Source organism: Nicotiana tabacum, chromosome 11, assembly GCF_000715075.1.
Source record: "Nicotiana tabacum cultivar K326 chromosome 11, ASM71507v2, whole genome shotgun sequence".
NCBI classification, from domain to species: Eukaryota; Viridiplantae; Streptophyta; class Magnoliopsida; order Solanales; family Solanaceae; genus Nicotiana; species Nicotiana tabacum.
The window spans coordinates 69335200-69407288 of NC_134090.1; the positions used below are offsets into that span (position 1 = coordinate 69335200).

The following is a 72089-nucleotide window of genomic DNA, read 5'->3' on the forward strand; positions in this document are numbered from 1 at the left end:
ATAGATTCATGTACTCTAGCCAAATCTGAGTTAGAATCACTTACCTCGATGAATTTCTTGAAAAACATTCGAAAAATCGCCAAAATCCGAGCTCTCTAGGTCAAAATATCAAATAAAACCCAAAACCTCATATTTAAAGAGTACCCCTCAGATTTCAGCCACCGCGGGCCGCATCAAATCGACCACGGTCCGCACTAACCAGTGCGGTCCACACAAAAACAACCGCGGCCGCACAGGCCTTCCTCTACAGTGACAGGCTTTAGTACTTTGACCATAACATTCGCGACAGATGTCTAAATTAAGATATCTTTACCTTTCTGGAAACTAGACATGAAGAGCTACAATTTTTGTTTTTAAATCACCTCAAAATTCCTTGTAGATCAAAAGATAAGTGCTTCCGAAGTAGGACCAGTGGGAAGGTTTTTCACCGCGACCGCATCCACTTTTGTGCGGTCCACGCGATGCCTACCGCGGCCGCATCCGCTTTTGTGCGCTCCACACAGCATTCACCGCGGGCGCACTTATTTTTGTGCGGACCGCATGAGTGAGTTCTGGGGCCTGCAACCCTTGTGGACCTGCTACGGCTATGATTTTGCACTAAAACATCCTGGAACCTACCCGGAACTTCAAACTAATTGTACCAACACATCCCATGACATTGTTCAAACTTGCTCAAAACTTCGGAATGCTCACAACAACATCCAATCACCAATTTAACATAGGATCCAAGCCTATGAACTCCAAGAACTTTTAAATTATGCTTTTGCTCAAAAAGTCTATCAAATCTCGTTCAAATGACCTGAAAATTTGCACACACATCCCAAATGACACAACGAAGCTACTCCAACTCACGGAATTTCATTCCGACCTTTATATCAAAATCTCACCTACCAACCGGAAAGCGCCGAAATCTCAATTTCGCCAATCCAAGCCTAAACCTTTCACGGACTTACAAAATGCATTCCGATCACACTCCTAAGTCCCAAATCACCTAACGGAGATAACCAAATAATAAAAATTTCAATCCGAGATCCAATACACATAAGTCAAATCTTGGTCAATCCTTTCAAATTTTAAGCTTTGAACTGACACTGTTCTTCCAAATTCATTCTGATTAACCTGAAACCCAACACCAACGATTTACATAAGTCATAATACACCACACGGGGTAAGTCATGCCCGAGAACTGGCGAGCGAAGTGCAAAAGCTCAAAACGATCAGTCGGGTCGTTACAATGCATGGCCTATTTCTAATCCCCGCATTATATTTGAACCCTTAGCCTCTTACATGAAATTTTGGAAAAAGGACTTACCCGGATGGAGGACAATCAAGTGGTTATCTTCCTTGATTCTTGAAAACTTGGGCAAGATTTGGGTGATTGTGAAGCTAGGCTGTTTCTCTCTCTTTCTCTCTCTATATGCTCTCAACTCTCTTTAAAATCAGTATAAAATGATCTCAACTGAAGCCCCAAAGCCTATATATTAAAATGGGGTCGGGTTATAAAAATAGAAAAAATAAGCCTCCGAAATCGGGTTTGCGGTCACATAATGGACCGTCAAACAAGAACGTGGGTCGCAAAATGATCGCAGAACTCACATAGGATCGCTTTTTTCTAGCCTTTTGTAATTTGATCATAACTTTGTGTAGGAATGTCCAAATGACAAACCGTTTGAAGAGTTGGAAACTAGACTCGAAGACCTTTCATATGATAGGTTGATTATCACAAAAAACCTTATATATATACTAGTTCAAATTGTGGACTTGTGCAAACTCTTTTGAAATTTTAGCCCATTATGAAATTTTCCGATTTGACTTAGACTTAGGCCTCTCCTTGGACACCAAATTATTTATTATAAGACTTATACACATATTTACCAAATCCAATTGATTCCCATCATGTTAATAGCACATAAAATATTATAATTAGCCTACCTGGCACCACGAAATCCTAAATTACATAGCAAAATTTTCCAGGGCCTTACATTTTCCTCCGCTTAGGATCATTCATCCTCGAATGAGGAGTAGAGTACGCCCTAAATGCTTAACATAATATATCTCTTTCTTACTTACCTCAAGTCCCTAAATTTTGACTAACTCCTAAAGTTTCCAAAATTTCGGCAGAGTCTCCTTTTTAACTAGGCCTATCCACCTACCAAAGAATCACCAAAATCGTCCTAACAACACATCTACAACTAGACAAAGCACCACAATGTATATATCAATAATACTAACCTCAGCATTACAAGCACTACATTATGATAAGGATACATGGACATGAACTGCACATTTCTGAATCATTTCAAGTCGAAACTAATTGTTACACAATCAAACGAAAATATTATCTTTCCACGAGACTTCCGGCCTTCAAGGTGGCCTCCTCGACTTACAGGCTTTGCCATAACACATTCACAGAAACAAACCCAACCCCCAAACTTATCTAACAAGGATGACAACTATATACCTCGCATAAGCTAATTATCCATTAACTTCACCTTCAATAATTTCCACCAAAATGATACACAAAGGATCTCCAACTACTTTCTTAGACATAAAAATGTGAAAACACAAAATATATGGGGAACAACTATGGGGAAACCTCATTCTTCTAGAGCAACATAATGTAACATACTTATGCAACGTTCATTATCAACTCACATAACATCTTCATGGGAAAATATTGGGAACAACCTATTCGCCCTCCTAAATTCTAAATTTCTACGCGAACACCCATACTAAATCTTTGATGACCTTAAATGATTACACCAAATGTGCTATCCTGAACTGGCCATAAGAATTACCTATCGAATATATGTGATCACACTAGGATGCTCCCTCTTTGACATGTTTGAACCTTCAATACCCAATAGATTTAATACAATGAAGAGCAACAGAGTTCACGATCGAGCTAGAATTATTCAGGAACCCATTAATGTGCTAAGTAGAGTATTTCACGAGGTTTTATGCTAAGAGACACAAAGATTAGTGCTAAAAATACTGACATGGTTAATCATTGTAACGACATCAATTATTAGACAAATGAGGCATAAGGGTAACTTGTACATAGGCAATAGGAATAATTAAGGAGGAACATTCAAGTACGTGACCCAGTCGTCTCATGGAGTGCAGGGAAAATCAGTTTATCAAGAATGGGAATACTCTGGCACCTTGAATGCTATATGGGTTTCAAAATACATGAAGTTGAATTACACTCCTAACGTTAACTGACACAAGGAATCTATGCCACAAGCCCATGAGGATGAAAAGAAGTTGGACACTTATGAGATTATCATATTTTAAACGGCTTAACCCTTTAATCCTATATGAGAGAACAAAAGATACGACTACTTGTCTTCCAAATCAATATGCTCATGATATGTGCAGAAATCTGAAGGCATCTAATCTCAACCTTTCATGAGTGAAACCACAAAGCTTGGACATCCTACCATCGAGGTGAAATCATGTATTGGTTAGAGGGGTTCTAATGGTTAACATGATGCTATGAGGAGAAAGACAAATAACACTCCTATCCACCCAGGAAGGTAGAATACCAAGGGTAGCAAAACTCCTCATACATGATAATGACATCATCAACAATCCTAGAAGCTGAGTGAGAAGAAGGCCACGTAACCCATACAATCCGACCCATTTAAGACTTTTGAAAAGGGGACGCACTTTGGTTTAAAATCATGGCAATATAAGCTTGAACTTAAGGGAAATCATTACTTATGAAACCCACTAGACAAGCCCACGTAGCCCTAGAAAATTGTTAACAATGGCGAGAAAGTACTTAAAACCATTATGAGTTGGTGCAGAACAAGGCCTCAAAGTGTCCACATGAATAAGTTTGAAAGAATGAGACGTCTTAATGAATTTATCGGGGGAAAGTAACCTAGGTTATCTAGTCACAAGGACAAGCAGAGTAGGTAAATAGTTGTTAATAGAACATCTACAAGGAATACCAGCAATATTTATTTATTCTAACAAAAGGAATATGTCTCCATCCTTGATGCTATAAGACTTCCTCTTTGATGCTATAAAACATAAAATGAGTTCTACAATGAGAGTTATCAGATGAAATAAATAGTAGGGAAACAAAACTAAAGAGCACTATTTGGAACCAACAAGCTTAAACTAAGTTGAAGACATTAGAAGTCTATAGTAAAGGGGAATTTACCCAATTCCAGTTTCCTTTTTAGAAAAGGGGGCTTGTAGAGTACATAAAAGTGAGGTGAATTGAATCAAATCATATAGTTGGATAGCTAGTCGAGAAAATGAGATAAGATCGTATTGAAAAATATGGAGAAACGACACATCATGTAAGGTAAATAAAAAGAAAGTGAGAGAACCTATGGAAGTAACCTTTACATTGTAACCACTAGGAAGCGTGGTAATAATAAGGGATTACAATAAGCTAAATTTTTGAAAGAAGGTCTCTATATGTATTCACGTGGTGTATAGCTCCAGAATTCAAAAATCCAATTATGTTTAGCAACTCTACTTCACAATGAAGCACTACAACACACTTCTACACAACTAGCTATTACCAGCCACATTGGGAGATGCTATAAGACTTGACTGAGAGAAAGGCTTTGACATATGAATGAGTTACTAGGTGTATTGCTCCTTGGTCAACCCAAAACCAAAAGGCAAGAGTTAGACTGATAAGTAGATCATTGGACTAGCACATGTGTAAATAATCCATTATCAAAAGGAGATCATTCAATCTCAGCAATTGCGGTATGCTATCAACCCTTGATGAACTTGAAGTGAGGTGGGAACCCAATGAGATAGTATAAAATAATTATGGAAGGTTTGCAGATGTTCATAATGAGTTCTCCATGGATTTGACTTGAGAACTACCCATATGCTAATGAAAGACAGAAAAACATGAGAAACAAGTGTTATGCTATGATAACCCCCAAAGGTGCGCTTGGTCTTGATGGAGAGCCTAGTAAGGGTCCTTATGAGAAAGGAAGTGTTACAATGACACATAGAAGGATATGTTCTCTCATGGTTATCGAACAAGTGTGGGGAAACTAGCCCAATGAATTCACTAATTAAGGAACACAATTATCACATGTTGTGGATGTATAAAGAGAAAATAAACATTTGTTATGAGTTGGACAAACTTCTGCTATATTAACTCCCAATTGCAATACACGACAATACCATGGGCAACCACGATACTAGGAACAAAGTGAGCTACTTACTGCGGGATGTCCCAAGTGGACACGAAAGTTATACTAAGATGGCGACACAAGATATTCCTATGATAGGGATGTGAGGATCTCAGTTTTCAGAGAGACTTTATGCACACGGTGACCATTTCGATTGACATGCACTCATGTGATAGGTGTTAAGATATGCTCTTATGTTACTAGACATTGAGAAACTTTCATGATGATACTCGCAAGAGAGTAGAGTGATTGTTCAAACCATATAAGCCATATATACAAGTGAGTAAAAGAGTGACTCGAGAAGGATCGCAACACTGGGATGCTTTACATGGAAGTTGACACCACATAGGTAACCTTTACGACGGTGCATACATAGGCACAGATGAGCAGACGTCGTCCATAAAAATATTTTATAACAAATTTATCAGATGTAGTCCCCTATTGAGAATTTGGGAAAGAAAGTGGGAAGTATTAATCCTAGAGTTATAACTCCATTCAAGGGCGTATTTATAGAACTTAATTCCACAAGAGGATGTAAATAAGAGAATTTGTGATAGAGTGGATTCACAAACAATACATCTCCTTCAAGGAGTCGGTACACAAAAGTTTTTGTGACTCACATCTTATTAAGACCATGTTTACGAGGACTCTACAATATGGATGTAGACATTCAATGAGTAAAATTTTTGTGTTGTTCATAATGATGTACTAGGGAGTGACTTACTTGGTGACTTTAGGATAATAGGGCAATAACTTAATCGATACCCCTCGACTCCACATCCCTAACACATGTTGGTAACATACTAATATACTACATTATCTGGTGGTGCAGTGACATTAATAGGAATAAGGGTACTCCCCTTAGCAACAAGTTCTACCAATCCCTCCATGGCTCAATACATTCTCCTATCAAATGCTTGGGCAATCTCTCTCAGATTCAATGGTGGGGTCATTCCCTCCTTAATGCTTCAAACTCGTGGATTATGGTATCAAGATTACTCATCTGGAGAATAAGACATAGTGAGGAAATTAGCTCCCCATCCTGGGTTCTACCGCACGATTTGGAGTATTAAAGAAGGGTGAAATTCCTAAATGTCTGAATAGCCTCAAACATATAGATGTGGTCGATAACACAGCGATAAGAAGGACTCTACTAGACACGGCTCCGAGACATCCTAGGACACTTTAAAACCTTAGGCTCTGATACCAAGTTTGTCACACCCCAAAACTGTGGGGCGCGACCGGCGCTCAACTGAGTAAGCCCGACTGAGCAAGCCTATTAAGTTTCATTCTACCCATAATTAATTTATGAATAACAAGGAGATGAACTCCATAAATTCTACTTTATGAGCATTTCATTGAAATTTTTTATCTTTGTCTTTCATTAACAGTTCAACCATACTAACCAAATTATTATAATTAATAGATATGAAGGAAACATTCTGCCAAGTAACAGCATCTCTAGTTCAAATTTTCAATACCCGACACCATCCACAACCAGTCTACGGAGCCTCTAAATATAAATAAAGAGTAATATGGAAATGACAACAACAAGGCTCCGGCTATACCTCAAAATACAAAGTACATAATAAACAACGGTACAGGACCCCGAAATGAAGTAGGGCTCACCAAGTCAGCTGAAAGAGAGATGCATCACAAGCTGCAACCAACACTGCCTGCTATGGAACCACCTACATCCATTTAAAGAAGTAGTGCCCCCGGCAAAAGGGACGTTAGTACCATCTAATAGCACTAGTATGTATAACTAAACACCATCTCATTAGAAATAACAGCCATACAAGAACAAATAAATCATAAGGATTCAACAAAAGCTTTAAACAATCACCACATCATCAAATAACAGGAATGACATAGCTTTCACATAATTTCCTTAGCTTTAGTTTGGGGAATTTAATATTGTTCATCATCACTCACAATACCACCGCTTTCTTGAGCGGAGTCCGATCACGACCCGATCGGCTAGGTTGCCTTGTTTGAGACATGTACCTCAATCACAATTCATTCTCACTTTCCGGAATTCAATATCACCACAATACAATCATGTGTGCGGCATGGCGTCCGATCACGGCCCGATCGGCTAGTCCGCCTTACCAAGGCGTTGTTCCTTTCTCATTAATCACCTCATTTCAATATTTATTTCACATGTATCTATTCATAGGCTCTTAGGTCCACAATTATCACATTATACTTGGCAATAGGCCTCATTTTATAACTCACATTCCACATCACTTTCACTTTCAACATCAAACTTGCAATTTAAGATAATGGGCACATACAAGAGCAATTCAAGTTGTAAGCATAGAGAGAAATTTAAATGATTTGGCATAATAATCACGATTTAAACTTGACTTGAAATCTAGGCAATTTAGCATATAGTCCACATTCTTCACATATCACCAATTTATCAAGAATAGCATATTGAACATATTAGAACACACTTTTCTTATATATCCTTGCAACACTAATTCCTTTGAAATAAAAAATACTACGTCAATCAAATTCCGGACTTACAATTTTACATGGAAACTATGGGAGCTCAATTTCTAAGAAGGGGGGGTTTTAGCCATACATACCTCAAAGAGCTTTTCCTTAAGTTTCTACAATCCACAGACACCTCTAGCAATAACAATATATAAGGAGATAGCAGGAATCGATTAATAATTAGGAAGATTACCCATGGTTTAATTCTCTTAGGAATATCATCAAACATCTAACATGTGAAGTAGTCTACAAGTTATAATAATGAAAATTCCTTCTTCCCTCAACCCATTTTAACAAGAACTACCCAAATTAGTTCTTTAATATCACATACTACAACTTAGTCCCACATGCATGGCCTATTTCCAATCCCCGCAATATATTTGAACCTTTAACCTCTTACATGAAATCTTTGAAGAAGGACTTACCCGGATAGAGGATGATCAACTGGTTATCTTCCTTGATTCTTGAAAACTTTAGCAAGATTTGGGTGATTATGAAGCTAGGCTCTTTCTCTCTCTATATGCTCTCAACTCTCTCTAAAATCAGTAGAAAATGACCCCAAATGAAGCCCCAAAACATATATATTAAAATGGGGCCGGGTTATAAAAATAGGAAAAATATGCTTCCGAAATCGAGTCTACAGTCGCATAATGGACCGCAAAACAAGAATGTGGGTCGCAAAATGCATCGCGGAATTGGTGCCCAAAACTGGGCTACACTGGTCCAGTTTGCGACCAGATTTGCGATCGCAGATCAATTATGCGGACTGCATAATTGTTTTGCAATCGCAGAACTGACACAGGATCTCATTTTTTTAGCCTTTGGTAATTTGATCATAACTTTGTGCGGGAATGTCCAAATGACAAACCGTTTGAAGAATTGGAAACTAGACTCGAAGGCCTTTTATATGATAGGTTGGTATTATCGACTTATAACCTATATATATATATATATATATATATATATATATATATATATATATATACTCGTTCAAAGTGTGGATTTATGCAAACTCATTTGAAATTTTAGCCCATTATGAAATTTTCCGATTTGACTTAGACTTAGGCCCCTCCTTGGACCCTACTTTACTTATTATAAGACTTATACACTTATTTACCAAATTCAATTGATGCCTATCATGTTAATACCACATAAAATATTATAATTAGCCTACCTGACACCACGAAATCCGAAATTACTTAGCAAAATTTTCCGGGGCCTTACACCGAACAAGCGTTATGCAACCGCACAATGTTTCACAGAATCTAATTTCAGAACAGGGATGGTTTGCTTCACTCTGCGGTTGGTATGCGGCCCGCACATCACTTTATGGTTGCAAACCTGCCACATTTCTACTCTTTTATGGGTTCTTGTCATCTTTTCCATATTTTTGGTTCTTCAAGTCTGGTTTTCTTCAAAACACCAAAACTACATAAGAAATGACTTAAAATGCTTTAGAAAATGAGATAAAGTCCATATAATTATTATCAAAAGCGCCGCAATTCTACGGCACATCAACACCCCCAACTTAGACTATTGCTTGCCCTCAAACAACTAAAACAAAGTCAACCTATCAAATACTAATCTACTTCCGACTGATCAACAAAGCAGCAGTGACTATGGATGGTGCTGACTGCTAGCTAACAAACATGTAACTTCTTTTATTCACCCTTCTTTGAAGACAAAGATCATTTAACAATTCGAATAATCAGTTTGTAAACTTTGAGCCTCAAGAACAATGACAGATTGCTACCTACAGTTAGATATGCACTTGTATCCTACTTCAAGAAACCTAGCTTCTACTAAATCTTGCAATTCATGCGTGTTCACATCAAAGAAAATCTCCAACTCAACAAATATGTACAAAGCATACAATCAAACACTCTTGCACTCAGAAAGAAGTCCAAGTGCTATAAGTATCAGTCCATATGCTTGCCCTTATTTTAACTCATTGCAATCTCAGGAATAATTGGTTGTAGATCACAAAGGACTTTTTAAGGGTTGTAGTGTAGGCTTTGGGATGGGTTGGACGAATATTAAGGAATATTGTGACTGTACCCTCCTTGAACGCTACATACAGTTTGCTTTTTTTAAACCACATAGCCCTTATTGACCTCTAGTTACCAACATAGAACCACCTTAAACTACCGCTCAAATTTTCTCAAGACTCTACACATTTTTTTTGGTATATATAAAAATATTTTCTTTTGCTTTTCTTTTGGAGTTCTTTTGGAGCTTGAAAATCTTCATATACACAGCGTTGAGCTATTTGCTTCTACACACAATGTACAACCTTACCACGTTCCAATTAACACTAACATCCCAACCTTAGGCTTTTAGCCTCATACTTAATCATTCACGGATGGATGGGTTCAAAAGAGGAAAATATTTCACAAAAAGGTAAAGGTTTGTAATGTAGTATCCAAATAAAAGGTTAAAGGCTCAATAGGGGATAACTAGGATAATAAATGTACCAGGGAGGTAAATTTGGTCAAAAGGTAGCTAGCAATCACAAATATATAGCCTAAGATCATTTCAATACCCAATCATCAACCTAAGATTTACATTGAGAAACCAACTGGGCAAGTTTTAGACATTACAATTTGAGCACATGCATTATTTACACAAATTCTCATCCACTCACAATGCATGAACTGTTCAAATCGGCATAATTTCGGCCCTCAAGTAAATACAAGGAAACTAAAAGTTTAATCACATGATATTTGAGATTCTAAATAAGAACAAAGTCAAAGAGCGAGCCTTGATTTCACAAGAATGACTAATCGTTTATTTACAAAATTTTAAGGGTGCAATTTATTAAACAAAAACTTATCACATGCTTGAAGATAGAAAAAAAGCACCAAACAAGTCAAAATGTTTTGTGCTACCCCCATGGTTCTACTTTTACACCATTGGAAAAGAACCCGGCGAAGAAAAACAAATGGGAATTCATTGCTATATACAAATCTTTACTATTAAGAGTAAGAGTTTAGAAACAAGTTGCAAAAACTTGACTACCCCACCCCCAACTAAAGAGCATGCATTGTCCCTAATGCATTGAGAAAGTAATAGCAAAGTTTAGGGGCTTCTTGGGGCGCACTAGGAGCTTGTAGGGCTGGGAGCTGACACTGTGGAGGTAGTAGGTGGAACCCTTGACTGGATAGTGGTGTCCAAGACCAAAGTAGGAAGATACACCAGTTGCGGAGCTGGGTCTTGGAACTAAGAGCTGCTAGCCTCACCCGACGATGGTTGTGTTGTCATGGTAGTAGCTTTGTTGACCATATCTGCAAGGGAGTGTGCAATGGATGTCTGCACATCTTCCTCTTCCTCACCTAGTTCCTCTATAGAACAGAAACATGTTTGCCTCTGTTGTCCCTATGATCATTACCCTCCTTAAGTAACGCCTCTTCATTAGTTTCCTCATCAGACCCTTTAGATTAATCTTCTGAGTGATCATCGATGTGCACAATGGAGCCTGGAGCTTGTGATGTCTCAGTACCATGGGCCACCTTAGCTAACATGAGTTTTGTGAAATCCAAATCGAGGCTTGGTGCATGGGAGGTGCATGTGCCCTACTCCTCTACCATTAGAAGAAGGGAGGTCAAATCAAATTCTAGTGTCTTCATCTTATACAGCTCTGACTTAAGCTCAGCTACATCTTTTTTGAGTTAAGGCATTTCCCCAGCTCCACCCCACTCAACCCTCTCAAGGCATACTTCAAAATGCTTAAGTTGATCCTCATATGATAGATGTTGTTTTTGAAGATCACTCACTGAGGTTTGGATTGGGGCCAATGCGTGCAGGATGAGAGATGGAAGTTCTTTTGTCAATTTTTTCACTTTGGAATTTGCATGTTGTGCCAGTAGACCAAACTTGGAGAGTGCAGGTAGTGAGACAGGTGGTGTTGCAGTGGCTGGGTAGGAATGGATATAGAGATAGCCGGTGCAGACAAAGTGTATGGCACTGATGAAGCAACAGGTGTTGGTGAGGCTGTAGAGGGAGTGAGTGATTGCTCTGGTGGATCTTCGACCACTTTATCCGTAGCATCATCGATCCGAGTGATGTCAATATCTTGAACAGCTTTTCCTATGCGGTCATGTTTGGGGAAGGGAGGAAATGCGCCAGTTTTACACAAAGCATGGATTAAGCATGGAAAAGAGAGCGAGGTTTCTTTCTGGTTTTCCTGGTTCCCAATCTCAAGGAATATAAGATTTACCACATCAATCTTGATACCCAACATGATGCAAGCAATGAGGATAGACTTCTCAATACTTATGTCAGTTTCATTTCTCGAAGGAATTATACAAGAACATACAAAACATAGCCAATACCAGCCTTATTGGGTAAGATCCCTTTTTGTGAATCCTCTAGCATGGTGCAATCCATGATAGAGTTACCTTGGCTATGACAGTGTCTATCCAAGCATGCTCGGACTCCTTGTTTGGAATCTTGTCACCAAATTCTGCTATTCCTGGCTCCCATTCTTCAAAATATATATCATTGATTGATGAGGAATCACAGAGTATTTCAACTCCTCGGACAAAGACGGATTCCAAGAATCTACGATTTCTCTTTTGTTCTGCGTTCTTGGATGCAGCGTATACATCATAAAATTCCCGAACAAACGTCTCATTGTTCTCCCTCGGAACCTGAGTGAAGAACTCTCATCCCCTCTTTTTGATGTTTTCTAGCACATGAGGGTAGGGTTCTTTTAAACCGTTCAAACCTAGCTACTTTTCTTCGAGGATTTTTCTCTTTGCTAGGCCATCTCTATACAGAGTCCAAGAGCCAGAGATCCCAAACCTGAGATCTTCACCACTTTTTCGGTGTGCTTTGGCATGGAGGTCAACTGGTGGAACAAGGTCAATCTGTGCCTCCTCCTCTTCAGACTAGGAGGAATGCTCAGATATATTTCTGGATGTGTCAGGCTGTTTGCATTTGGATTGCTATGAATGTGGGCTTATAACAATAACTTGTATCTTTCCTCTAGGGGGGTAGTCACGATGCTAGGGATATATTTGGTGCCATACATGTCAATTAATCAAGGACTGAGTACATAATATGGCATGGGTAATATATTGGAAGGAAATGAAAACCAAAGAAGATTATGCTACTAGTTATGCGATCGCAGAACAATTCTGTGAGCCAGAATTTTTTTTTGCAAATTACAACTCTCAAAGGAAAATTAATTTATGCGGTCCGCAGAAATTGCCGGAGAACAACTATGCGACCGAAGATCGGTCGCATTTTGTTCTTCAGATTTAGCTTTTTTTCTTCCTCTGTCTGCGACCATTGTGCGGTCCGCAAAATGTTTTTGCGGCTGCAAACCGCACATGGATTTTAGAAAACTTCCTAGCATGCAAAATGTGATGACTCCATGGACCGAAAACCAGTTATGCGAACCACAAAGATCAACGTTCCTAATAAAGAAGGTATTCACAGTCAAATGCACAAAAACCAAATCCATACTCAATCCAAAACGCACAAGCACACACTTAGTCATTAGGACGGTATATTATGCAAATATTCACAATTTTCCAACCCCTTTACTCTATTCCTACTCCTATTTACCATGAAAATGGTAACAACAATTAAATTTGTAAATGGGACTCAAAAAATATGTGATCTACTTTTATGCTAGTTGTTAGAGCAATAGATGCTAATAGTATAAGGTTTAACAAAGAAATACGAGCTAAAGCAGGGCAGTAATGAAACCGAGATGCTTGCAGCCCGAGCCTCAGACTGGTCGATGAAAGACCTTGAGGTCGATATCTGGCTCGAGCTCGAGCTACCGGGGGTAGTCGGGAATGGGATAACAATTAAGGTACGATCAAACAAGACTCTTTATGGCCAATATCAATCGATAAACACTAAGAGTAGCCTTGAGCTAGTAAGGACGAGCAAGTTAGAGAGAAAAGAGAGAGAGAGAGAGAGAGAGAGAGAGAGAGAGAGAGAGAGAGAGAGAGAGAGAGATTATTGATCTAGTGGAGAATAGTTGGAGCAACATCAGCCCCTAACAAAGTAGTGTGGGTTACCTTTATATAGGAAGGGAACCCGGTTATAGTACAACATGCATTAACTATAAAGTATGGAGATGGGACGGCTAGACGTGATGCTTGGGCAGAGGCTCTGGATAGGTCGGCTTTTTCAGACTTAGTCGTATGCCTTGGGAACTTCCCCTTCTGCTTTAGCCTCGATCTTCGTCTTCTTTGGGTCGGGCCTCGACGAGCCCTGAGGGAGGGGACTTAGTCGCAGCTCCACGTCCTCGGGGCTCGAGGTATTCTTTCTAAGTGGCTTGATAGAGAGAAATTAAGTCCTCCGATTTCGCCGCATACAACCCCCAAATTTTGATTTACTCACAACATGTATTTTTCCCCAGCGTTGATTATCAGTACAATCACTAACAAATAATTACCCATCGCAAGGAGTTGGGGAGAAAGAGGGGGGTAATGAAAGAATGTGGCACTTCTTCAATTTGACTAGTAAGAGAAAGGATTGCGATGGACATACCAGATATGGGAAGATAGAGAATTTCGGTCTGAATCATGAGCAAGGTAGACCCTTCCTTTTCAATTCCTTTTTGATTTTGTTTTTATCGGTGTTTTTGGTCTTTTCTTTCTTTTCATTTATGTTATGCTTTGTGCCCGTGTGTGGGGGAGTAAAGATGAAAGACGGGAATGAGAGAGAGACCTAGGGCTTAATACCTGAGAGTTTCGCAGTGAAAAAATACATCGCATAACATATTATGTGGCCGCATATGTGTGATGTGATGGGTTAGTGACTGAGTGGTGCGCAACAGATTTGCGACTAGTTCTGTGGTCATAGAATCATTATGCAGGCCATAGAAAGTGAATCCTCGGTGCATTTATTAAGGCCCAGTTTGCATTTTTTTAGCTTGTGTCTACGATCACTATGCGGTCCTCAAATCCTTTATATGGCAGCATATGTTGCCGCAGAAAACAGCTAAAGCTCGGCTTGCTTTCCTTCATTTTCCTCTGCACTTGCATCCTGTTTCCTTGTATTTTTGGTCACTTGCATTCTAACACACATGACAATCTATTCAACACTTTAAAATAAAATTACCGAAATTAAAATCTAACCAAAAAGTGTAACCAACACATGGGTTACCTCCTAAGAAGCACTTAATTTAACATCACAACACAATGATCTTGCCCCCATTTTGGCTAATCAGTGGTGGGGGTTGGTGTAGGACCATCCTTGAGTGCGAATTGTTCTATCAAGTGCCTTTCTCCAATGGTTCCGAGCTAATGCTTGACCTTTTGGCCATTTACTTTGAAGGTGTGAGTCTCGTCCTCGGATTCTAATTCAAAAATGCCATAGGAAGACATTTTCACAACTTTGAATGGGCCAGACCATTTGGATTTGAGTTTGCCTGGAAAGAACTTCATTCTTGAGTTGAAGAGTAAGAAAAAGCCATTGAATTTGAATTCCCACTTCAAAATCTTCTTTTCATGAACAAACTTCATTCTTTCTTTATACATGGTTGCATTCTCATAGGCATGAAAATAGAATTCTTTCATCTCTTTGACTTGTGTCATCCTTAGATTAGAAGCTTCGGCCTAGTCAAGATTTAACTTTTTCAATGCCCACATAGCTTTGTGTTCAAGCTCCATTGGCAAGTGACTCGCCTTACCAAAAACCAAGTATGGTGAGGTGCCAATGGGAGTCTTAAATGTTGTTCGATATGCCCACAATGCATCATCTAGCTTCTTTGACCAGTCGGTCCTATTTGCATTAATAGTTTTTACTAGAATAATTTTTATCTCCCGGTTGGAAACTTCAACTTGACCACTCGACTGAGGATGATAAGGGGTGGACACCTTGTGCTTAACTCAATATTTTTCAAGCAGCCTAAAAAAGCTTTGTTGCAAAAGTGAGAACCACCATCACTAAGGATGTCCCTTGGGGTTCCAAATCGAGTAAATATGTTCTTCTTCAAGAAGGCGGTTACACTCCTTGACTCATTGTTTGGCAAGGCAACTGCCTCAACCCATTTGGAGACATAATCTACTGCCACCAAGATATATGTCATGCCGTAAGAGCTTACAAAGGGACCCCTGAAATATATCCCCCACACATCAAAGATCTTGAGCTCCATCACAAAGTTCATAGGCATCTTCTAGAAATTGACCCTTGTCTTTGACATTGATCACATACCTTATCTGTTTGGTTTGCTTCCTGGTAGATCTATGGCCAATAATAGCTACATTCAAGCACTTTTCCCGCAGTACGATTTCCACCGTGGTGGCCCCCAACTTGGGAGTCATGACATGCTTTGAGAATTTGAATTACCTCATCTTCTGGAACACAACACCGAACGATATAGTCGGCGCAAATCCGAAACAAAAAGGGTTCCTCCCAATAGTATTGCTTACACTTCCGCAAGAACTTTTTCTTTTGATAAGCTTCCAATATGTCGGGTATAAGGTCACTAACCAAGAAGTTAGCAATGTTGGCATACCAAGGAGTGAAGGTACTAGAAAATGCCAATATGCGTTCATCAGGGAAGGCATCATTAATTTCAAGATCTTCTTTTGTTCTCCCTGCCTCTTCAAGCCTAGACAAGTGATCTGCAAACTTTGTAATAAAAGAACCCACCCAATCAATCTTGATTTAGCATCCTTCTTTGCGATAAGGTAGCGGAGAGCAACATGATCATGTAGACTATCACTTTGCAGTCCAACAAATAGGCCTGGAAGTTTTCAAAAGTATAGACAATAGCAAGCAGTTCTTGCTCCGTCACGGTGTAATTCATTTGTGCGCCATTGAATATCCTGCTTGCATAGTAGATAGGATGAAGAATCTTGTTATGTCATTGACCAAGTACTGCTCCAATAGCTACACCACTAGCGTCACACATTAGTCTAAATGGAAGAAACCAATCGGTGTGACAATAATAGGTGGTGTAGTAAGCCTTGCTTTCAATTCCTTAAAAGCTTTAAGTCACTTCTCACCAAACTCAATCTTTGTATCCATTTCAAGGATTTTACACATGGGACTTGCAATTCTTTTAGAAGTCTTTCATAAATTGCATATAAAAATCGGCATGTCCCAAAAAGCTCCGAACGCCTTTTACCGAAGTGGGAGGAGGAAGCTTGGAAATGATCTCGATCTTTGCTCAATCAACCTCTATGCCTTGGTTGGAAATGTTGTGGCCAAGAACAATACCATTGTCCACCATAAAGTGATATTTTCCCAATTGAGCGCAAGGTTTGTTTTCTCACATCTTTTGAGCACTTGCCTAAGGTTGTCAAGGCAATGCTAAAAGGAATCGCCAACTACAGAAATGTCATCCATGAACACCTCTAAGAAATCCTCAACCATGTCCGGGAAAATTGACATCATCCATCGTTGAAAGGTAGTTGGGGCATTGCATATCCCAGATAGCATCCAACTAAAGGCAAAGGTCCCCTACGGACATGTGAATGTTGTCTTCTCTTGATCCTCTAAGGCGATATTGATTTGGTTGTGGCCGGAATAACCATAAAAAGCAATAAAATGACTTTCCTGCTAGCTGATCAAGCATTTTATCAATAAAAGGCATAGGAAAATGGTCTTTGCAAGTAGCAGTATTGAGCTTCCGGTAGTCCATGCAAACTCCACCCGATTACCGTCCTCGTTGGGATGAGTTCATTTTTGTCATTTTGAATCACGGTCATTCCTCCTTTATCTGGCACACATTGCACCGGACTCACCCATGGACTATTGTCAATAGGATAGACAATCCAACATCCAACAATTTTATGATTTCTTTCTTCACCGCCTCTTGCATGGAAGGATTTAACCTTCTTTGATGCTCCACTCTAGGTTTGCTCTCCTCTTCCAAATGTATCTCGTGCTTACAAATTCCGGCGGGAATCCCTCGAATATCCGCTATAGTCCAACCAATGGCTTGCCTGTGCTCTCTCAAGACATCCTATAAGTGTTCAACATGCGCATCATTCAACAAAGAAGAAACAAATACGGGTATAGTTTCATTAGAGCCAAGAAATATATACCTTAAGTGTGGTGGAAGTGGATTGAGATCAAGTTGTGGTGGCTTGACAATTGAAGGCTTAGCGGGAAGGGTGACTCTATTCTCTAAGTCAAGATAAAGCTTCTTTGATGCATAAGTGTACAACCCAATCCCTTCCAATGCATTCACCGATTCCATTTATCATTCCATATATTCACCATTAAAATTCACCAAAATAGTCGTCAATGCCTCACCAAGGCATTACTCTTCCATCTTCACCTTGACTATACCCTATACGTCATCTACAACATCATTGACTGAGATACTTTCGTATGCATGTGGTAATTTCAGAAAAGTAAGTTCTTCATCATTAACTCAGAACTTGATCTCATTTCGTTCCGAATCTATGAGTGCTCTCCCGGTAGCAAGGAATGGTCTCCCCAAGATGATAGGGATTTCTTTATCAACAACACAATCGAGGATAACAAAGTCGACAGGGAGGAGAAACTTTCCCACTTTCACAAGAACATAATCAACAATCCCCACCGGTCGCTTTATTAAACAGTCGGCCATTTGCAACCTCATACTTGTAGGCCTAGGCATACCTAATCCCACTTGAATGTAAATAGCAAGTGGCATTATGTTGATGCTAGCCCCATTATCACAAAGGGCTTGTGCAAAATTGCAATCCAATAGTGCATGGAATGGTGAAGGCCCCGGATCCTCTTTCTTTTGGACGGAGGTTGTTGGAATGATGGAACTAACCTGGTGAGTCACATTCACCACTTTATTTTTGGTGGTTCTCTTTTTAGTGATCAAGTCTTTCAAGTACTTAGCAAAACCCGGCATCTCTTGAAATGCTTCCACAAATGGAATGTTCGCCGATAATTGCTTGAGAATGTCATAGAACTTCTCAAGTTTGATATCATCAACCTTTCTAGAAATTCTTTGAGGGAAAGGAGGAGGAGGCCTAGGAATTGGTGCTTGAGTTTTTGGTGCCTCTATTACCTTTTCCTTAACCTTTTCATGTTCACTTCTTGAGTTCTCTCCTTCTCGGGAGTCTTCCAACTTCAACAACAATTGGCACCTCAACTTGTGCCTCGACTTCTTGTTCAGAATCTTCAACTTCGACCACTTGTTCATTCTCTCATTGAATTAGTTTCCCACTTTGAGTTGTGATTTCCATACAATAAGAAGTCGGACCATTGCCACTACCTTTTGGGTTTGCAATTGTGTCTCTTGGGAGTGTGCCTTTTTGCTTCAAATGTTTCTCTCTTGAGAGATCTCTCATTTGCATTTCCAACTTTTGTGTGGATGTAGTGTGAGAACCCACAAGCTGAGTCATATTCTTCATTGAAGTGTCAGAACTCTCTTGATTTTGCAATACTCATTCAAGCATGTTTTCTAACTAACTTGGACTCACTTGAAGAACTTTCCTTCCAATGGGGGAGTTAGATATAGCCCCTTTGGTGGAACATAGGGGTTTGAACTCCGATTTGAAAAGTTGTTGTTGTTGTTATTCCAACTTCCTTGATTTGAACTACTTGGTCGTTTTGACACTGTTGGTTGCCTTGCCCTTGCGGTTTAGTCCATTGTTTTTGTTGTCCTGAACCTTGGTAAGGTTTTCTGCACTAACCTCCTTAAGAGTTGTTAAAATAATTTGCTTCTTCGTAATCCTCATTTGACATGGGTTGAACATGTTCCACCACATTCACCTTTTTTGTTTGGCTTTCAGTGAACATCTTCGTCAACACATTGACATTGGTGGCAAGCCGGCAATTACTTGATCTCTTTCTTGGTTCTCCTTAATCATGTTGGTCAAGGAATGAGTACCATATGCAATTCGACCTGTGGTGCCTTCCGAGTGCCAAGCTTGGTTATGTTCTGTCATGTCAAGGATTTGTGAGACCCTTGCAAATATTTTATCCATAAAGGATCCATCAACTACATTTTTGGCTATAGATTGATTCATACGATCCAATCCCATGTTAAAACTCTCCAACAAAATGTGATCCGAAAAACAATGATTCGTCGACCTCACCAAATATAACTTGAATCTATCCCATGACTCATATAGATGCTATCTCGGTAATTGCTTGAAGAAGAAAATTTTATCCCGGAGCTCAGACTTCTTGCTTTGCAGAAACCATTTTGCTAGAAAAGCTTGGACAAGTTCGGGCCAAGAATGGATGGAATTAGGAGGTAGATTTTGGATCCACTATCATGCCTCTCCAGTTAGAGAGTAATTGAACACCCTCAAACTTAGGGCATCATTTGATACATGATTCTGCTTGTGCATCGCACACACGCCCAAAAAATTTCTAAGATGTTGGGTTAGATCATCATCTCTGGAATTTTGGATAAACTCCCCTCTGCTTTGAGCATTAGGATTATAGTGTGTTCCACTTTGAAGGTGGCAACATCGACTCTTGGAGGGACAATGGCATTTGTATCCTCAATATACTCATGTATATCCGCAAAAATATTACCTAGTGACACCAAGCAAAGTGTGAAGGAATAGAAGAAGATGTAAAGTAAAGAACACACTAATTAGTCATTTCAAAATCGTATTCCCTGGAAACTGCGCCAAAATGTGATACACTCAAATTACACCCAAATAAATTGTGTAAGAAAGTCAATGTCAAAGGTTACTTGAATAGTGTGAAACTTGACTTAAGTCGTAATCCTATTCCGTTAGTTTAAAAAGAGAGTGTTGTAATTATGAATTATCAAGAAAACTATTTTGTTGCGAAAATGTAATTAGTTTGATTAAGGAAACCAAGGTTGTGTCCCCATCAATGGAATGTAATGATATCGGTGTTAATATGATATATTTCTAATGGAAGGTCCTTTGATATGTAAATAGTTCCTAAATGACTACCCAATATTTTTCAATAGTTATGTACTATTTTCTCTTTATGATTTTCCCAAATATAATATAGATACAATAAAAAAAAAACCAATATATGCCAAATACAACCCCTTATTCCTAAGCGGTTCTATTAAACAAGGTTTAAAGCCTTGAAGTTTTTGCTATTAAATTTTACCAAACCCTAACCACTTTTCCAAGTAAAGATAGAGTGAAATGGTATTAGTCAATGTTTGCAACCATCAATAATAAATGAAGCATGAGAAATGAATAGATACCAACCATTATATATATTACACTTAATGGTAAACACCCATTAACATTACACCCATTTAGGGTCCACAACCTTAGTATTTAAAACTAGTTTCTCATACTAGAACCCAAGAACAAAGCAATAAATAAAGTCATAAAGCTTACAAAGGTGACAATATTCTCTCTTCAAAAGCTTCCAAAATAAAGGTGTATTCAATGCTCTAAGTGTAGCCTCTTTTTCAGACAAAATGTCCCACAAAAACTCTAGTTATTCTATTTATAATGGGCTAAAAATAGGAGTCAAAAAGTGAATAAAATAACCCTGTAGATCAAGTTTGCGGCCGCAAAATGAGTCGCAAAAAGCTTTCGCGGCCCGCATATCTTCAATTCCTTCGCAGAGTTGATTACCCAGTTCTCCAGTTTTCCATCGCACTTCTGTTATGCGGTCCGCATATTGATTTCGCGACCGCATTTGGTACCTCAAAGTCATTTTTCCCGAATCTCCTTTTGCATTTGTGCGATCATTATGTGTTCCGCGCAAGCCTTATGCGACCGCACAATGGACCGCAGAATCTACTCTCAAAACTGGGATGGTCTGCTCCACTCCGCATTTGGTCGCAAACCTGCCGCATTTCTGCTCTTTTATGGTTTCTTGTCATCTTTTCCATGTTCTTGGTTCTTCAAGTTTGGTTTTCGGCAAAACTACATAAGAAATGACTTAAAATGCTTAAAAACTAGCTAAAGTCCATGTAACTACTATCAAAAGTGCTGTAATTCTACGGCATATCTCCCAATCCCAAACTTTCAAGATGAGAAAATCTCCAACAAAATTAATAGCCAAAAATGCTTAGTTGTTCTGCCTCGTTTCTTATGCCAAACGATCCTGAAACTCTCTTTCAATGCCTCCAATGGATTTCATGTGAAATTCAAGTCAAGTTAGTCTTTTTAATCACTTCATTTGACCTTATAATGAAGGAGATATGTTGGTTTCAATATTTGAAAATAATGCGGATTTTCAAATACAATTTCAGTGGCAATTTCGTAATTAATCTAACAAATCTGGCAACCTAATTCATAGTAAAATGACCAAAAATTCCTCATACGATGTCAAAACTTGATGATTTCAGTTGCTACATTTCCAAAATTATTATACAAATATAATGATTTAGTCGAAGCACGAATCAAAAGTCGTTTGCTCAATATGGTAACTTTTATGCTCGAATTGAAGTCGAAACTGAAAACAATCACCATATAATCCAAACTTATCCTAAACTCATCAGAATTTAACCAAACTTTGTTGACATGTCCAAAATCATCATACACACTTATTGGAATAATTAAAACTCAATTCCGAGTCCGTTTACCCAAAAGTCAAACCTTGGTCAACACTTTCCAACTTAAAGCTTTTAAAATGAGAATCATTCTTCCAAATCAATCTCGAACAGCTCAAAAATCGAAACCAACCATACACAAAAGTCATAATACATAATATGAAGCTACTCAAATTCTCAAACCACCGAATGGAATGCTAAAGCTCAAATAGATAGGTTGGGTCGTTACATTCTCCCTTACTTAAATATACGTTCGTCCTTGAACGTGCCAAAAGCCGTTCCAAAGCCATCAAATCGTTGTATACCCTCACCATACACATAACCATGGGTGATCCAACGTTTCCCCAATCCGTATAAGCCCGACAACACCACCTAACAGAGGATCGTTATTTCAGCCTTAGTCCATCCTTAAAACCCAAATCCCCAACATCTGAACTCATCATATGACTTGATTCTTTCATCTATGCACCTTATAACTCTGAATAAGATTTATCAATACATAACCATAGCTTAAGACATAACCACATGATATACCACATAACTTAAATACTCATAGCAATAACTTCCGACTGCAATATCTGCTCAATAACTAGCCCGACACCGGTAACAAATCTCATATTAACTAAAGTCTTGTTCTAAACCTTCCTATACTATCAATGATGAAAGAAACATACAGAAACTCATAACCACCCATCAAATTAACAAGTCGTGGAGCTCTCTTGCCAGATAAGAACCATAGCCAAAATCTAAGTCGACTAGTGACACAATTCTTGCAGGCATAACTTAATCAAATACGATGGCACTCATTTCAGGCCCAATAACCTCACCTCATCCAGTACAAGCTACTCGACTTCCCTGTCATACAAATCCTACTTAGAGCTACATACTATGCAATCTGTGCACCAACGAACAATAACTCAAATATACCCAATGATGGAAAGAGAATGAAAATGAAGAAACCATCCCGCCAACTCAACAGATACCACCACGAATCGCAATGCTATCAATCCACCACACAAGGGGAAACATAACACACGAAATAAGCACAAAGGATCATATCATAGCATAACGCCGCCGCGATGTGCGATGCATGACCCAATCCAACACTGGTCCACCTAGAATACATCGATCCATGATACTCGCAATCAACAACCATAAGCATATTAACATCAAAGATACTAAGCGCGTGACCATAACTATGGAGATATAGATATCACTATATACCAGGAATAGTAAGACCATAACCAAGGCACAATCAACCATTCAACACCCCGAGAGCAATCTCACTCGAATTTTGCTACAAAGCCTAAACATAACTGCATCTATGTGCAGATAACCAACAGATCGCAACCTATCGCAGCATAGGAGAGTGACACATGAGATACATCATAATACGAATGTGATCTACCCTAACCGATAATATGCCCCTCCACAATAAATATGCTGAGTAGATAAATATGATCCGATTTAGAACACAAATCCTTATTGGACCTACTAGTAGCCTCCAAATCAATTCGGATCCTTTCAATGTAGGTAGATAGCCTCCGAAAAGACCACAATAACATATCTATAGTACATACCATCAGTTGCCAACCTCTTAACATATTTTCACCGTTCACAACCATGGAACAATTTGCCTCGAGAACCCTCTTAGTCGTAAAATCCCTAGAATACTAGAATCTCCATATACGATCAAAGCTACACTAATCACATACCTAACACATTCCTCACATACGTTTATCCCACGAGAAGTACTTCTATAATTCATTCATTCCACAAAGCAAAATGTGGACATCAACAATCAATCTACCGGGCAATTATTGCAATATCAGTCACACATCTGCAAGTCAAAACACAGTGCGCCTTCTAGAGTGCGCACCCTTCTTAGGTGGTATCAAATAATGCTAGAATTCTTCTAAACATCTAAAATCATCCATGTTGTCTAGAACTCGTGAACCCATCTACGCAAAAATTGTAGCATGCAACACATTCCTGATGTCGGTAGTAAACATCTAACTCAAGTCATGGTCGACACTATAAAGAACTCTTTGAGGCTAGTTCACGTACCACTACGCTATCTGAACTGAGTGTCCCTAACTCAACCAAATCACGCAAGCCGTCAAACCCAAGAATATTGCCACAAAATGTTGGTGAAGCATTACCACACCAAAGGACCAGTTACCTTTGCTGCTATGCTGACCCAACACAACCGAGCTGACCCATTTCTTCTAATCCTCCTCAACTTGCCTTCAATTCAACACTTTATCTTATCGGTACACAATGATCCTAAGTCAAAGCTCGTTGTAGAAGTACCTAGCATGAACCACGTTGTTCGAAAGCCGATAAACCTCTATATTTCCTCTGGAGCACCCAAAAATGCTCTTACCGAGATACCCACTTTGAAGATACCTTCTGTGAATCTGAAAATATTTATCTAACCTCTCTAATTCTAGAATATAGATTTAGAAATGATACAGATATACCGCAAGCTCTAGCCCATCCCATGAAAATCTCAAATCTTAGTCATTTACAATTTTGGGGAACCCCTCAACACTGTATATATACCTTAGACCAAAAGTTGATATAACACTTGCCCACGCAATCTAATCATTAATAGTGAACCCCCCCCCCCAATTTTCTCAGAGTCATAGGGCACAACATACGATATCCATATTACCAATATTCATAAGCTCGTACAGCACCGATCAGATACACGAACCAGTTGCATCCCACATATGAACTACTGAAGATCTACCAACATGTCTATGTCCTTAGTCTGGAAAATACCTCTAGACAATGACCGAGCATCTATGGCCACCTAGTAGCCTATCTGCAGTATTCTGAACCGTCGGAGTATAGCTCATATTGAGTTTGCATCATCATATATGAGTGGATGTAAAGGAATATAAGATATATGCTTCAAGCTGAATTAATGTCGCACGATAAGGAATGAAAGGAAGTGGAATTTCCTAATAATTTTGTAGCCTCTCGAATATAAGTATAGGCATATCTGTATCGATCCACAAGACTCTACTAGACTTGCTTATGACTCGTAGAACCTATGAACCTAGAGCTCTGATACCAACTTGTCACGACCCCAATTTTCCACCTTAGGATGTCGTGATGGCACCAAGTATCTAAGATTAGGTAAACTTAACATTCATTGATAGCTTAACAGAATTAAAGACAAAGATAATAAGATAATTCATAAGCACTATTAAAACACATTAGAAATTATAAGCACAATACTATTTTAAATTACAATTAATTAGTAGCATAATGAAGTAAGATGGTGACTCCAATGCCTAAGCAGGTATACCTTAAGTCTCCTGCCGCACAGACGCAACTCTCAACAAAACAATTAGAATATATGGATATGCACACAAATGTATAGAAGCATAGCAAGAGTACACCACAAGGGTACCCAGTATGTATCAAGCCTAAACTCGGTAAAGAGTGAAGAGGGCAGGTCAAGACACCTACTCATAGAAATCTATTCAAGAAATACATAAGATAACAATGGAAAGAACATCAATGTAAGACCTACGGTAGAAAATTATTGATTTACAACAAAAAAAAGTAATATAAACATAAATGGAAGAAAGTAGTAAATGAGTAATAAAGAAACAACATAATCAAAGCACTGATGAGATGTAAATGAACTCAAATAAGGGAAAACGGATGACAACTCAAAAAATCAAATCTCTCACATCGCATGGACTTACAACAAGAATTATCCCGAGGCACCACATCTCATAAAACACAAGTCATGAACCACAATTTCTAAATCTTACACATATAGCACCTCGTGCCCACAATAACAATCGCCTTCCAACGACAAAGCCCACGTGCTACCATGTACTTTGAAATTGTGATAAATATTAATTTAGATGAACGGAAGATATATTTAAACATCATAAAAATAATAGCAATCTTGAATAAAGTAAGGTGTCAAATGAAATAATGAATTTATTTTAGAAATCAAGTAAAGAAAAATAATATACAATTTATACGAAACAGAGTATAAGTTGAGTTTAGTTTAGAAATCAATAAAATTGAGTAAAAGTTCATTATTAAATAAAAGAAAAAATAAGTTAAATTAACGAATTAAATATACAATTTGTTAAAGAAAAACATGATAACAATTTTAAGTAAGGTAAACATCTAACAGGGTGATGAATATAATTTGAGAACCAAATTATAGTGAAAGTGAGTTTACCATTTAGAATAATAAGGCACCGAGTGAGATAACGAGTACTATCTTAAGAGGTACATAGAATAAAGCATGTTAATAATTCTTTTATTTAATCCATTATGTTACCAACAACTCAATTGAATATGATATTGCGACTCCACGCAATTAAATTCACATTGTGTCACGACCCCGGTTCGCCCTCCGTGAACCATTGTGACGACACCTAGTCTCTACAACCAGGTAAGCCTAAACTGTGGAAGGTAAACAAACTCGCGGAAGAAAATAATTTAAAACAAAAATAAAGTAATAAAACAATGTTTAAAAGTGCCGCTTGGCATAAAAGCTAATACATTTGCCCAAAACCCGAAAACCCATGAATCACAAGCTAAGGATGCTACATAGTGCTCTAACTCCAGAATAGACTAAAACAAAGTAAATACAGAAGGGTTCTAACTACAAGAGAGAATGGAGAGAGACTCCTCGGTCTACGGACGCGGCAGATATACCTCGAAGTCTCCGAAGTGTCGCCTCACCGCACGGATGGTAAGTCTGAATCAAAGTACCTGGATCTGCACATGAAAAACATGCGCAGAAAGGGCATGAGTACACCACAGTGGTACTCAGTAAGTGCAAAGGCTAACCTCAGTCGGGTAGTGACGAGGAAGGTTAGGGTCCTACTGAGATTAAATAAAATATAAAGTTCGACGGTGTAGAACATAGTAGTATAAATAATTACAGCAGTAAAAGTAACACAGGATGTAAAGGACAACAACAACTATACAAAGGCAAAGTAAACACAGAAGGAAATATAGCTCAGCACCAAATCATAACAATCGGGGATCTCCCAGGATACCGTCCTATAGTCCCAAATATACATATCCAATAGGTCTCCTGGATACCATCCCGTGGTCCAACTCATAGTACACGGGGATCTACCGGAATCCCGTTCCGTAGTCCCAAATATAAATACCCAGTACTGGGGGAATCTACCAGGTGCAGTCTCGTAGTTTCATATAACTGAACCTTTATTGATGCAATGTTCTTTGACCTCGGGTTTCTAACCTGCCTGTCCAATATTTCCACTAGCTCCTCAATATAGGATAGATCCTTGTCTAACTGGACTGAACTGAAATCTAACACATGTGACAAATCATCGTGATACCTCTGGAGCATCAAAACATGAAATACCGGATGAACTCCTACCAAGATGGAAGGTAAGGTAAGCTCATAAGCAACCTCCCCAACACGCCGCAATATCTCAAAAGGACCAATAAACCTCAAACTCAGTTTCCCTTTTTTCTTGAATCTCATAACGCCCTTCATAGGCGATACCCAAAGCAGAACCCGCTATCCAACCATATAGGAAACATCACAAACCTTCCAGTCTGCGTAGCTCTTCTGTCTGGACTAGGCTGTACGGAGTCTATCCTGAATCACCTTGACCTTCTCCAAAGCATCCTAAACCAAGTCATATACATACGGAGCATATCTTCAAGAATCTGAATAGTGCACTCGAACTGTTCGTCCATCTGAGGGGTAAATGTTGTACTCAACTCTACCCGAGTACCCAACTCGCGTTGAACAGCTCTCCAAAACAGTGATGTGAACTGAGTACCTCTATCTGAAATGATGAAAACTAGAATACCATGCAAACGAACAATCGCACGGATTTAGATCTCCGCCAACCGCTCCATAAAACACATAGGAACAAAGTGAGAGGACTTGGTCAACCGATCCACAATCACCCAAATAGCATAGAACTTTCTTAAAGTCTGTGGAGCCCAACTGCAAAGTCCATGGTAATCTGCTACGACTTACACTTTGGAATATCTATCTGCTAAAGCAACTCACCTGGTCTCTGGTGCTCATACTTCACCTGCTGACAGTTGAGGCACCGAGCTACAAATCCAACTATATCTTTCTTCATCCGTCTCCACCAGTAGTGTTGCCTCAAACCTTGATATATCTTTGTGGCACCCAGATGAATAGAATACCGCAAGCTATGGGCCTCTTCCAGAATCAACTCCCAAAGCCCATCAACATTGGGTACACAAATTCAACCCTGCATCCTCAATACCCCATCATCACCAATAGTCACATCTCTGGCATCACCGTGCTGAACCTTATCCTTAAGGACAACAAAATGAGGATCATCATACTGACGCTCCCTGATACGATCAAATAAGGAAGACCGAGAAACCACACAAGCTAAAACTCGACTGGGCTCCGAAAGATCCAATCTCACAAGCTGGCTGGCTAAGGCCTCAATATCCATCGCCATAGGCCTCTCCGATGCTGGTAAATAAGCCAAACTCTCCAAACTCTCTGCCCAGTGACTCAAAGCATTGGTTACCACATTGGCCTTGCATGGGTGATAAAATAGTGATATTATAGTCCTTCAGCAACTTTAACCACCTCTTCTGGCACAAATTTAGATCCTTTTGCTTGAACAGGTGCTACAAGCTCGATTGGTCAGTATAAATCTCACAAGGCACACCGTATAAACAATGGCGCCAGATCTTCAGGGTGTGAACAATGGTAGCTAACTCAAGGTCATGGACCGGATAATTCTTGTCATGTAGCTTTAATTGTTTGGACGCGTAGGCAATCACCCTACCGTCCTACATCAACACTGCTCCGAGGCCAATCCTCGAGGTATCATAATAAACCATGTAAGACCCCGAACCTATAGGCAATATCAAAATTGGGGTTGTAGTCAAAGCTGTCTTGAGCTTCTGAAAGCTCGCCTCACACTCCTCAGTCCACTGGAATGGAGCACCCGTCTGGGTTAACCTAGTCATAAGGGCTGCAATCAATGAAAACCCCTCCACAAAATGACGGTAGTAACTTTCCAAGCCAAGGAAACTATGGATCTCTATAGCTAAGGATGGTCTAGGCCAACTCTGCATGGCCTCTATTTTTCTTCGGATCCACCTGAATACCTTCACACGATACCATGTGTCCTAGGAATGCCATGTAATCCAACCAAAACTCACATTTCGAGAATGTAGCATATAATTTCTTCTCTCTCAGAGTCTGAAGCACAATCCCTAGGTGTTGATCATGATCTTCCCGACTCCTGCAATACACCAGAATATCATCAATAAAGACAATGACGAACGAGTCAAGATACGGCCAGAACACACTGTGCATCAAATCCATAAAGGTTGTTGGGGAATTGGTCATCCCAAATAACATAACAAGGAACTAGTAATGACAATACCGAGTCCTAAAAGTAGTCTTCAGGATATTTGGCTCCCGAATTTTCAACGGATGGTAACCTGAGCACAAATCAATCTTAGAGAACACTTGTGCGTCGTGAAGCTGGTCAAATAGATCATCAATATGAGGCAAAGGATAGCGTTGCTTCACTGTAACCTTGTTCAAATGGCAATAATCAATAAACATACAGATAGAACCATCTTTTTTCTTCACAAACAAGACAGGAGCACACCAAGGTAATACACTAGGCAGAATAAAACCCTAATCAAGCAATTCCTGTAAATGATCCTTCAACACTTTCAACTCAGGAGGAGCCATACGATACGGAGGAATAAAAATGGGTTGAGTGCTCGGCAACAAATCAATGCAAAATCAATATCTCTATCAGGCGGCATGCCTGGAAGATCAGCTGGAAACACATCGGGAAAATCCCGCACTACTTGAACTGAATCAACTGAAGTGGTATCAATACTAACATCAGTCACATAGGCTAAATACGCGTCACACCCCTTTTCAACCATATGTCGAGCTTTAAGAAAAGAAATAACTCTACTGGGAGTGTGATCTAAAGTAACCCTCCACTCAACACGTAGCACACCTGGAATAGCTAGCATCACGGTTTTGGTGTGACAATCAAGAATAGCATAATGGGGAGACAACCAGTCCATGCCCAAGATAATATCAAAATCTACCATGCTGAACAATAATAAATCATTTTTGGTTTCAAAACCACTAAGAGTAACCAAACACGACCGATAAACGCGGTCCACAACAAGAGAATCTCCCACAGGAGCAAAAACATAAACAGAGGAACACAAAGAATCCCAAGGTACACCCAAATGCGGAGAAAAATAAGAAAACACATAAGAGTAAATGGAGCCTTGATCGAATAGAACCGATGCATCTCTATGAAAAACCAGTATAATAACTGGGATGACAGAATCGGAGGCAATAACCTCGGTACGGGCAGGAAGAGCATAGTATTTGGCCTGGCCTCCCCCTCTAGGGCGGCCTCTACCTCCCCGACCCCTACCTCTATATGGCTGAGCAAGTGGGGTAGCAACTGGAGCTGTAACCATAGCCTGAGAACTCTGCGGGGCACGCTGTGGCTGAGAAGTCTGTGGAGGTGCACCCCTCCCATATCCGGGGCAATCCCTCAGTGTAACGGACTGCATACTCTAAGACAATCATAGTACCCTAGCGCAAATGCTCAAACGTTGCGCGCCACACGTCCCTGAGGCTCTGAGGAACATACTCCCTCAGGAACAGATCTGAAAACTGAGTCCAAGTCAGTGAAGCAGCCTCATCCGGACTGTCTAACTCATAGGTGCGCCACCACTCATAGGCAGCCCCTCGAAGATGGAAAGTAGTGAAGGAAACCCCGCTCGATCCTGATATACCCATGGTACAGAGAATGCAGTAACACTCATCTAGAAATCCCAGAGCATCATCCGATGCTAGACCACTAAATACAGGAGGCTTGTACTTCTTGAACCTCTCAAGCTTCAGCTGCTCATCCTCGGAAGTTGCTGCCCTATCCTCGGGCTGATCACGGATTGCAGGCTGTATTGGAATAGCCTCAGGGACCTACTCAATATGCACTCACTGCTCAAGAGTGCGGGCGACGAGAGTCTGTGCTCCTCTCCCGGCCTGAGACGTAGCTGCAGCAAGGGGAAGCAACCCTACCTGAGCCAAAGTGGTGTACATGCTCATAAACTATGCCAGAGTCTCCTGAAGAGCTGGTGGTACCTCGGCAGTAGCTCGCGCCGATGCTCTGGCTACTCCACGTGCACGTCCTCGGCCTCTACCCAGGCCTCGGCCTCTGACAGCTGCAGTAGGGGGCATGGGTGCTTGATCATCTCGGGTAGCATGTGTCCTTACCATCTGTGAGAGAATAGAAGACAGAAATTTAGAATTGTGATATCAAAATCTCGTACGACAAGAAAAACAAATGAAGTGGAATTTTCCTAGCAGTTACATAGCCTCTCGTAGATAAGTACAGACGTCTCCATACCGATCAGCGAGACTCTAATAAACCAACTTGTGATCCATGACTCTTATGAACCTAGAGCTCTGATACCAACTTGTCACGACCCCGGTTCTCCCTCCGTGAACCATTATGACGGCACCTAGTCTCTACGACTAGGTAAGCCTAAAATGCGGAAGGTAAATAAATTCGCAAAAGAAAATAATTTAAAACAGAAATAGAGTAATAAAACAACGTTTAAAAGTTCCGCATGGCATACGTAATATTTAACTCTCAAAATCTAATACATATGCCCAAAACCCGGAAATCCATGAATCACAAGCTAAGGATGCTACATAGTGCTCCAACTCTAGAATAGTCTAAAATAGAGCAATTATAGAAGGGCTATAACTATAAGAGAGAATGGAGAGAGAATCCTCAGTATGCGGATGCGACAGATATACCTCGATGTCTCCGAAGGGTCGCCTCGCCTCATGGATGGTATGTTTGAGTCGATGTACCTAGATCTGCACATGAAAAACATGCCCAGAAAGGGCATGAGTACACCACAGCGGTACTCAGTAAGTGCCAAGCCTAACCTCAGTCAGGTAGTGACGAGGAAGGTCAGGGCCCTACTGAGGTTAAATAAAATATAAAGTTCGACAGTATAGAACAGAGCAATATAAATAAGTACAGTAGTAAAAGTAAAACAGAATGTAAAGGAAAACAACAACGATACAGAGGCAAAGTAAGCACAGAAGGAAATATAGCTCAACACCAAATCATTACAATCGGGGATCTCCTAGGATACCGTCCTGTAGTCCCAAATATACATATCCAATAGGTCACCCAGAATACAGTCCCGTAGTCTAACTCATAGTGCGTGGGGATCTACCAGAATCTCGTTCTGTAGTCCCAAATGTAAATAGCTAGTATTGGAGGAATCTACCGGGTGCAGTCCCGTAGTTCCATATAACTGTGTAGGGGGATCTACCGGAATCCCACATCCGTAGTCCCAAATGTAAACAGACAAGGGGAGCTACTGGAATCCCACATCCATAGTCCCAATGTAAATACATAGCGGTACTCAGTAAGTGTCAAGCCTAACCTCAGTCAGGTAGTGACGAGGAAGGTCAGGGCCCTACTGAGGTTAAATAAAATATAAAGTTCGACAGTATAGAACAGAGCAGTATAAATAAGTACAGTAGTAAAAGTAACACAGAATGTAAAGGACAACAACAACTATACAGAGGCAAAGTAAGCACAGAAGGAAATATAGCTCAGCACCAAATCATTACAATCGGGAATCTCCCAAGATACCGTCCTGCAGTCCCAAATATACATATCCAATAGGTCACCCAGAATACAGTCCCGTAGTCTAACTCATAGTGCGTGGGGATCTACCAGAATCTCGTTCCGTAGTCCCAAATGTAAATAGCTAGTATTGGGGGAATCTACCGGGTGCAGTCTCGTAGTTCCATATAACTGTGCAGGGGGATCTACCGGAATCCCACATCCGTAGTCCCAAATGTAAACAGACTAGGGGGAGCTACTGGAATCCCACATTCGTAGTCCCAATGTAAATACACAACAGCAACAGAAAAATACTAAGAAATATCAAATTCCATATTAAGGCTAACAAGTAAGTCTAGCCTAGCATATTGCACAGAATTCAGGTAAAGCGGTTTGAGCAAATGAAGAAATTAAATCACCTAGACATGCTTTCTTAAGCTACCAACATGCTTAATTGTTCAAGTAATAAAAATAGGAAAGAAAACATACTAGTAATTACTTAATGAAAAATCGGATTTTCCACAAATAGCACAAGTACGCACTCGTCACCTCACGTACAAGGCATTTCAATTAACAATAATACCAAATCCTAAAGGGAAGGTCCCCCACACAAGGTTAGGCAAGCCACTTACCTCGAACCAGCTCAAATCAATCCAAAACTACGCTCTTGCCACGAGTACTCGACTCCAAATGACCCAAAACTATTCAATTCAATTTAATAATGTAAATAAAACTTCAAGTAACTAATTCTAGAATTAAATTTTAAGCTAATACATGAAATTAGGTAAAATAACCAAAACACCCCTCGGGCCCACGTCTCGAAAGGCGGTAAAATATACATTTCCAGAATCTTTCCACTCTCACAAGTTTAGTCATACAAAAAGTACCAAAATCGGACCTCAATTGGTCCCTTAAATCATCACTCAAAGGCCTCTACTTAGTGAAGCCCCAACCCACAAATTACCACTGGTTTTTCTTAATTTTTCATGCTTAAATTGATAAAAATCATTCCAATAACGAGTTTAGGGACCAAAGACCTTACCCCAATGAACTCCTCCGAAAATCCCTCTTGAAAAGTTCTTCCCGTTTGAAATATGGTGACAAATATCTAAATTTCGCGAAGGCAAGTATTTATATGTTTCTGCCCAGCGATTACCGCATTTGCGGCCCTGGGACCGCATCTACGACCCCGCTTTTGTGGACCAATGGTCGCATCTGCGACAATCACTAACTCAGCCTTATTTCTGCATCTACGACTCCCCATCCGCAGATGCAGTACCGCTCCTATGGAAACTCCACCGCTTCTGCGGCTCCTGCTGAACCTCTCCATTTTCGCTTCTGCGATGCCAAATGCCACTTATGTGGCTTCGCATCTGCGGTCGCACACTCGCAGGTGCGGTTATGACAGAAAACCAGTTGAAGCTGTAACTCCAAAATCCTTCCGCTAACCATCCGAAATCATCCCAAGGCCCCCGGGACCTCAACCAAAGGCACCAACAAGTCTAATACCACTGTTCAAACTTATACCAATCCTTAAAACACCTAAACAACATTTGAAATGACGAATCAACCATAGATTCAAGCCTAAAAATTCCAAAACTCTAAAAATACGCTTTCGATCAAAAAGTCAATCAAACCTCGTCCGAATGACCTGAGATTTTGCACACACGTCACATTCAATACTACGGAGCTACTCTAACTTTCAGAATTTCATTCCGACCCTCGGATCAAAATCTCACTATCGAACCGGAAACGTCAAAATTCGATCTCTCGGCATTTCAAGCCTAAATTAGCTACGGACCTCCAAAACACAATCCGAATACGCCCCTAAGCCCGAAATCACCCAACGGAGCTAACAGAACCATCATATTTCCATTCTGAGGCCGTCTTCATACTGTTCCGACTAAGGTCAACTTTCCAACACTTAATCTCTCATTTAGGGATTAAGTGTCCCAAAATTCTCCGAAACTCAAAACCGAACATCCCGGCAAATCAAAATAGCAGAAATAAATACGGGGAAAGTAGTTAATAGGGGATCGGGGCATAAATTCTTAAGACGACCGGCCGGGTCGTCACACATTGACAATCAATTCACCAGGTTATAACGGAGGCATAGATTTGCATGCTAAAGCAATACAACAAATCACGCAGAATGCATGACTCATACAAGAAATCACAATCGTTCCAACACCAAGATAACAATGAATAACCAAACATAATCAAATTACAGATGAAAGATTGAAGGAAGAACAATGATCATTCAAATCAACAAGTTATTGTTACATCTCGTACTTTAATAATAGGATAAGAGGTAGTAAGCTCTCATGACTTATGATTTGTTTTGAACTTCGGTCTTGCATACAAAAAGTGCTCAAGAAATTACTTAGTAGTTAAACGTGCTAGTCAAGTGACCGGTTAAAAGGAGATTAATAGTATAATTAGGAATGTAAAGGTAGACTTTACAGTCAAAAAGAAAAATATGATTAGCTTGTTATTGGTGGATTGGAATTTGAGAACCATTAGCTACGTTAATGGCTAAAGTTGACGACAAAAGAATAGCAAAGAAAATGATCAATCACCAAGGAAGGATGACTATTTATTATAAGATCCCGTGTGTTTAATAATATTGACATCGTTATATACGTTTGATATGCTATTTTGAGTGGTACATTTTTTTAAAAAAAAATTGAAAAGTATAATTTTGGATAGTTATTAATTTTACTACTTTCAAATATAATTTAAATTATACGCATAATATGAGGAAGTTTATGAGATTTTCTTTATTTTAAAGATATAAATTATTTTCTTACAAAAAAAGGATATCTTTTTACCATTTTAAGAATTTAAGCGTACGAAAATTTTTACTCTTTATAATTATATGAGAGTAGGAATATTAGAAGTTTGAGAGAAAAAAAACCAGTATCTTATCGTTATATTTTTGTTGCGATATTTGTCGTTGATAGAAGTTGACTTACTTATCTGCGTGTCTTGGTTTCGATTATATAACCATCTTTATTAACGCGAATAGTTTTAGTATTTGTTTGACCTCTAAAACAAAGTTTGTACGTAGTAATGCGCGTAAACTTTTTCACTGTAAGGAATTTAAGATTTGTTAGATATCCATTAGTGAAAACTTTATAAAAAAAATTCTAAATATTTATCTTTAAAAATGCCTCCAAAAGACATGTTAATTAAAAACTTGATAAGATGAGCTAATCAATACCTTATCTAATTAAAAATTATTTCCGATGCACTTATTTAAATGTCGAGGAGGGGGACCGAGGGACTTGGGCATTCGGAGAGTCTTCGAGATTTTAGGTATTGCAGGCGCATTAAGGTGGAGGAGGTCGTAGGGGCTTTGCGTAAGATGAGTAGGGGTAGAGCGACCGAGCCAGATGACATTCCGGTTGAGTTTTAGAAGTGTGTGAGTAGAGCAGGATTGGAGTGACTGACTGGGTTGTTCAATGTAATTTTTAGAACGAAGAGGATGCCTGATGAGTGGAGGTCGAGTACAGTGGTACCGTTGTACAAGAACGAAGGGGATATCAAGTGTTGTAACAATTATAGGGGTATCAAGTTACTTAGCCATACCATGAAAGTTTGGGAGAGGGTGGTGGAGGTGAGGGTGAGGAAGACGATGTCTATATCCGACAATCAGTTTGGGTTCATGCCGAGTCGCTCCACTAAGGAAACTATCCACCTTATTAGGAGGTTGGTGGAACAGTACATGGATAAAAAGAAGGATTTGCACATGGTGTTTATTGACTTGGAGAAAGCGTGCGACAACGTTCCTAGGGAGGTGCTCTGGAGATGTCTTGAGGCAAAGGGCGTGCTGGTAGCCTACATAAGAGCGATCAAGGACATGTATGATGGAGTTAAGACTAAGGTTAGGACTGTGGGAGGCGACTCGGAGCATTTCCTGATTGTTATTGGGATTACACCAAGGCTCTACGCTTAGCCCATTCTTATTTGCCTTGGTGATGGATGCATTGACACACCATATTTAAGGGGATGTGCCATGGTGTATGTTATTTGCTGATGACATAGTTCTAATTGATGAGACGAGGGTCGGTGTTAACGAGAGATTGGAAGTTTGGAGACAGACCCTCGAGTCTAAGGGTATCAAATTGAGCAGGTCTAAGACAGAGTACCTGGAGTGCAAGTTTAGCATTGAGTCGAGGGAAGTAGGCAGGGACGTGAGGCTTGGACCACAGATCATCCCGAAGAGAGATAGCTTCAAGTACCTTAGGCGATGATTCAGGGGGACGGAGAGATCGACGAGGACGTCACTCACCGTATAGGGGCGGGCTGGATGAAATGGATGCTTGCATCTTGAGTTTTGTGTGACAAGAAAGTGTCACTGACACTCAAAGGTAAGTTTTATAGAGTTGTGGTTAGACCAGCAATGTTGTATGGGGCAGAGTGTTGGCCGGTTAAGAACTCCCATATCTAGAGGATGAAGGTAGCAGAGATGAAGATGATGAGGTGGATGTGCGGGCACACTAGGATATACAAGATTAGGAATGAAGATATTCGGAAGAAGGTGGGCGTGGCCCTTGTGGATGACAAGATACGGGAAGCGAGGCTCAGATGGTTCGGGCACGTGCAGAGGAGAAGTCTTGATGCACCGGTAAGGAGGTGTGAGCGGTTGGTCGTGGTGGGTATGAGAAGAGGTAGAGGGAGGCCTAAGAAGCATTGGGGAGAGGTGATCGTGCAGGACATGGTACGACTGTAGATTTCCGAGGACATGGCCCTTGATAGGAAGGTCTAGAGGTCAAGCATTAGGGTTGTAGGTTAGGGGGTAGTAGAACATTCCTTACTTCATACCGGGGGTGAGGCGGGGTTGGATTAGGGTTGAACTTAGATGACTTGCAGTTTATGTTGAATCCACACTATTGTTGTTTATCTTAGCCCCGGACCTTAGATACTAGTTACTATTATTGCATGTCATTCATCTTTTGGTTGTTATGCTTCTGTTACTATTGCGGTTTCTACTGGAGTTACTAATGAATTGTCTTTTCTTGTTTTTATTTTCGTCTTTCTGAGCCGAGGGTCTATCGAAAACAGTCTCTCTGCCCTATCGGGATAGGGGTAAGGTTTGCGTACACATTACCCTCCCCAAACCCCACTTGATGGGATTTTACTGGGTAATTGTTGTTATTATTTAAAGAAAAAGTGTATTAGTACTGAGGAATTATCTGAAATTCCACGTGGCAGTTGTAGAAAGAGACACGCAAATATCTTGTATCCACAGTTTCCCTGAGCGTGGCCACCTCATTAATATTCTGTGATTCATTTTTCACCTTTTGCTGTTTTTTAGGCAGTTGCTGTATAAGTACAAGACTTTCCACTTATATAGAAAATGCTTTTCAACAGAGTTATCCATCGGCTTATATATTGGGCCTACATCACCATTTTAGCTATGGCAATATCCATAATTGATGGATAGATACGGGAGGTGAGCATTTGTCAGGACGAAACTGACACAAAATTCAACAGAAAAATAATTTTTCCAGGGGAGAGGAGTCCCATTCAACCCTACCCTCAATTAGTATGACAAATAATTACCAGAAATATGACACTATGCATTAGGAGTTAATGGAACTTACCCCTAAATGATATACATGGGATAATGTTTTTTTTCACTTAAATGGGATGATTAAGATTGATTGAGTTATGCATTTGTATATTCAGCTCTGTAAAATTTGTCTCTGCATATATCCTGGGGAAGTTTGGATTTTCTATTGATTAGCATGTGACTGTAGAAAGCACATGAAATATGGATACCAGATTTTTCCCTACTCCGATTTTGTCATCACGAGTTTTGTCACAATTGTCATGTGTTAGAAGGATTGTCCAGAGAACCGGCTCAGGTATGTTAAGGTTAACCCTTCTTTCTTTTGGCATGACCTATACGATACGAACAAAATGTGCAAATACACAAAGTCCATAAATGACTGTATTCATAGAAGTATTAGAGACATCCATGTTCCTGAATTTCCATGTGCCATATTATTATACCTTCTGTTCATGGGTCTCAGAATAATACGCAGTTGATAAAGTTTATCCAAAACGAATATTGAGATTATTACATGTTTCTATGCATTTCATTCATTTATATATGCGCATTTACCCATGACTCAGATGGGGTTATATACGCATATATATGTATATATATGTGTATGGGATACGGGAAAACGTTACGGCGTTATATACGCATCACCACCTAATCAGCTGGTATATAATGATGATTTACCCACAGTGGCTGAGATGATATGATGGGATTCCCTCAGAGGCTTGATGACCAGATGGCGTTATATATATATATATATATATATATATATATATATATATATATATATATATATAGAGAGAGAGAGAGAGAGAGAGAGAGAGAGAGAGAGAGAGAGAGAGAGAGAGAGATATGGCGTTTTATACGCACCACCACCTGATCAGCTGGCATATGTTGATGATTTGCCCACAGTGGCCGAGATGATATGATGGGATGCCCTCAGAGGCGTGATGATGTTATGACACATGTACCTATGCACGGCATGACATTCATACGCATATGCATGACACTATAAGTATTTCATGATTAACAGAATTATCCAGACTTACAAGTTGAGTCATTTATTCTATATTTCTTCCATATATTTTATGTACTTATTTATGTGCCTTACATACTCGGTACATTATTCGTACTGACGTCCCTTTTGCCTGGGGACGCTGTATTCATGCCTGCGAGTATAGACAATCAGTTTGACGAGCTTTCATAATAGACGATATTGGCAGTCGGTGAATGATCGATAAGACTCCACCTCATTCGGGGTGCAGCCGAATCTATGAGTTATCGTGTCATGGTTTTGCTACAGACTTATGAGTAGGGCGGTACCCTGTCCCATTTGATGTCAAATAATCTTAGAGGCTTTGTAGAGAGAGGTTCATTTTGTATAGTATATCAGAAGCCTTGACGGCCCATATGTATACATGTTTTAAGAAATAAAATGGTTTTAGTGGTACAATATTGTCCACTTATAATTATACATTACGAGTTGTTGCCATGTTGCCCCATGATAGTTACAAAAGGAATGAATGTGTTTCAGAGTGGTTCGCTCGGGCTAGTGCGACACCGGGTGCCAGCCACGCCTCCCAAGGTTGGGGCGTGACAGTTATTCCAACATGGAGTGTACAATGAACATCACAACTAGGGTACTGTCTATCACGACCCAATTTCCATTTCGTTGGGTTTCGTGATGACACCTAGTTTTAGAGACTAGGTAAGCCTAACATTTACTGAATATTAACCATAATAAAGAAAGTTTAATAGCTTCGACATAGAAATCTTTATAGAATATACATTTTTCTAAAACCAGTGTTTCAAGTCATAAGATCTACAGAGTTTTGCTACAACTTCTAAACACAACTGTATGGAAATAAGTACAACAGTGTGAATACAAAATAGGAAGGAGACTCTAAAGCTTGCGAACGCAGCAGCAGGGTTACCTTGAGTCTCCTCGGCAAGAATCCGCAAAACTATTATCGAACAATACCTGGATCTGCACAAAAATATGCAGAAGTATAGTATGAGCACACCATAGTGATGCCCAGTAAGTATCAAGACTAGCCTCAGTAGAGTAGTAACGAGGGACAGTCAAGACACCTATTGGTCTAATAAACAGAACATGACATTTATATAGAGACTACGCGATACGGCTAACAATACAGTAATTACAATAAGGAAAGAAAGCAGCAAGTACTCAACGGAACACCATAAGGAAAACACAGAAAGGTAAGCGAGGATACAACCCAAATCCAAAATCACAAATACAGTAAAGACAAGTCATGACTTAACAACTACGATAGCTTTCACCTTAAGTCTTAACCAGCAAGCGTCAATCAAATAGTCAAACCTTTCAAGTGATAACAATATTTCGAAGTAGACTTCCTTCAAATAAATATTCTTTTAAAAAGAGTTCTTTCAAAATAAATGTTTTTCGAATATAATCTTTTCAATCAAATATTCATCGAATATAAGTCAGTCTGTGACATTTCAAAATAGTTAATTAAAAATAAGTACCTTAGAATATAATCTTTTCAAATAGATAACCTTCGAATATAAATCACCCTGTGACACCTCATCTCATAATCATACAATACGGGTCTCAATACCTGAACCCTAACACTTGGCATCCTATGCCCTCATCACACCTCCTAATCATACTAACAACTCACGTGCCCAAAAGAGTCATTTTCACATGGAAGGCAAATAACAATGGTGTGCATCTATACTCAGAAATTTCAAGAAACCTCCTATTCGATAAGGGTGCTTAGCCACGTGTATTCTTGTGCAAGTGTCCTAACATAGTTCATACCAGCTAGTAAGTATAAGGAATACCTAACATAGTTCGATAAGGATGCTTAGCCACGTGTATTCTTGTGCAAGTGTCCTAACATGATGTTATGACACATGTACCTAAGCACGACATGACATTCATACGCATATGCATGACACTATAAGTATTTCATGATTAACAGAATTATCCAGACTTACAAGTTGAGTCAGTTACTCTATATTTCTTCTATATATTTTATGTACTTATTTATGTGCCTTACATACTCGGTACATTATTCGTACTGACGTCCCTTTTGCCTGAGGACGCTGCATTCATGCCTGCGGGTATAGACAATCAGTTTGACGAGCCTTCATATTAGACGATATTGGCAGTCGGTGAATGATCGATAAGACTCCACCTCATTCGGGGTGCAGCCGAATCTATGAGTTATCGTGTCAGAGTTTTGCTACAGACTTATGGGTAGGGCGGTACCCTGTCCCATTTGATGTCAAATAATCCTAGAGGCTTTGTAGACAGAGGTTCATTTTGTATAGTATATCAGAAGCCTTGACGGCCCATATGTATACATGTTTTAAGAAAAAAAATGGTTCAGTGGTACAATATTGTCCACTTATAATTATACATTACGAGTTGTTGTCATGTTGCCCCATGATAGTTACAAAAGGAATGAATGAGTTTCAGAGTGGTTCGCTCGGGCTAGTGCGACACCGGGTGCCAGCCACGCCTCCCAAGGTTGGGGCGTGACAGTTATTCCAACATGGAGTGTACAATGAACATCACAACTAGGGTACTGTCTATCACGACCCAATTTCCCCTCCGTTGGGTTTCGTGATTGAACCTAGTTTTAGGGACTAGGTAAGCCTAACATTTACTGAATATTAACCATAATAAAGAAAGTTTAATAGCTTCGACATAGAAATCTTTATAGAATATACATTTTTTTAAAACCATTGGTACAAGTCCTAAGATCTACAGAGTTTTGCTACAACTTCTAAACACAACTGTATGGAAATAAGTACAACAGTGTGAATACAAAATAGGAAGGAGACTCTAAAGCTTGCGAACGTAGCAGCAGGGTTACCTTGAGTCTCCTCGGCAAGAATCCACACAGCTATTATCGAACAATACCTGGATCTGCACAAAAATAATGTAGAAGTATAGTATGAGCACACCACAGCGGTGCCCAGTAAGTATCAAGACTAGCCTCAGTGGAGTAGTGACGAGGGACAGTCAAGACACCTATTGGTCTAATAAACAGAACATGACATTTATATAGAGACTACGCGATACGGCTAACAATACAGTAATTACAATAAGGAAAGAAAGCAACAAGTACTCAATGGAACACCATAAGGAAAACACGGAAAGGTAAGCGAGGATACAGCCCAAATCCAAAATCACAAATACAGTAAAGACAAGTCATGACTCAACAACTTCGATAGCTTTCACCTTAAGTCTTAACCAGCAAGCGTCAATCAAATAGTCAAACCTTTCAAGTGATAAAAATATTTCGAAATAGACTTCCTTCAAATAAATGTTCTTTTAAAAAGAGTTCTTTCAAAATAAATGCTTTTCGAATATAATCTTTTCAAACAAATATTCATCGAATATAAGTCAGCCTGTGACATTTCAAAATAGTTAATTAAAAATAAGTACCTTAGAATATAATCTTTTCAAATAGATAACCTTCGAATATAAATCACCCTGTGACACCTCATCTCATAATCATACAATACGGGTCTCAATACCTGAACCCTAATACTTGGCATCCTATGCCCTCATCACACCTCCTAATCATACTGACAACTCACGTGCCCAAAAGAGTCATTTTCACATGGAAGGCAAATAACAATGGTGTGCATCTATACTCAGAAATCTCAAGAAACCTCCTATTCGATAAGGGTGCTTAGCCACGTGTATTCTTGTGCAAGTGTCCTAACATAGTTCATACCAGCTAGTAAGTATAAGGAATAGAACGGACAACACATATAATGTTTACACAGGGATAGGATCAATGAAAACAACAACTCTAAACATAATGATTTTAACAGGGGATTTCCCAGTATATCGTCCTGTAGTCGCAAATGTAAATGTGCAGAGGATCTCCGAGGATATCATCCCGTAGTCCAAATTGTAAATATATAGGGAAATCTCCGGGAATACCGATCCGTAGTCCCAAAGTAAATATCGAGTACTAGCAGATCTCCCGGGATATCGTCTCATAGTCCCAATTATAAATGTGCAGGGGGATTTCCTGGAATACCGATCTGTAGTTCCAACATAAACATGTAGGGGGATCTCGGAATACCGTTCCGTAGTCCCAAAGTAAATATGAAGTGCAACCAACAGAAATAACAGTTACAGCACAATAGAAAACTCGTACATCACCACAATACATATAACAACAACAATGACAATAATACAAGGTAAGACAAGTAAATCAACTCAAGGACTGTAAATCACAACGAAACGGTAGAACCAGCTCACAAGGAATAACCACATAAAAGAATGCTGGCATAAAGGGAACAATTCAACAACAGGAAAACTAATATGTAGCAACGATCCCACAATATCCAAGTCAATAACAAAGAAATCAACATGAGTCAAGTAGTCCCAAATAAAATCAAGTCAACAAAGATATAGGTTATCTAAACTCCTTTTAAGGTTGGACAATTTCAAGGATATTCGACAATTCAATTAAAGAAAGATGATCTTAGCTTCACTTAAGACTAAACAAATCTCGAGAGGGATAATAATAATTCTCAAATAAGACAAGTAGCTATGAAAAGATAGCATGACAATAGGAGAGGCGAAATTCTTTAATTAAATCAAACAGGAGTCAATTAGGCAATAAGAGTGAATCATGAAGCAATTAATTCCAATTAAGCATGTAGAGGTGAAACTAGTAAATAGGGAACTTAGCCATGTCAAGAACACGTTCATAGACATTGAATATAAAGACCTAAGAAGCCTAAGAGGCCAATTTCCCATAAATAAGTCCGAGCACGGACTCGTCACCTCGCGTACACGAACTACAATTAACATACAAGACTCAAATCCTAAGAGGAAGTCCCCCACACAAGGTTAGGCAAGATACTTACCTCAAAAATGACAGACCGGTACACTAAAATGCACCTCTCGGGTAAAAAGACCTCTGGACAACTCAAATCCAACCAAAATAACTTCAAAACATAAATAAAACACATAAGAAACTATTATGGATCATAAAGTCTCAATCTTTAACAAAATTAAAAAATATCGGTCCACAAGTCGACCCTAGGACTCGTACCTCAGAACCCGATAAATTTCACAAAATCTGAATACCCATTCCAATATGAGTTCAACCATACAAAAATTATCAAGTTCTGATACTATTTGGTCTCCAAATTACGATATTTCATTTTAGAATTTTTTTTTTAAAAACCAACTTATTTCCCCAACACAAATCACAATTTAAATAATAAAAATGAAGACAAAATCATGGAATATGTTAGATTCTAGGTGAAGAACACTTACCCAATCGATTTGCTTGAAAACCCCCAAAAGAAGCTCCCAAATATGAAGTTTAAAACTCAAAAAATGAAGGAAATGGCCAAACCCTCGACTTATATGATTCTGCCAGAACTTCCGCACCTGTAAACAACTTAACCATAGGTGCGCCTGACAAATCGCACCTGCGCTCCGCTTCTGCTCCCAGGGATTCGCTCTTGCGGCACCGCACATGCGTTCCAATTCTCCGCATTTGCGGAGACTGCCCAGACCAACTCTTGCACCTGCTCTTCTGCCTTTGCACCTGCGCTCATTGCACCTGCACCCAGGGTCCGCAGGTGCGATTACACTAGAGCTCAGCCTCGCCAAAACCATGCAAAATCATCTGCGACTCGTCCGAAACACACCGGGGGCCCTCGAGACCCCATCCAAGCATACCAACAAGTCATGTAACATAACACGGACTCGCTCGAGGTCTCAACTCACATCAAACAACGCTGAAACGATGAATCAAACCATGAATCAAACTTAGGAACTTTCAAATCTTCCAACATCGAAAACTTGTGCCGAAACCAATCAAATCAACCCGGAATGACGCCAAATTTTGCAGACATGTCCAAAATGACATAACAGAGTTGTTCCAACTCTCAGAATCACATTCCGACCCCTATATCACAAATGTCAACTATGGGTCAAACTTCTCCATTTTCCAAACTTCAACTTTTCCAACTTTTGCCGAAACGCCTCAAATTACCCTACGGTCCTCCGAATCCGAATTCGGACGCGTGTCTAAAATCACCATACAAAGTTGTTGAGGTCATCCAAAGCCCATTCCGGGGCCGTTTACTCAACAATCCAATTTCGGTCAAATTTCACCGCTTAAGCTTCCATAACTATAATCCTTCTTCCAATTCGACTTTGAATCTCCTGGTAACTGAATCAACCATGCACGCAAGTCGATTCACATAATATGAAGTTGTTCAAGACCTTACCACTGAACGGAGCATGAATTCTCAAAATGACCGGCTAGATCGTTACACTATCTTATATTCACATTTTGCAATTTGAATCACAATCTTTTCTTATATCACCGCGTTAGCCTTAAATTTAGTTTTTAAAATCATTTTTCCCGAAATATCTACAAAATACGTGCCTTCAAGTAGTTCCCCTACTAGCAAAATACGTATCAATCCACCTTATCTCACTGCATGCGTATCAACACTTAGCTTTATGCCACCACATGCGTATCAATATCACAACACAATCACAACTCATACCATAAGTGTTCATATGACACAACTTGCCACAAAGTCAACAACACCAATATTTCCACAACAAATAGCCTATGGCTCAGCCACAACGTGTATAAGAATTTGGACAATAACAAAATGAATGTGAATGCTCAACAAGGAAAGGTATCTCGAATTAACAACTTCGCCTCAATATGATAACGACTATTACAACTTCAACACCAATAATTCAACAAGATGATAGTCCACGAAATAACAACTTCAAATAAAAGTGATTCAACAATTAAGAGGCAACAAGAAAATAAAGAAGGCAATAACTTCAACTGAAGCATATAAGAGAAAATAATGAGAAAGAGGTAGAACAAGTGCTAAGAATGTCAAATAGAGCATGTAAGAGTAGATTAACAATGAGAGATATAACATATTATAACCATTCATATAAAGGCATGAAAAGAGTCTAGATAATCTAAACCGGCCAAATACCACATATAGCCCGTGCACCCACTTATCACCTTGCGTACACGGCTTTCACATAACACAAATAGCATAATCAACCCAAATCCTAAGGGGCAGTTCCTCCCACACAAAGTTAGGCAAGATACTTACCTCAACTAGGCCAACTCAATCCTTCAAAGTAGCTTTTCTCCTAAAATTTGCCTTCACACGATTCAAATCTAACCAAAAAATGACTTAATAATATCAAACAATGCTAGGTAAAACAATTACAATAAATAAAGCTATGATCATTACATCCTCCCCAAAACATCAACAAAAGTCAACACCGGGCCTGCCTTGGATTGTGAATTCAAGCTTACCTGAGCAAAGCCCGAACCAATACAAGCTCACACGAATGATAACCGACTCAATAGGAGTCCGATAGCTCAACCAATTTGCCAAAACATCGCTCTTAGGTGTTCATAACCCAAGAGTCCAACCCACACTAGTTGGGTCACATATATCCCGAAATACTCCTCCAAAACTCGTCAAATTCGAGTGTTGTTCTCCTATATCGTTCTCCTAATATATGAGAACAAGACCCCAAAAGGTATTGGTAAGAAAACGCCTCTAACTCATTTTCAATTTTTAAAATTTAGGACATAACCCTAGGTCTTAATTTAAAGAATTAAATGGGTTTTCAATTAAAATCATGGATTAAAGCTTAAACTAAGGAAATGAATCAAATGGAAATACTTAGGTTATGGTTTAGACCTTACTCCATGGAAGAAACTTGAAGAACATCCTTGAATTCTCCCAATCCCACACATTTGAGATGAGAAAATATCCAACAACATTAATTGCCAAAAATGCTCTGCTGCTCTGCCTTGTTTCTTGGGCCAAATGATCCCAAAACTCGCTTTTGATGCCTGCAAATGATTCCTTGTGAAATTCCTGTCAATTTAGGATTTTGAATCACTTCATTTGACCTTATAATGAAGGTGATATGTTGGTTTCAATATTTGAAAATAGTGCAGATTTTTAAATATGATTTCAGTAGCAACTTCGTAATTAATCTGAAAAATCTAGCAACTCAATTCTTAGTGAAATGATCAAAAAATCCTCATACGATGTTGAAACTTGATGATTGTAGTTGCTATGGTTCCAAAATTATTATACGGATATAATGGTTAAGTCAAAACACGAATCAAAGGCCGTTTGCTCATTATGGTAACCTTTATGCTCAAATCGACGTTGAAACCGAAAACAATCACCACACAATCCACACTAATCCAAAACTCATCAGAATTTAACGAAACTTTATGGTCCAAAATCATCATACACACTTATTGGAATAATTAAAACCCGATTCCAAGTCCGTTTACCCAAAATTCAAACCTTGGTTAACTCTTCTAACTTAAAGCTTTTAAAACGAGAATCATTCTTCCAAATCAATATTGAACCGTACAATATCGAATTCAACCATACACTCAAGTCATAATACATAATATGAAGCTACTTAAAGTCTTTAACCGCCGAATGGAACGCTAAAGCTCAAAATAACTGGTCGGGTCGTTACATGGTTATACGTATTTTACGTACTCACACTACACTTATGCAGAAATTGTGCAAGTTCTGAAGTAGGTACATCTTGTGTTCATCCAGAGGTGCATCAACATTAGCCGAAGACCCAGTGGTGAGCTGCTTTCCATGCTCCATTCTGTAGCACTCGGAGCCTCCTCTTGTTGTATATTTTAATTTTGTCTATTTTGCTTCAGACAGTAGATGTAGGGTATTGTATATTCTACAATATGTTCATGCAATTGTGACATCATATTATGGGAATTGCTAGTAGATATTTATGGTTTTGTCTATTAATATCACTAAATCCCTCTTATGTTTTATTATATGCTTTATATCATCGTGACTACTTATTCTTGATTTTGTTATTAAATAAAATTTATGACTTTAAAAATAATAAAATGAACAATTAAATTGATAATTCACTGTTGGCTTACTTAATGGAGACGTTGGGCGCCATCACGACCTATAATGGGGATTGGGTCGTGACAAATTGGTATTAGAACACTAAGTTCACATAGATCTCACAAGTCACGAGCAATCCTAATAGAATCTGGCGGATCGGTACAGAGACGTCCATATTTATCTTCGAGAGGCTATATGATATTTGGAAACTTCTTTTCTTTATCTCTGATCATTCAGTTGATGTTGTTCTAAGTATATTTCTCTTATTCCTCAAATATGGTGAGAAAGTGCACGACAGTCGTACTAGCAGTAGAGGAGCTGCTCCCCCTATTGCTAGAGGCCAAGGGAGGGCTCCAGCTCTTGCTAGAGGACGAGGGCATCCTAGAGTTGCTCCCGTTGTACCATCACTGGATCTAGTAGAGGATCCCATTATTGAGGAGTAGGATAAGGTGCTTGCAGCAGAGCCGGCCTCGGCAGATTTCATGACTGCACCGATATTTCAGGAGGTCATGGGCAGTATAGAGTGAGTTGGGTACTTGGGTAGAGCTCAGCACAGCCTTTCATCCACAGACTAACGGGCAATCGAAGTGGATAGTAAAGATTCTAGAGGACATGCTCAGAGCATGTGCAATTGACTTTGGAGGGTAGTGGGATCACTTCTTACCATTGGTCGAGTTTGCTTATAACAATATTTATCAGTTAAGCGTCGAGTTGGCTCAATTTGAGACTTTGTATGGTCGACAATGTCGTTCCCCCATCGGTTGGTTCAAACCCGGCGAGGATAGGTTATATGGTACTGATTTGGTAAAGGATGCCTTAGATAAGGTAAAATTGATTCAAGAGACGCGTCAGACAGTAAAGTCTAGATATAAGAGTTATGCGGATCAGAAAATGTGTGATTTATCATTTATGGTGGGCGAAACAAATTCCCTTGAAAGTCTCGCTGATGAAAGGCATCATGAGGTTCGGAAATAAGGGCAAGTTGAGTCCGAGGTTTATTGGCCCATTTGAGGTGTTGAGACGATTTGGGGGGTTTCTTATATGTTTGCTTAGCCTCCCAGTCTATCGGGGTTCAACTAGTCTTCCATGTGTCTATTCTCTGGAAGTACCATACCGATAGGTCGCATTTGTTAGATTACATCACCATTAAGCTAGATGTGATCTTGGGTTATGAGGAGAAGCCAATTTCCATTATTGACAAGTAGGTTTTCCAGTAGAGATCTAAGAATATTTCTTCAGTAAAGGTCCTGTGGAGGGGTCAACCAGGTGAAGAGGCGACTTGGGAGGCAAAACAGATATCCAAACTTATTTAGTACTCTAGGTATGATTCTAGATTCGTTCCAAGATGAACATTTGTTTAACAGGTAGATAACGTAACGACCCGATTAGTCATTTTTCTTTGTAGGCCCTTGTTCCCCTAATCAAGACTCCCCGTATTTTCTTTTACTGTTTTATGACTTGCGGGGATGGTTGGTTTGGTTTTGGAAGGGTTCAGGTTGAATTCGAGAAACACTTAGTTCCTTAATAGTGGCATAAGATGGCCAAGTTTGACTTGAGTCAACAATTTGAGTAAATGAGAACCATGATTTGATGGTTCTAATAGGTTCTTATGATGATTTGATACTTGGGCATGTGTTTGGATCGCGATTCGGGTGATCCAGGAGCATTTCAGTGCTTAAAGTTGAAAGTTGGCACATCAAAGTTTTTCAAGTTCATTAAATTTGGTTTGAAGCAGACATTGGTATTATTGATGTCCATTTGGGATTAAGAGCCTATAATAGGTATGTATGATAATTTAAGACTTGTACGCAAAATTTGGCATTATTTTGAGTTGTCGAAGTATGATTCATCACATTCGGAACTAGATGAAGAAGTTTGAACTTCATAAGTTGATTAATTTGGTTTTGGGGTGCGATTCTTAGTTTTGATATTTTTTATGTGTTTTGAGGCTTCTAGGAGGTACATATTTTGCATATGGAGTTGTTGGTCCAGTTGGACCGGGTCCCGGGTTGCTTGAGTGAGTTTCGGACCACCCGGAGCAAAGTTCAAATTTTTGAAATCTGTTGTTCTGGTTTCCTTCTCCGCGAACACGGAGAAGGCCTCGCATTCCTGATAAATGAATGGGGCTGGGGGAAGCATTGTTCTACACGTTCACGATAAAGAGCTTGCGATCGCGATGCTCTGGGCCACTGGTCATTGCGTTCGCGTACATGGGTCCGCATTTGCGTAGGGTAAGGCCAGCTGGGAAGAGGTCAGACTATTGGTATTCACGTTCGTGAAGGGAAGGCCAGGCAAGAATTTGCGTTCGCAATCCTTTACGTTCGTGAGTCATGTGTCATGTTCGCTAAGTGCATTTAAGGGGCCTTGGCAGTCTTCCTTCGGGATTGCGAATAAAGAATGCCTGGGCAGTGTTTTGAATTAAAAAATGAGATTTAGACCATTTTATCTTATTTTCGTTTCTCTTGGCCGATTTTGGAGCTCTTGGAGGGGGGTTTCCATCTAGAATTCTAAGGTAAGTAATTCCTACCCAATATGAGTTTGATAGATAGATTATGAGTAGATTTTAACATGTAAATTGTGAAATTTTACGATTTTGTTGAAAAACCTAGTTTTTGGTAAAAATGAAATTTGACCACGAAAATGATTATGGAATTGAGTAGAAACTATATATTTGAGTTTGTAAGGTTATGGGTAACATTTATCTACAAAGATTTTCGAAATTCAGGCATGTGGGCCTGGAGGTAAATTTTAGGAATCTTCTTAATTGGGTTGGGTAATTACTCTAATAGTTAAATTATGAACTTTTAAGCATATATTGATTAGTTAATACGACCTTTTGCAAGTTTCGGATTGCTCAAAACTGATTTAAGGAAGTTAGTGTGGTTGAAGAGACCAGTGGTGGAATTGAAAGCGAGATAAGTCTGTTGCCTAACCTTGTAAGAGGGAACTATCCCCATAGGTATTGTAAATTGTTATTTGATAATATTTGTGGGTGCTACGTAGGCACGATGTGATGAGAGTCTGTATGTAGCTAAAATCATGCTTATGTCAAAGTATACTTAGGACTTTACCATGCAATACTTGTATTCTTTGAGCCCAACTTGTTAGTTTAATTATGTGCATCTATAATTGAAATTGATATAGGATTTTATGAGACCAAGCTTCATTGTCTTGTGTTTTGGTGGAATACTTGATTTTTAGTTTGAATTATGCCTTCTTTGAGTTCTATTCCAAAATTGTAATCGTTGAGACCATAGAACTCTATTCATGTGGGTCGGGGTGAACGCCTCGGCAGTATATTTAGATGAATTTATGGTTAGCTTCAGTCGACCCTCGGCAGTGTACACGATGATTCTGGATCGGGCCGTACGACCTCAGTATAATTTGTGCATGATATCGCTAGGAGTCCTATCATTCATGATATTTCATTCATGACTTGAGATTTGATAAATACGTGATGGCTCTTAATTGATAAAATTTGCATGTGATAGTTGGAGATTTTAAATTGACATTCTATTAAAGGATCATTATTTATTCTTTTCTTATTCCATTGTTACTATTGTATTTCGTGCCTATTTATAATTAATGCACTTTATTTATTGACCTCTAGTAAGTGTCGATATTGACCCCTCCTTACTATTTTTTCGAGGTTAGGCTAGATACTCACTGTGTACACATTGTTTACGTATTCACGCTACACTTTTGCACAAATTGTGCAGGTTCTAAGGTAGGTACATCTTGTGTTCGTCCAGGCACGCATCCGCATTACCCGGAGGCCTAGTGGTGAGATTCTTTCCATGCTATGTTCTGCAGCACCTGGAGCTTCCTCTTGTTATATTTATTATTTCTTACTATTCTGCTCCAGAAAATAGTTGTAGGGTTTTTTGTATATTTTACTCGATGCTCGTGCATTTATGACACCAGGTTTTGGTAATTTCTAGTAGATTGTCACGACCCTAAACCCGAACCCTGTCGTGATGGCTCCTATCGTGAAGACAAGGCCAGCCAATTAAACCCAATTCACTTTTTAAACAGTTAAACAGTAATAAACAGCCTAAGCATGAGTAAATAAACCAAAGTCTAAGCAAAAGATAGTATAATATGCAGAATACATCCCAAACACAACCCGATACCGGGTGTCACAAGTCACGAGCATCTAACACACAAAATACTCCAAAGTAACTGCAAAGTTTAGTACAGAACTAAGAACATAAAGGAAAAGAGATAGGGAGGAGCTCCAGGCTGCGAATGCCAACAGCTACCTAAAGACTCCTCGGATCCGCCAGAAGCTGGAAATGATCAGCACTCGGGAGCGGGACCAGCTACGCATGAATCTGCACATAGGGTGCAGGGAGTAAAGCGAGTACTCCAACTCAGTGGTTAAAAAATGTAAATAAAGACTGAAAGCAAGAAAACACTTAAGGCACAAGGCATTCTATAATGAAGCAGTAAAACCATTTATAAACAGTTAACCAGTTAAAAGATAAGCAAAATCCTTTTTCAACAAGTAAACAGGCAATTAAGGAAAAATAAACACGTAAAGATTTGCCCTTCGGGAACTGTATCAACAAAACCGCCCCTCTGGCAACATCTCTTCACAATACCAGCCCCTCGGGCTCAATCTCACATCGCAATGGGTACCTGCGCTCACTGGGGTTGTGCAGACTCCTGGAGGGGCGCCTTACGCCCCAAGTGCAATAACAAGCCATCTCGTGGCATCAAAACTAGGCTCTCGACCTCATATCAATCAAGCCACCTCGTGGCGTACATATCTCAGGCCCTTGGCCTCAAATTAATATCAGTGTTTCCTCACAACATAGGCACTCGGCCTTACTCAGTCAAAAATCTTCACAAGCCACTCGTGCAATAGTAAAACAGTGTTTCTTGGCCCAAACATCATTTAAAATATCATTTAAGTATTAAAATTGAATAAACATGGCTGAGTATGAAAAAAAGTGGAAAATAACATGACTGAGTTCAAGTATAAAGTCAAAACAGTAAGGAAATATTAATAAAAATCCCTTAAGGGTTCAAATAGTTGGCACGAAGCCCAAATATGACATTCAGCCCAAATCATGATGATAGCAAATAAATTTCAGTCAAATACGCGGTAAAATCATCAATCGGGATGGACCAAGTCACAATCCCCAATAGTGAACGACCCCACACTCGCCATCAAGCGTGTGCCTCACCTCAATATAGCACTACGATGTGCAATCCGGGGTTTCAAACCCTCAGAAATTTACAATCATTACTCACATCAAACCGGTCAAATCTCTAACTCATGACGCCTTTGCCCCTCGAATCAGCCTCCACGCGTGTCGAATTTATCCAAAATCAGAACGAGAACATCAAAATAGGCTAAGGGAACGAAGCCCAAGCGAAATTAATCAAAATACGGCACAAATCCCGAAATTACCAAAACCCAACCTCTGGGCCCACATCTTGGAATTCGATATTTTTTATATCAATAGATTCCTTATCTCCCCACGAGTCCACACATATCAAAAGTTCTGAAATCTGACCTCAAATTGTCCTTCAAATCCTCAATCAAAGGTCTAAATTTCCAAGCCCTAGTTTTTCTATTTTGGCTCAATTTCCATGATTTACTAGGTGGAATTCACATTAGAATCGAGTTTTAAATCCAAGAATCTTACCTCCAAGTGATTCCCCTTGAATCCCTCTTCAATCCCCTTCAAAAAGCTCCAAAAACGACCAATAATGGAAGAAATAATCCCCACATTCGCGGACAAGACGACCTTTTAAACCTTCTGCCCTGGCCTAATTTCCTTCATCGCGATCGCGGGACAACCTTCACGATCGCGAAGCACAAACTCTCAGCTCCCACCATTAACCCTATGCAAACGCGTGAAATACCATGCAAACGCGATGCTCAGACCATTGAAACTACGCGGTCGCGAACCAACTACCGTGTTCGCAAAGAACAACCTCCAAGCCAACACCCCTAGTCCACTTAACTCTACGCGAACGCGACCTTCACTACGTGTTCGCGATCAACAACTTCCTCGTCTCTATGCAATCGCAACCCAACATTCGCAAACACGAAGAACAAACTGGACTGCCCCTCAAAAGCTTCTATGCGATCGCGAAGAGGAATTCTCTGCAACAGCTGAACCTGCAATTCTGCAACTCCAGACTTCATGAAATGGTCCGATTGACCACCCAAAACTCACTCGAAGCTCCTGGGACCTCAACCAAAGGAACAAACATATCCCAAAACCTTATTCAAACTTGTACAAATGTTCAAAACACCTCAAACGATATCAAATAAACCAAAACACATCGGATTCAAGCCTAAGTTTTCTAAAATCTTCCGAATTCCGCTTTTGATCAAAAACCCAACCAAGCCACGTCGAAATGACCTGAAATTTTGCAAACACATCCAAAATGGCACAACGGAACTACTACAACTTTCGGAATTCCATTCCGACCCCTATATCAAAATCTCGCCTATCAACCGAAAATTGCCAAAATATCAACTTCGCCAATTCAAGCCTAAATCTACTCTGAACCTCCAAAACTCATTCCGATCACACTCCTAAGTCCCAAATCACCTCCCGAAGCTAACCGAACCATCGGAAATCACATCTAAGCCCTCTAACACATAAGTCAATATCTGGTTGACTTTTCCAACTTAAACTCACTCTAAAAAGGCTAAGTGTCTCAAACCTTACCAAAATCATTCCGGATTCGATCCGACCAACCCAATACCACAAAACACGGATAACAAAGCATAAAAAAGTAGAAATGGGAGAAATGGAGCGGTAACTCATGAGACGACTGGCCGGGTCATCATATAGATATTTATGGTTTTTTTCTATTAATATCACTATATCACTCTTATATTTTATTTTATGCTTTACATCACCGTGAGTATTTGTTCTTGATTTTGTTATTAAATAAAATTAATGACTTTAAAAGTAATAAAATGAACAATTAAATGGATAATTCACTATTGGCTTGCCTAACGGAGACGTTGGACGCTATCACGGCCTATAATGGGGATTGGGTCATGACACTTGTACACAACAACAAAATCAAAGTTTAAGCATGAAATACAGGTAAGGCTATCAGTGTATATAGTAAAGATATGTACAAGAATCATAAACAAACTAATAGTTTAGCATATAGAGAAGATATACACCAAGAATTAAAAAAATCATCAGTAGACGCATAGAGAAAAGATATGCACAAATGAGCAAGCTAAGTTACACAGGTTGACATATAGAGAATATATGTATGATAAATCAATTCTTCAATGAAAGCAGTATATATAAAAGATATGCATGAAATATCAAATGATCGTCCATAGTTTCAGTAAGTGCATCTAGAATGAATTACCCGACCGAATCTACCAATGGTGTCATCGAGAGGCAACTTCTTCTTAAGCAATATCCACATGAAAAAAGACGTTTTGAATGGTAAATATCTATGACAAACCCCCTTCAAGGGTGCAGCATAAGTCCCTTGACAATCTGACAATATATTAATCACTTTGTAACGAGCCGACCAGTTATTTTGAGCATTTACAGTTTCCTTGATAGTTTAAGGGTATGAGTACCTCCGTATGATGTATTATGACTTATTTGGATCGTCAAATTTGATTTTTAGGCTGCTCGGAATCGATTTGGAAGAGTAAATTTCATAATTGAAGCTTTAAAGTTGGAAGAGTTGACCAAGTTTGGCTTTTTAGTTTTTGAACTCGGATTGGAGATTTTATTGTTTTGTATGGTAATTTTGGACTCTGGCATATGCCCGGATTTGCATTTGGATGTCTCTAGAAGGTTTCGGCACAAATTGGTGGAAGTTAGGATTTGAAGGTTTTGAAAAGTTCATATGTTTGACCGTGAGTTGACTTTGAAGATATCAGATTCGGATTGTGGTTCTGGAAATTGGAATAGCTTCATTATGTTATTTGTTACTTGTGTGCAAAAATTGAGTCCATTGCGGGTTGATTTGTTATGTTTCGGCGTGAGTTTAGGAAGTTGAAAGTTCAAAGTTCATTCAAGTTCAAATTGTGGTGTGATTCGTTGTTTCGATATTGTGATGTGTGATTTGAGGCCTCGAGTAGGTATGTGTTATGTTATGGTAATTTTTGGTTTATTTGGATGGGGTCCCGAGGGGCTCGGGTGATCTTCGGACGAGGTTCAAATTATTTTCTCGCATGTTGCAAGTTACTGAGGCTGCTTGTTCTAGTGTGACCGCACATGTAGAGTTATTGGCGAAGGTGCGGAGCCGCAAAAGCAGCAAAAGAGTTGCAGGAGCAGAAGTGGAAATGGGAGCAAGGCTCCGGAGATGCGAGGAATGGGCCACACCTGCGGAAGTGCGGAAGCGGTGCCTTGGGTCGCAGGGGCGAGGTATGGCGTAGGTGCGATAACAGAGCCGCATTTGCGGGCGCATAGGCGTGAAGTTATGTTCTGCAGAATCGATGGCTACTGAGTTTGGTTTTTCACAGAAGCGAAGATTGGTCTGCGAGTGCGTCTCCGCAGAAGCAAAAATTTGGTTCGCAAATGCGATAACCGCTGGGCATAACCTATAAATCGAGATTTTGGTTCTTTTATCATATTTTGAGATTTGGGGCTCGGATTGAGGCAATTTTAAAAGTGATTTTCACCTGAGTTAAGTGTTCTCTATTCGCTTTTGCTTATATTTCATGAATCTATCTTCGATTTTGGCATTTTTATTGTGAATTGGAAAGAGGAATTGGAGGTTTTTGTCTAAAGTTTCATAGAGTGAATTTTCTAGTTTTGAACATCGATTCTGAGTCGGATTTGAGTGAAACATAGTATGGTTGGACTCGTAATCGAATAAGTTATCAGATTTTATGATTTTTGATGGGTTTCGAGGTGCGGGGTCAGGTTTGACTTTTGGGTTGTGATAAGTGGGGATTTTGACTACTTATTAGCGTTTTTTTACTTTTGTTTTAGTCTGAAAGTGTTTAATTTAATTCTCGAAAACTGATGAAATATGCTTAATTGTAGGAGTATTGAAAAATGATCCACAAAGATGAAATCCAACTCAAGAAGGAGTGATTAGAACTCAAGGACAAAAATCAGGCAAAAAGGGTGAAGTGCGGGCCACAAAATTCCATCTATGGCCACAACATCTAAAGGAAGTCTGCCCAAGTCCAAGAGCAATGTGCGGCTGCAGAAGCTAAATCAGAGCTAAAGTTCAGAGATTCACCATTTCAATCCTAAAAGAAATACGGACCGCACAATAATTTTGGTCAAATTTGGGCCACTCAGAGCCAGATATTCATGGGAAAGGCATTGTGGCTGATTGATTGATCTTGGTTTGAGATAAGTGGCTTGCCTAACCTTGTGTGGGGGAACTCATCTTAGGATTTGGTACTGTTTTTATATATGGGCGCCATGTACGTGAGATGACGAGTACGTACACAGGCTATTTGTTGTAAAACTCCATTTTTCACTAGTTCATAACATGTTTCTCCTTATTTGAATTACACTAGCATATGTAACTATCTTGTTTAGTTTAGAATAGCATTCTTACATGTTTTAACTGCCTATCTAAACTTTGTGTAGCATGCTTAGTGAAATTTCTTGTTTTCCTTGAGTTGCACTTAGTCTAAATTGTAGGTTTTCTTGTAGTAACTGTTATTTATGTTGGTTGAGCTGCATATTTACTTTGGGACTACGGAACGGTATTCCGGTAGATCCCCTTGTACTGTATATTTACTTTGGGACTACAAAATGGTATTCCGGGAGATCCCCTTGTTATGCATATTTACTTTGGGACTACGGAATGGTATTCGGGAGATCCCCTTGCACATTTACGTTTGGGACTACAAGACGATATCTCGGGAGATCCCCCTATTGTTATCATTGTGTTCTGAGCTGATGTCTTTTTATGATTCTATTCCTGTTAGATTTCCGTATTTATTTTTACTGTGATATTTCATTCTGTCTTATTTCATTATATTTATACCAGTAGGGCCCTTACCTGATCTCGTCATTACTCGACCGAGGTTAGGGTTGGCACTTACTGGGTACCATTGTGGTGTACTCATGCCCTTCCCTACACATGTTTTTCAGATCCAGGTACCGCTGATCAGTCGCATTACTAGTGAGGCGAGCCAGCTGTAGATACTTCAAGGTATATCTAGCGCATCCACAGACCTCGGAGTCCCTATCTACTTTTCCCCATGTCAAACACTATCTTCTTTTATTAGACTCTGGAGCATAGGAGTACTGTTCTTTCTGTAGCTTGTGACTTATGACATTTTGGGTTTTGGGAGAGTTTATGTACTTTTCGAAAGTGATTATTGTATATGTCAAGCGACATCTCATTTACTTGTTTAAATTTACCTGTTAGTTGATAGCTTTTATGTTTTCGTTTTTTTTTTCCGCAAATGTTACGCTTAGCTAGTCATAGAGACTAGGTGCCGTTATGACGGTTCACTGAGGGATAACTTGGGTCGTGACAAACAGGCCCAGAAGCTTCATCACCCTCGAAGCCATGAGCAAACAATCTATCAACAGCATCATCATCAAGAATCACTAAAGGAGCACTCTCTGGCTCATCCAAGAGTCGAAAAGGGACTGAACTTGTAGGAGGATCATGGGAAGGAGTAACTTCATCATCATAAATTACACGCCTCCTGACGCGAGGTCTTCTCACTAAAGAATCCTCCTATGTCTCTTCTTCACCCTCAAAGCCACAGGCTCCCTCAGCTTTCCTTTTAGAGGAAGAAGGACTTAAAATTCTTTCCTAAGCAAGACTCTCAGAAAGTCTGGTTGATGGAATAGACACGGGACTAATGCCACGAATGGGAAACCCTAATTAAAAAAGAGCAAAAATAAGAAACTCTTAAACCAGTAAGGAAGAGAAGAGGAAAGATAATAAGCAAAGGAAGTACCGTGTGTCTTCACTTTCCAGCCAAATTTCTGTGAAAGGTACTTCCAAGACCTTTTCTCCATAGGGGCAATAGTCAGCAGTTTATCTATCCAAGCACGAAAGTAGGGAATTTTATCAAAAACTTCCATGGTTTCTAAAAAAGAAAGAACGTGATCACATGAGGTTTCATTTTTTTTAAAGAAAAAGAAGAAAAGAAAAGGTGAAAACTTACGTGCAAAAATTTCATTTTTCTGGAAAAGGCATGTTTTCTTCACCAACTAGAGCAATAGTGGTAACAACAACAAAACGGGCATACCTTCCACGGTCCATATCATCTTCAGGGCTAACCAATACGCTCTTACTTCTAGCAATGAGAGAAAACACTCCTTCACAAAACAGTTTAAGAGAGTAAAGATGAAGCAAGTGTCAGAAAGAAAAAGGCATAGAAGCTAGATCCGATAAATAATTAAGGCATGCAACAACCCTCCAAACAATAGGGCCAATTTGTCTAAGACACACAATGAAATAACGGCATAATTCAATGATTACTAGGTCGATAGGTGGTTTGAACCCTAAAGTACAGGGATAAGTATAAACAAAGGAATAACCAGCTTGGTATGAAGTAATTCTCTAGTTGGAACCGGGAACTAAGATTGAGAAATCGGGTTTCCAATTACATTCTCTTCGAACCAGGGAAATAAGACCAGTAGTAATTAAGGTTGGATAAAGGTCAGCAGGATTAAGGGAAGCAAAAAAGGAAACTTGATTTCTCATGAATTCACAATCGGTTGAAAAAGAAAATTCTTAAGGAACAATCTCTACAACTGTGGGTTCACGTACAAGATCAATTGAGTCTCTATTTTTGGAAGAAGATCTAGGGGTTAAAGGAACCCTAGGTTTAAAGGAAGAAGGTTTAGAAGCACTACTCTGAGAGGAGGAACCTCTGTTGGATATTGAACCAAGACCACGAAGCCTACCACCCCTCCTACTTCTAGTAGGAGCTTTATAAGGAACAAATTCGTCAACAATCACAAACTTACGGGGATCTGGAGAAGACATGATTGTTCAAAGAAAATCATAATAAAGACGCAAAAATTATAAAGCAAGAAGAAGGTGATGAATATGGAAAGGAAGGACTCCAAGAAATTGACAAAGAATGGATTATTTATAAAGAGACTTGACCATCGTTAAAGTTGGTTATTACGAAGCGTCATAATAGAACCGTCACTTCATAACTGATGCAGCCACAGAAAAATCCTAAAAAGCACTGAGAAACTGCAGAACCAATTGTTAGAAGTCATGTGGCATGGGCATTAAATAGATGTGATGTACGTCGCCTCGATTCTGAAAGAGACATGATAATATTTGAAAAACGGCGGCAGAAAAATCCCTGCCATAAAAGCATTCCACTTCCCGAATATTCAATAGAGAATATTCAGAAAGTGGAGGGACTATTTGTATTGGTGAAAAACGTGCGTTACACATGGAAAGGCAGTATGCTGACGTAGCACGACGCATGGAGCATGATATAACAACAAGTGGCATTTTCATTAATAGAATTAATTGAGAAAGGAAGGTGCGGGAAAAACACCCAAGAGACAGTACATAAAAGAGAACCAGGCCTTATAGTTGCCAAAGAAAAGGTAAGAACGGGATAAATAAGAACCAAAAGAAGGGAAGATGCACAAATAAAAATTAAATAAGGAAGGGGAATCAGAATAGTTATAATGTATTTATGTCACGACCCTGGTTCGCCCTTCGTAAACCATCGTGACAACACCTAGTATCTACGACTAGGTAAGCCTAACTTTGCGAAAGATAACAAAGTTTGCGGAAGTAAAACAATTTAAAAATAGAAATAAAGCAATAATAGTGTGTAAATGTGCCGCTCTGCATACACCATGTTTAACTCTCAACACCAAACATAAATCCAAGACCCGAAAACCCACGAATCACAAGCTAAGAAAGAAATACTACATAGCTCTAACTCCAAAATTTCTAATAAAGAACAGAAAAGTACAGAAGGGCTAAATACTACAGGCAGGAATAGAAAAGGACTCCTTGGTCTACGGACGCGGCAGATGTACCTCAGAATCTCTAAGCAGTCGCCTCCCTCAATGATAGTAGGCCTGATCAGCGGTACCTGTATCTGCACATGAAAAGCATGCACAGAAGGGGCATGATTACATCATAGCGGTACTCAGTAAGTGCCAAGCCTAACTTGGTTGGGTAGTGACGAGGAAGGTCAGGCCCTACTGAGATTAAATAAATATAAAGGTTAACAGTATAGAACGGAACAGTATAAATGAATACAGCAGTAAAACAACACAGGGTGAATAGAATATCGACAACTATACAGAACTAGGTAAACATGGAAAGGGAACACAACTCAGCACGGATAGTAACAATCGAGGATCACCCAGGATATCATCCTGTAGTACCATCTTTACATGTCCAGTGGATCTCCCAAGATACCGTCCCGTAGTCCATCATATATATATATATATCCCGGGATACCATCCTGTAGTCCAACTCATAGTGCGCGGGGATCTACCGAAATCCCATTCCGTAGTCCCAAATGTAAATACCTAGTACTGGGGGAATCTACCAGGTGCATTCCCATGGTTCCATATAACTGTGCAGGGGGATCTACCGGGAATCTAACTCGTACTCCCAAAGTAAATATGCAGGGGGATCTACCGGGAATCTAACCCGTAGCCCAAAGTAAACAGACAAGGGGGGAGCTACCGGAATCCCACATCCGTAGTCCCAATGTAAATACGCAGCAACAACAAGAAGATATTCAGAAATGAAATTTCATATCAAGGAAACAAGTAATTCTAGCCTAACATGATTCACGTAGTGCAATCAAGGCAATTTAAGCAAATAGGCAATTCAAGTCAACTAAACATGCTTTCTAACTAACAACATGCTAAATTTTGCAAGTATAATAAAGCAGGAAAGGAATCATGCTAATAAATACTTTAAGAAAACCAAATTTCCAACAATTTGCACAAGTACGCGCCCGTCACCTCACGCACAAGGCAACTCAATTTCCAAACATACCAATCCTAAGGGGAAGGTTCCCACACAAGGTTAGACAAGCCACTTACCTCGAACCGGCTCAAAATCAACTTGAAACCACACTTTTGCCACGAGTATCCGACTCCAAATGGCCCAAATCTATTCAATTCAATTGCATATTGTAAATAACACTTCAAGTAACTGATTCTACAATTAAATTCTAAGCAAATACAAAATGACCAAAATGCCCCTCAGGCCAACGTCTCGAAATCGGGTGAAATTTACATTTTCAGAAACCTCGTACTCTCACGAGTCTATACATAAATAGAACACTGAAATCGAAGTCCATGTTACCCCTCAAATCCTCATTTAAAGGCCTCTTAAACTCAAGCCCTAATTACCCATTTTCCTCAATTTCTCACCATTAATTAGGTTTATAATCACATATAAATGAGTTATGAAGTCAAGGACATTACCTCCAATCGATTTTCCTTTATTTTCCTCAAGAATCCCTCTCAAAAGCTCCAAACCCGGATAAAAATGGTGGAAGAATAGTCAATTTTCGCAAAGGCAACTATTTATATGGTCTGCCTAGTGATTTTCGCATTTTCGGCTCTGGGACCGCATCTGCGGTCCCGCTTCTGCGCACCACATGTCGCATCTGTGACTTTCATTAAATAGCCCAGGAGCCGCATCTGCGATACTTATTTCGCATATGCAAAACCGCATCTGCGGAACCTGTAGAAAACACCAACATCTGCTTCTACGGTCTCTATGCCGCTTCTACGGCTCCGCACATGCGCAACCCAAACCACAGGTGCGGTTATGACAGACACCAGCAAATTTTCTGAAATCTCTAACTTCAAAATCTTTACGTCACTTATCCAAAATCATCCCGAGGCCCCCGAGACCTCAACTAAAAACACCAACGTCACCTAATACCTTATTCAAACTTGTACCAATCCTTAAAACACCTAAAACAACATCGGAAACCCAAATTAATCAAGGATTTAAGCCTAAGAACTCCAATTTCCTCGAAATATGCTTTCGATAAAAAACCTAACCAAAACACATCTGAATGACATGAAATTTTTCACACACATCCCAAATGACATTATGGAACTACTGCAACTTCCAGAATTCCATTCCGACCCTCGGATCAAAATCTCACTATCGAACCGAAAACTTCAAAATTCAACCTTCGACATTTCAAGCCTAAATGAGCTATGGACCTCCAAAACACTATCCGAACATGCTCCCAACCCCAAAATTACCTAACGGAGCTAACGAAACCATTGAATTTCCATTCCGAGGCCATCTTCACACTGTTCTGACTACGGTCAATTTTCCAACACTTAAGCTCTCATTCAGGGAACTCTCCGAAACTCACAACCGAACATCCCGGCGAATCAAATTAGCAGAATTAAACTTGGGGAAAGTAGTTGATAGAGGATCAGGGCATTAATTCTTAAGACGTCCGGCCGGGTCGTCACATCCTCCTACACTTAAACATTCGTTCGTCCTCGAACGAGCATAGAGACATACCTGAAGTAGTGAAGAGATAAGGGTAATGACTGCACACATCCTGCTCGGTCTCCCAGGTCGCCTCCTCGACCGACTGGCCCCGTCACTGAACCTTAACCGAATCAATGTTCTTTGACCTCACCTTTCTAATCTGCCTGTCCAATATTGCCACTGCCTCCTCAAAATTAAAATAGATCCTTGTCCAACTGGACTGAACTGAAATCCAACACGTGCGATGGGTCGCCATGATACCTCCGGAGCATCAAAACATGAAATACCGGATGAACTCCTGCCAAGCTGGGAGGTAAGGCCAGCTCATAAGCAACCTCCCCAACACGCCTCAATATCTCAAAAGGGCCAATAAACCTCGGACTCAGCTTCCCTTTCTTCCCGAACCTCATAACGCCCTTCAAAGGCGAGACCCGAAGTAGAACCCGCTCTCCAACCATATAGGAAACATCGCGAACCTTCCGGTCCACGTAACTCTTCTGTCTGGACTGGGCTGTACGGAGCCTATCCTAAATCACCTTAACCTTCTCCAAAGCATCCTGAACCAAGTCTGTGCCCAAAAGTCTAGCCTCACCCGGCTCAAACCAACCACCGGAGATTTGCACCGCCTACCATATAAAGCATCATACGGTGCCATCTGAATGCTGGACTGATAGCTGTTGTTGTAAGCAAACTTCGCCAATGGAAAGAACTGATCCCAAGACCCTCCAAACTCAATCACACACGCGCGGAGCATATCCTCAAGAATCTGAATAGTGCGCTCGGACTGTCCGTCCGTCTGAGGGTGAAATGTTGTACTCAACTCTACCCGAGTACCTAAATCATGCTGAACGTCCCTCTAGAACCGTGATGTGAACTGGGTAACTCTATTTGAAATGATGGAAACTGGAATACCATGCAGACGAACAATCTTCCGGATATAAATCTCTGCCAACCGCTCTGAAGAATAAATAGTACACAGGATTGAAATGAGCGGACTTGGTCAGCCGATCCACAATCACCCAAATAGCATCAAACTTCTTCAAAGTTCGTGGGAGTCCAACTTCAAAGTCCATGGTGACCCACTCTCACTTCTACTCCGGAATCTCTATTTGCTGAAGCAACCCACCCAATCTCTGGTGCTCATACTTCACCTTCTGACAGTTGAGGCACCTAGCTACAAATCCAACTATATCTTTCTTCATCCGTCTCCACCAATAGTGCTGCCTCATATCCTGGTACATCTTCGCGGCACCGGTATGGATGGAATACCGTGAACTATGGACCTCCTCTAGAATCAACTCTCGCAGCCCATCAACATTGGGTACATAAATCCGACCCTGCATCCTCAATACCCCATCATCTCCAATAGTCACAACGCTGGCATCACCGTGCTGAACCTTGTCCTTGAGGACAAGCAAATGAGGGTCATCATACTGTCACTCCCTGATATGATCAAATAAGGAAGACCGAGAAACCACGCAAGCTAGAACCTGACTGGACTCCAAAAGATCCAATCTCACAAACTGGCTGGCTAAGGCCTAAATATCCAACGCCATAGGCCTCTCTGATGCTGGTAAATAAGCAAAACTCCCCAAACTCTCTGCCCGGTGACGCAAAGCATCGGCCACCACATTAGCCTTGCCCGGGTGATACAAAATAGTGATATCATAGTCCTGTAGCAATTCCAACCACCTCCTCTGGTGCAAATTTAGATCCTATTGTTTGAGAAAATGCTGCAAGCTCCGATGGTCAGTATAAATCTCACAAGGCACACCGTATAAGTAATGGAGCCAAATCTTCAAGGCGTGAACAATGGCAGCTAACTTAAGGTCATGAACGTGGTAGTTCTTCTCATGTATCTTTAACTATCTAGATGTGTAGGCAATCACCCTACTATCCTACATCAACACCGCTCTGAGGCCAACCCTCGAGGCGTCGCAATAGACCGTATAAGACCCCGAACCTGTAGGCAGTATCAAAATTGGGGTTGTAGTTACTGTTGTCTTGAGCTTCTGAAAGCTCGCCTCATACTCCTCCGTCGACTGAAGCGGAGCACCCTTCTGGGTCAATCTGGTCATGGGGGCTGCAATCGATGAAAACCCCTCCACAAAACGACGATAGTAGCCAGCTAAACTAAGGAAACTGCGGATCTCGGTAGTTGAGGATGGTCTGGCCCAACCCTACACAGCCTGTATCTTCTTCGGATCCACCTCAATACCCTCACTCGATGACACATGGCCTAAGAATGCCACTGAATCCAACCAAAACTCACATTTCAATAATTTAGCATATAACTTCTTCTCTCTCAGAGTCTGAAGCACAGTCCTCAAGTGCTGCTCATGATCTTCCCGACCCCGGGAATACACCAGAATATCATCAATAAAGACAATGACGATTGAGTCAAGATATGGCCGAAACACACTGTGCATCAAATGCATAAAGGCTGCTAGGGCATTGGTTACCCCAAATGACATAACAAGGAACTCGTAATGACCATACCGAGTCCTGAAAGTGGTCTTCGGGATATCTGGCTCCCGAATCTTCAACTGATGGTAACCTGAGTGCAAGTCAATCTTAGAAAACACTCGTGCGCCCTGAAGCTAATCAAACAGATCATCAATACGAGGCAAAGGATAGCGTTTCTTCATTGTAACCTTGTTCAACTAGCGATAATCAATACACATACACATAGAACCATCCTTTTCCTCACAAACAAAATAGGAGAACCCTAAGGTAATACACTGGGCTGAATAAAACCCTTATCAAGCAATTCCTGTAACTGATCCTTCAACTCCTTCAACTCAAGAGGAGCTATATAATACGAAGGAATAGAAATGGGCTGAGTGCTCGGCAACAGATCAATGCCAAAATCAATATCTCTATTAGGCGGCATGCCTGGAAGGTCAGCTGGAAACACATCATGAAAATCCCGTACTACTGGAACTGAATCAACTGAAGGGGTATCAATACTGACATCAGTCACATAGGCTAAATACGCGTCACACCCCTTTTCAACCATATGCCGAGCTTTAAGAAAAGAAATAACCCTACTGGGAGTGTGATCTAAAGTAACCCTTCACTCAACACGCGGTACACCTGGCATAGCAAGCGTCACGGTTTTGGCGTGACAATCAAAAATAGCATAATGGGGCAACAACCAGTCCATGCCCAAGATAATATCGAAGTCAACCATACTAAGTAACAATAAATCGGCTCTGGTCTCAAAACCACTAAGAGCAACCAAACACGACCAATAAAGGCGATCCACAACAAGAGAATCTCCCACATGAGTATAAACATAAACAGGGGAACTCAAAGAATCCCGAGATACACCCAAATGTGGAGCAAAATAAGAAGAGACATAAGAATAAGTAGAGCCTAGATCGAATAAAACTGATGCTTCTCAGTGGAAAACCAGTATAATACCTGTGATGATAGAATCAGAGGCAACAACCTCGGTACGAGTAGGAAGGGCATAGTATCTAGCCTGGCATCCCCCTCTAGGGCAACCTCTACCTCCCCGACCTTTACCCCTAGCTGGCTAAGCAGGTAGGGTAGAAACTGGAGCTGTAACCATAGCCTGAGAACTCTGCGGGGCACGCTATGGCTGAGAAGTCTGTGGAGGTGCACCCATCCCAAGTTTGGGGAAATCACTAACCATATGGCATATGTCACCACACTCAAAAAAAGCTTTGGGAGGACGTGGTGGATGTGACTGGCTCGGGCCAGGTCTGCTGGACTGACCTCTGAAAGCACCCCGCACAGGAGGCGCGCTAGATACCGGTGTTGCATAATAAGGCTCCTAAGATCTAGGAGGAGCTGGAGCACTGCTGGTTGCTGGAAGAGCTGAATAAACAGGGCAACTCATATAACCCCTACCATGATGACCTGTAGCTAGGGTACAGGCACCAAAGTAATGGCCCGACTCTCGAGACCTCTTGGCCTCCCTCTCCTCTCTCTCCCTAGCATGCATACCCTCGATCCTACTAGCAATGCTCACCACCTGCTGATAAGAGATGTCCATCTCTAACTCACAAGCCATGCTAGACCTGATGCTGGGAATGAGCCCCTCAATAAACCGGCGAACCCTCTCGCGATCGCGAACAGTGAAAACCAAGGCTGGTGCATGCCTAGCCAATCTGGTGTAATGGATAGTATACCCTAAAACAGTCATAGCACCCTGGAGCAAATACTCAAACTCTATGCGCCACGCGTCCCTAAGGCTCTGAGGAACAAACTCTCTCAAGAACAACTCTAAGAACTAAATCCAAGTCAGTGAAGTAGCCTCATCTGGACTGTCTAACTCATAGGTGCGCCACCACTCATAGGTGGCTCCCCAAAGCTGGAAAGAAGTGAAGGAAACCCTGCTCAATCCTGATATACCCATAGTGCGAAGGATACGCTGGCACTCCTCCAGAAAACCCAAGGCATCATCCGATGCTAGTCCACTGAAGACCGGAGGATCATACTTTTTGAACCTCTCAAGTCTCCGCTGCTCATCCTCTGAAGCAATTACCCTGTCCTCGGGCTGAACTAGCACTGCAGGCGGTGCTGGAATGATCTCTAGGACCTGCTCAACATGCACTCACTGCTCAGGAGTGTGGGCGGCGGGAGTTTGTGCTCCTCCCCGGGCCTAGGATGTGGTTGCGGCAAGGGGAAGCAACCCTGCCTGAGCCAAGGTGGTGTACATACTCATGAACTGTGCCAGAGTCTTCTGGAGAGCTAGAGTGGTAGTAGCAGTAGGTGTGTCAGGTGCTTGGACTCCAGCTGGATCTGTTGGTGGTACCTCGGCGGCAGCTCGTGTAGGTGCTCTAGCTACACCACGTGCGCATCCTTGGCCTTTACCCCGGCCCCGGCCTCTAACGGCTGCAGTAGGGGTCGCGGGTGACTGATCGTCTCGGGTAGCACGTGTCCTTACCATCCATGAGAGAATAGAAGACAGAAGTTTAGAATTGTGATGTCAAAAATATCGCACGACAAGGAAATCAAATGAAGGGGAATTTTCCTAACAATTACATAGCCTCTCGTAGATAAGTAAAGACGTCTCCGTACCGATCAGCGAGACTCTAATAAACCGGCTTGTGATCCATGACTCCTATGAACCTAGAGCTCTGATACCAACTTGTCACGACCCTGGTTCGCCCTCCGTGAACCATCGTGATGGGACCAAGTCTCTACGACTAGGTAAACCTAACTTTGCGGAAGATAACCAAACTTGCGGAAGTAAAACAATTTAAAAAAAGAAATAAAGAAATAACAGTATGTAAATGTGCCACTCGGCATACACCATGTTTAACTCTCAACACCAAACATAAATCCAAGACCTGGAAACCTATGAATCACAAGCTAAGAAAGAAATACTACGTAGCTCTAACTCAAGAATTTCTAATAAAGAACAGAAAAGTACCTGGATCTACACATGAAATATATATGCAAAAGGGGCATGAGTACACCACAGCGGTACTCAGTAAGTGCTAAGCCTAACCTCGGTTGGGTAGTGACGAGGAAGGTCGGGGCCCTACTTAGATTAAATAAAATATAAAGGTTAATAGTATAGAACGGAACAGTATAAATGAGTACAGCAGTAAAACAACACAGGGTGAACAGAACAGTGACAGCTATACAGAACTAGGTAAACATAGAAAGGGAACACAACTCAGCACCGATAGTAACAATCGGGGATCTCCCAGGATACCGTCCTGTAGTCCCATCTTTACATGTCCAGTGGATCTCCCGGGATACCGTCCCATAGTCCATTAATATATATATATCCGAAGGATCTCCCGGGATACCATCCCGTAGTCCAACTCATAGTACGCGGGGATCTACTGGAATCCCGTTCCATAGTCCCAAATGTAAATACCCAGCACTGAGGGAATCTACCGGGTGCATTCCCGTAGTTCCATATAACTGTGCAAGGGGATTTATCGGGAATCTAACCCAATAGTCCCAAAGTAAATATGCAAGGGGATCTACCGAGAATCTAACTCGTAGTCCCAAAGTAAACAGACAGGGAGGGGAGCTACCGGAATCCCACATCTGTAGTCCCAATGTAAATACACAGCAACAGCAAAAAGATATTCAGAAATGAAATTTCATATCAAGGAAATAAGTAATTCTAGCCTAACATGCTTCACGTAGTGTAATCAAGGCAATTTAAGCAAATAGGCAATTCAAGTCAACTAAACATGCTTTCTAACTAACAACATGTTAAATTTTGCAAGTATAATAAAGCAGGAAAGGAATCATGCTAATAAATACTTTAAGAAAACCAGATCTCCAACAATTTGCACAAGTACGCGCCCGTCACCTCACGCAAAAGTCAATTCAATTACCAAACATACCAATTCTAAGGGGAAGGTCCCCCACACAAGGTTAGACAATCCACTTACCTCGAACTGGCTCAAAATCAACTTGAAACCACACTTTTACCACGAGTATCTGACTCCAAATGACCCAAATCTATTCAATTCAATTGCATATTGTAATTAACACTTCAAGTAACTGATTCTACAATTAAATTCTAAGCTAATACGCGAAAACATGTAAAATGACCAAAATGACCCTCTGCCCAACGTCTCGGAATTGGGTGAAATTTACATTTTCAGAAACCTCGTACTCTCACGAGTCTATGCATAACAAGAACACTGATATCGGAGTCCAAGTGACCCCTCAAATCTACATTTAAAGGCCTTTTAAACTCAAGCCCTAATTACCCATTTTCCTCAATTTCTCACCATTAATTAGGTCTATAATCACATATAAACGAGTTATGAAGTCAAGGACATTACCTCTAATCGATTTCCCTTTGTTTTCCTCAAGAATTCCTCTCAAAATCTCCAAACCCGGATAAAAATGGTGGAAGAATAGTCAATTTTCGCAAAGGCAACAATTTATATGTTCTGCCCAGCAATTTTTGCATTTGCGGCTCTGGGACCGCTTCTGCGGACCACATGTCGCATTTGTGACTTTCATTAAATAGCCCAGGAGTCGCATATGCGATACTTATTTCGCATATACGAAACCGCATCTGTGGTGAACCTTCCGCATCTGCGGAACCTGAAGAAAACACCAACATCCGCTTCTGCGGTCTCTACGCCGCTTCTGCGGAGCCCAAACCGCAGGTGCGGTTATGACAGACACCAGCAAATCATCCTGAGGCCCCCGGGACCTCAACCAAAAACACCAACGTCACCTAATACCTTATTCAAACTTGTACCTATCCTTAAAACACCTAAAACATTATCGGAAATTCGAATTAATCAAGGATTTAAGCCTAAGAACTCCAATTTCCTACAACTACGCTTTTGATCAAAAACCTAACCAAAACACATCCGAATGACCTGAAATTTTGCACACACGTCCCAAATGACTGATGGAACTACTGCAACTTCTGGAATTCCATTCCGACCCTCGGATCAAAATCTCACTATCGAACCGGAAACTTCAAAAATTCAACCTTCGACATTTCAAGCCTAAATGAGCTACGGACCTCCAAAAGACTATCCGAACACGCTCCCAACCCCAAAATCACCCAACGAAGCTAACAGAACCATCGGATTTCCATTTCGAGGTCGTCTTCACACTGTTCCGACTACGGTCAATTTTCCAACACTTAAGCTTTCATTCAGGGACTAAGTGTCTCAAAACTCTACGAAACACACAACCGAATATCCCGGCGAATCAAATTAGAAGAATTAAACTTGGGTAAAGCAGTTGATAGGGGATCGGGGCGTTAATTCTTAAGACGACCGACCGGGTCGTCACAATTTATAGCAATAAATACGCCAGTTATAATTACGTAATGTACTGTGCAATCAATATAATTAATGCCCATAATAAACCCAAATTATATGAGGAAACTGTTACGATTGTAAACTGCTATATAAAGACACGGAATTTAATTTGTAAAGACATATTCCAAGTACTATTGAAATATACTTATTATTTCTCTGCATTATCGAAGTTCTCAGCTTTAATGTTATAAATTGTCCGTAAATATATTCTTTATTTCTTTCAATATATTTTCTTTACCATTTGTGTTATTTTTTCCTAATGAACATTGTGAAAGTGAAATAAAACTTGGTTATCAGTAACTCGTTTTCTTCTAAATTTAGACTTTGACCGATAAATCTACTTTTTGGTTAAATAATTTTTGACAAAGAATGGATTATTTATAAAGAGACTTTACCATTGTTAAAGTCGGCTATTTTGAAGCGTCATAATGGAACCGTCACTTCATGAATGACGCGGCCGCAGAAAAACCCTAAAACGCACTGAGAAATTGTAGAAGAAATGGTTAGAAGCCACGTGGCATGGGCATTAAATAGATGTGATATACATCACATCGATTCTGAAGGAGACATGATTATATT

The 72089-nt window shown here is 40.1% G+C and overlaps 2 protein-coding genes across 2 annotated transcripts; one reads left to right on the forward strand and one right to left on the reverse strand.

Moving 5' to 3' along the window:
* Positions 1-18030: 18030 nt before the first annotated feature.
* Positions 18031-18798, reverse strand: LOC142165885 (uncharacterized). Its single transcript, XM_075224273.1, has one exon. The coding sequence runs from the start codon at positions 18796-18798 to the stop codon at positions 18031-18033; it is 768 nt and encodes a 255-aa protein (XP_075080374.1).
* Positions 18799-36420: 17622 nt separating this feature from the next.
* On the forward strand, positions 36421-36741 carry LOC142165886 (uncharacterized). The gene has a single exon (XM_075224274.1). The coding sequence runs from the start codon at positions 36421-36423 to the stop codon at positions 36739-36741; it is 321 nt and encodes a 106-aa protein (XP_075080375.1).
* Positions 36742-72089: the final 35348 nt, after the last annotated feature.

Bases quoted from the DNA above. Each gene is read 5' to 3' on its own strand.
- LOC142165885 (XM_075224273.1), bottom strand. From the start codon at position 18,798: ATGAACAAGTGGTCGAAGTTGAAGATTCTGAACAAGAAGTCGAGGCAC.
- LOC142165886 (XM_075224274.1), top strand. From the start codon at position 36,421: ATGTCTATATCCGACAATCAGTTTGGGTTCATGCCGAGTCGCTCCACT.